Source organism: Ovis canadensis, chromosome 6 (genome assembly GCF_042477335.2).
Source record: "Ovis canadensis isolate MfBH-ARS-UI-01 breed Bighorn chromosome 6, ARS-UI_OviCan_v2, whole genome shotgun sequence".
In the NCBI taxonomy this organism is placed as follows: domain Eukaryota; kingdom Metazoa; phylum Chordata; class Mammalia; order Artiodactyla; family Bovidae; genus Ovis; species Ovis canadensis.
The window spans coordinates 101,822,242-101,894,330 of NC_091250.1; the positions used below are offsets into that span (position 1 = coordinate 101,822,242).

Consider the following 72,089-nt stretch of genomic DNA (forward strand, 5'->3'; position numbering starts at 1 on the left):
AAAGATGAATTCAAGATGAATAGTACTGGGCTCCCCTGATGCCTCAGTGTTAAAGAATCTGCCTGCCAGTGCAGGAGATATGGGTTCAATCCCTGATCTGGGAAGATCCCACATTCAATGAGGCAACTAATCCCATGCACCACAACTACTAAAGCCTGTGCACCCTAGACTAGAGCCTATATTCCACAACAGGAGCAGCCACCACAATGAGAAGCCCATATACCATAACTAGAGTGGTCCCTGTTGCCTGCAGCTAGAGAAAAGCCCACACAGCAATGAAAACTCAGCACAAACAAAAAAAAAAATATATATATATATATATATTTTTAATGAAGGGTACTGTTTTAATCAGGAGAATTTTAAGAGGTCAACTTGTCTTGTTATATCAGTGTAATTGACCATTTCCAACCTAGATAGCATATTCAAAAGCAGAGACATTACTTTGCCGACTAAGGTCCGTCTAGTCAGGGCTATGGTTTTTCCAGTAGTCATGTATGGATGTGAGAGTTGGACTGTGAAGAAGGCTGAGCACCGAAGAATTGATGCTTTTGAACTGTGGTGTTGGAGAAGACTCTTGAGAGTCCCTTGGACTGCAAGGAGATCCAACCAGTCCATTCTGAAGGAGATCAACCCTGGGATTTCATTGGAAGGAATGATGCTAAAGCTGAAACTCTAGTACTTTGGCCACCTTGTGTGAAGAGTTGATTCATTGGAAAAGACTTTGATGCTGGGAGGGATTGGGGGCAGGAGGAGAAGGGGACGACAGAGGATGAGATGGCTGGATGGCATCACTGACTCGATAGAAGCGAGTCTGAGTGAACTCCGGGAGTTGGTGATGGACAGGGAGGCCTGGTGTGCTGCAATTCATGGGGTCGCAAAGAGTCAGACACGACTGAGCGACTGAACTGAACTGAAACTAATTGCAGTTAAAAAAATTCATTTGTAGATTATATATTTTGGAAGATATTTTCCAGTGTTACCTGTTCTATACTTTGATCTGTTCTCAGTCAGTCTAGACAAAACGCTTTTCCTAGAAACAATTAGGTTCACAAAATATTGTACATGACAAAATATCCTATATGTCTTAATCCCTGTAAACAATAACCCTCTGGAATGTGTAATCAGTGTTCCCACTTGTAGTCTCAAATCAGGTAAGGGCCTCTACTGATGAGTGTACATCCTGTAACTTTTATTCAAACAAATAATAACACATATAGGCTGAAATATATTGACATTTACATCTACTGACTCATGTCTCAGAAAAATAAGTCAAAATGTCAGTGTGTCCTAAGAGAGAATAGGAAGGAGAGCCATTTTATTTTACTATTTTTTATTTTTAACAAATAAAAAACAAGCTGGAACTGGCCCACTTCTAACATTTTCAAGTTCAGGACAAGAGCACAAATGAAATTCTTGGCCCAGAGTCCAACCTAGCTCCATTTACCACCCAAAAGGATCTCTTACAAATGTATTTAGACAAACTAAACCACAATCTTAAGTTCTGTCCACACCCTTCATCCAAACAAAAAGTCACCACTTGACCATCTTTCAAGCCTAGGATTACACATGCCTGCAATAGACAGAGGTCTGCCCTGAGGAGGAACGACCTGGAAAGAAAACTTCATAGATATGGGAGTAGGTTAGGGCTCCCACTAACCCACTCCAGGACTGGGGATTATGAAAACATAGTCAAGAAGGAAGGACAGATTTCCTGGCTCCCTGGACTCCTTACTCCATAGAGAGGTACAGACAGACAAGGACCAGAGTATGGCTTCCTAAAGCTTATAAGCAGGTAATAGCCAGGAATATATTTCTTCCAACTAAAGTAAGACTAAGAGGAAGGATGCAGATCTTGGGGGACAGGGATAAGGAATGAAAAATAAAGAATGGTAGCATCATGAAAACCCAAGCTAGCAGACAATGAAAAGGGTGGAGCTGAGCAGCAAGATAGTTTTCACTTTGTGGCGTTCTCTAGCTGTTTACTTCTTTTTGTTTTTTTTTTTGTTTGTTTGTTTGTTTTTTCATTTCAGTTATAACAGGCTGGCTCTCTTGTCCCTATGTTTGCACCAGACACCTAATACTTTAACCAGGACTTGGTGTTTCCTTTATTGACCACAAATATCAACTGTCTTACAGATACTTGCAAATACCTCTTTCTTAGGACAGTTTACCACATACATCATAGCATACTAGATAGGAAACATAGGAGAAATCTATACCCTTTGTAGAGGTCCCACAGTCCTTCTTTTACAGGGACAACGGAAAAGAAAATGGCAAGCCACTCCAGTATTCTTGTCTGGAGAATCCCATGGACAGAGGAGTCTGGCAGGCTACAGTCCATGGGGCTGCAAAGTTGAACATGACTTAGCGACTAAATCACCAAACCAATAGGGAAAAAAAATAGTAAAAATTAAAATAAAATGATATATTTTATTCCAATGAATAAAACTAAGGGCAATTGAGATTTCAGCTATAATAGGCAATTTTGTTTAAATACTCATCATTAGCACTATTGTGGTGGTTTGAAAAAAACATGGTTGTAAAATATTTAGTGCCCCTCTCAATAAAAGGGGTCTTTGTCACCTCTCCTTGAGTATGGATAAACTTGTGCTTGCCTTAATTAAAAGAATATGTGAGAAATGATACTTTTTAACTTCTCATGCTAGATCATAATATGATATAACAGTCATCTTGTTCTCTAGGACACTTGTTCTTGGAGCCCTGAGTTTCTGGGAATAAGTCAAACTTCATTGAAGTCACCGTGCCATGAGGAAGCCCAAACCACAGGAAAGAACATGTCTGTAGGATTTTCATGCACTGATTCTAAATTCAAAATTATCTGGACATATAGTAAAGTTATTGGAATTTTTTCCAACATAGATATAATAAGATAAAAGGAAAAAGAATACACTGTTATGTGGGAGGAAGGAAATTTGAGAGGGGAAAGAAGAAAAAGGAAATTTTTTTCATTTTAGAATTTTTACAAAAAAACCTCTATTGAACTGTATGATGACTTTGTAAATAAATTTGCATGGTCTTTAAAAATCAGGAAAAAATGAAAAATATGTGTGGATTTAGTTTGAAATTCATTCATGTCTCTTGAGTGACATTGTATTATGTTCACTTCATATGCTTGTGTTCCTATGAACATATGATTGTGCTCACTTCAGGAGAAAGAATAGCCAACTTGTCTTACTGGCTTTCAGGATCAAAGAATTACCTCATCTATAATAAACAAGCCATTGTTTTGGCTTAAAATAAGACTCTTGTTTATTTCTTTGACTTCCATTACCCTTTGCAGGATCCATGTGAGTGTCAATGTTGGCTTGAACGGTGTTGTTTTCCTGGCAGCCACGTCACCTAGTATGTCATTATCATCTCACGTCAGAATGTTCTCACTATCTGGGAAACTTCACTGGGTAAATGCTTTGAATTAAACACATCTGTAATAGCTGAATGGGGCAGAATTAACACAGTTACAAAGTGAGGTGCTATCTAAGGTAGATCATAATTGCCTCCCAGTTCTAGGCATGCCTGTGTTTGCTCTGCTTTTTTTTTTTCCCTTTCTTTTTTGTGTGTGTTTTACGTATTTATGTCAGATTAATCATATTTAATTTTGTACTCCTTGGTATACATATGACAGATAAATTTTATAGAACAATTATCAGGCAATATTCTCAGTATATTTCACCCATTGATTCAATTTTTTTCAAAAATAATTTGGACATAATTTTCTGTTAAGGATTTTGAAAAAAATAAGGAAAAAAAATATGTATATGTATCCTTATGTATACCCTGACTTACCCTAGTTCATGTCCATTGAATTGGTTCTGCCATCCAATCATCTCATCCCATGTCACCCTCTTCTCATCTGCCTTCAATCTTTCCTGGCATCAGTGTCTTTTCCAATGAGTTGGCTGTTCGCATCATGTGGCTAAAGTATTGGAGCTTCAACTTCAGCATTGGTCCTTCCAGTGAGTATTCAGTGTTGGTTTCCTTTAGGATTGGCTGGTTTGATCTCGCAGTCCAAAGGACTCTCAAGAGTCTTCTCTAGAACAACAGTTTGAAAGCATTAAAATAAGATTTCATATAATATCTTAACAAAACTTCCTCCCACTTGTATACTGCTCCTCCTCCCTTTCTTCCCACTGGTAACCATTAGTTAAAGACCATGTTATTTAAAACACCCAGAAGATAAGCATATATCACTGAGTAGGGTCTTCAGATATCTTCCAGTTTCACTGTAGGACATCAGATCTCTCAGGGCTATGAAAAGGTAAAGTAAGGAAGATTTAATTTAAATTCACTAAGTTTAAAATCTGCTCCACTCAATAAGTCATGATGACCAAGGTCATGTAGTTATTAACTGAGAACATCCAGATGCTACCCTGGGGGTTGTTTTTTTTTAATCTAAAGACTAAATTCATTTTATTTTTGCATCTTGTTGTTTTGAAATTTGTTATTTGTTTTATATTTGTGTGTATGAGTATGTGTTTAATGATAACAGAGAAGACTGGATAGTTTAACAAAATCATAGATTTTAGCTTCAAATACCAGATTAATTCTGACACCAAACTGTGTAAACAGAAAATATTACTTTGAGGGAAACCATGTATCTTAGAGAAGAATCTAGATGACACTTTTCTGGACAAGTGAAAACTGAAATGCTTTTAGGGCCTTTGCCACATCACATAAATACATAAATCAACAAGAGACTGTAGGTGGGCTTATGTGGAATTAGGGACTATATGTCCCAGCTAAAGATATTAATTCTTTAAAAAGTGAAGACCACACAGACAAAACCCACCAGTAAAAGCACTGAAAATTCTGCTGTCCAAACAAAACACTTCAAAAGCCAAATTCCAGTCACAAAATTCTACTTTACCACTTAATTGCACACAATAATCAGCATCTTATTTTCAAAAGTAAATGATTGCATTAATCATTCAAAAACAAGCAGACACTTGACTTCATACATTTTACACATACAGTCTCCAAAGTAGGGGGAGGAAAGTCAGTTCATTTAAAATAACTTCATTATTTCTTGTGAAGTAGGTGGGGCCTACCACTTTGCATGTCATTCAAAACTGGTAGTTATTTTTATTTAATTTAAAAATAATACAACGAAAACCTTAATTATAGATTAAGCTCATTTAGGTCAAAAAAATATAAGGATAAAGATAGAGTCATACATACACTACTGTTGTTTGGTCATGAAGTCATGTCTGACTTATTATGGAAAAACTATTTTTATTTTCTCTTCACTTACCCTACAAGAACTGCTTTTGAGCTGTGGTGTTGGAGAAAACTCTTGAGAGTCCCTTGGACTGCAAGGAGAACAAACCAGTTAATCCTAAAGGAAATCAATCCTGAATATTCATTGGAAGGACTAATGCTGAAGCTGAAGCTCCAATACTTTGGCCACCTGATGTAAAGAATTGATTCATTAGAAAAGACCCTGATACTGGGAAAGATTGAAGGCAGGATGAGAAGGGGATGACAGAGAATGAGATGGTTGGATGGCATCATTGACTCAATGGACATGAGTTTGAGCAAGCTCCAGGAGATGGTGAAGGACAGGGAAGCCTGGTGTACTGCAGTCTATGGAGTCACCAAGAGTTGGACATGGCTGAGCTACTGAACAGCAACAACTCTACAGAAATTTTAGTTGCCCTTAAATTTCTCCAGCATTTTTTCTGGAAATTATCAGGATGTTTCAGGTCTAGTCCAAGGCTACCATGATAATCTCTGATTTCCTCTAATACTCTTCTAGTATTTGTTCTCTTTATTCACTGGGTTTTACCATGTAAATGTGATGGATGAAGGATAAGGTCATTTCCCTTGAGGGATGAGCTCAGTAGTTTAATCTAAGACTGTCTTGATATCAATTTGCAAGGTCATTTTTCCAAGATCAGTTTATTCTTCCAGGACTGTGAGTAGTTAGATTTTGCCCATTAAAACAAACAAACAGGGAAATAGCTTAAAACAACATATCAATTAAGTCAACTGAAAGGTCATTATACAGTTTATCTCCTATTCCGTTTATCAGTCAAATTATGTCCAGCCATATGGAATAAAATAGACTAATCACAGATTCTGCAATGAAATTATATAACATAATTAGGATAAAATGCAAAAAAATTCTAATAAGTAAATGCTAAAGAAGGAAAACTATGACAAACCTAGATAGCATATTAAGAAGCAGAGACATCACTTTGCTGACAAAGCTCTGCCTAGTCAAAGCTACGGTTTTTCTAGTCATGTATGTATGTGAGAGTTGGGCTGTAAAGAAGACTGGGTGCCAAAGAATTGATGCTTTCAAATTGTGGTGCTGGAGAAGACACTTGAGAGTCCTTTGGACTTCAAGGAGATCAAACAAGTCAATCCTAAAGGAAATCAGCCTTGAATGAGATGGTTAGATAGCATTACCAACTCAAGGGACATGAATTTGCGCAAACTCCAGGAGATAGTGGAGGACAGAGGAGCCTGGGTGCTACAGTCCTTGGGGTCACAAAAAGTTAAACACGACTGAAACAACTGCACAACAGCAATAGCATAAAGATATTGCAAATTTAACTACAGTCTCACTTCCTTTATTAAATTTCTAAATAAGTTAAAAGTTAAATCCCATTGCAACTTCAAATTCAAAAAAACTACATAGCAAAATAAAACTTTCTTGTCCTTTAGAAATAGAGGTTCACACTCCAAAGTATTTCTTTCAATTTCTAAATCTCCTCAGTCATAGCCAGGTGGGTTCTTAGTAATTTACTAAAGACAGGAATGCTTTAAGCAATTACAACCTAAAATCATCATCATTTAAACAGGCCTGGTTCTTCAGGATCTCAGAAAATCTAAGACCCTGTAATGTACATTGTGTATGCTTAGTTGCCCAGTTGTGTCTGACTCTTTGCAACCCTATGGACGGTAGCCCACCAGGCTCCTCTGTCCATAGGGATTCCCCAGGACAGAATTCTGGAGTTGGTGGCCGTTTCCTTCTCCAGCAGATCTTCCCAACCCAGGGATCAAACCCAGGTCTCTCGCGTTGGAAGCAGATTCTTTAACATCTAAGCCACTAGGAAAACCTGTAATGTACATTACATTAAGAATTTCAGGAGAGAAGTGGACATGGCACAGCCTTTAAAAGAATGGCATAGCCATAGAATATGACGAAAATTGGTTAGAACCAACTAGGTCCTAGATGCTGGAAAATTCAACTTCTAGTGGTGTTGAGGTCCTTTAATGGACCAGAACCTGGTGGTCCGGAGTCGACGATAAGAAAGTAAAAGAGAGAAAGAGGCTGATATTCCTTGGTTTATGCAGAAAACCAGTAAAGCCCTTTGACACAGGGCTTGCGTCGCTCACGAAGGCACCTGGCGCCCTCTTTAGGGGGTGAAGGCACAGTGAACCTTCACCAGAGGGTCTTAGAAGCCTGGGCAGGAGAATGATCACGAAGGGTCTCTGCGCTCCGAAGAATTAGCTTGAGAGAAAGAAAGCAAGACGCAGGGACCAAAGCTCTGATGGAACAAAGGTGTTTTAATCAACATGGTGTGGGCATATATACTGTCCTACAAGTTAGTTATTCTCAGCAAAGATAAAGATTAAAATTCCAGAATTACAAAACATAGGCGATCCATATTAAAGAGAGGAGTTGTAAACAATCACTTTTATGGTATGATTCATAAGAAGGAAGAGGGTACTTATCACCGTATTGAAAAACTAAGGAAGGAAATGCCTGGATTCCTCAGCCCCAGGAGAGGCTTGCCTCTCAATTCCTGAATATTCAGGAATTAATAAGGAACAGAGGATTCCTGACAGATCCAAAACAGCAAGATCAAGATTATAGCATGAACTTGATGGCATTTGAGGAAAGAAAAAAATATTCATAGTTTTAACTTTTCTAAAGTGCCAGTTAGTTTATAATGATTCACATATTGAGATATCATATGAACCTTCAGGGTTATCTTGAGAAATAAAACCAATAATATAAATATTAAACATACATATGTATGTCTATATATATAGATATAGATATATCTATATATATAGATATACATATATACACACACACACAAAGATACAAATATCTTTCAAATCAATAAAAAAAGACAAGACATTGAAAAATAAGCAAAAATTTGAAAAGACACTTCACATGAAAAGAATATTAAAATGATAAAATTTCATGAAAAGTTATTGAACATCTTAGTCTACAAGTAAAAGTATATTAGAATCACAGCATAATATACACTTATCAAGATGACTGCAATAAAATTACATAAAATACTAAATGATATGGAGAATATGGAACAAAATCTCTCATGCACTGCTATTGTAGTTATTAACAGCACAACTAACTTAGAAAAAAATTTTGGTGGTATGTCTTAAGCCTGTGGAAATTACATTTTCGAGCAATTTCATTCTTAGGTTGAACTCAAGGAAAATGCATTGGAAATGTTTATTTATATATACCAAAAATATGACCAAGAGAGTTCATAGCAGAAATATTTGTTAAAAGCCAAACAGGAAGCTCTTCAAATGCCCATCAACAGCAAATAAATATTGGTATATTTCCACTAGGGCACACTATATAGAGATAAAAATATGACTTATGCAACATGGGTAAATCTCCCAATTATAATGTTGAGTAAAAAAGAAAGTTAAAGACTCCATCTGCATCATTCCATTAATTGAAATATCAAAAAAGAGAAATCAAATCTTTAATTTTATACATCAGAATTGTGCTTTTCATTGCGGGGAATATTGATGGAAGAGAGTGCATGCAAGAGAGCTTTTGCACTGATATTATTCTGTGTCTTGGGATATGAATATGGTTACCCAGATATGTTTACTTTGAAGACTTATCTCAATACTTAATGTATCTGTGTGTCTGTTATACAGAAAAGTTAAACTGCAATGATGGTGGAAAATTCAGATATAAGAATAGATTTTTTGGACCACTCAAATACTATGCCTGGACCAAGAGGCTGCTATGAAAAGCTTTTACTTTTTATCTAGTTGCTGTGTATTTTTTTGTTTTTTTTCTGGTTTATTTTCCTAATGAGACCCAATGTGCTTTAAGCCTAAGAACCCCAAGCATGCCAATAAGAACAAGTCAGTCCAAACAATGAGACAGTACAGTTTTCACACATACTAATCTTTTAGAAACTTAGATCTTACATAATGGAAGGAATAATTATCCAGGAAATAAGCAAAAATGTTCTCAGTGAAACTGAATCTACCTCAATTGTTTAAGTTAGTGAATAGTTTACACATTGAGCAAACTGTACTTGAAAAGTTACCCATTTCTTTTATTTTTAAACACATTCGGCTAAAGGCCCAGTGCTGAGTTGTATAATTCAATTAACTTCCTTCTTCTTTTCAAATTATGTTATACCACTGAGTTTAAGTTTTATTTATTTTTTGAATTTTCAAGTATGAATTTAATCAGTACAAAAAAATGTCATTATCTCTCTACCTAGCTATCTAATTTATCTTACTTGAAAAAGAAAGCTAACTAATCTTTATCATATGAAAATGTAATAGATAATACAACCATTAAATCTTCTTTGATATTTATGAAGAGTGCATAATCTGGGGCCTTGTCCAGTCTATCTTATCAAAATCTCCAGCGAGAACCCTGAGAACTTTCCTTTCTTTACAAATAATTCAAATAACTTCAGGAATTTTGGTGCTTATACCACTAGCAGCAGTGGAAGGGAGGAGATACAGAAGATACTAGCTGTGAGGAAATATTTTCTTCTTTCTGCTTCTTTTCCTCTCATGTTCATTCAAGTTGCATGGGAAGTTTCTCCGTAAGATTTACGACAGCTTGTTCTCCTCCTTCCTGTATAGGAAAGAACAGAACAGAGCACAATCAGATCTCACTTTAGGAATAGGCAGCATTACAAAAACCATTAGTCATTTATTTAGACTGTATGCGTTTTACCCACGACATTGCTTTTAATTTTATTATTTGAAATGTACATTAAGCTAGATGATCTTGAAAAACGCTATTTCATCTTTATTTAAACAACAGACAAGTACCAATTATGACAGATTATAGAGGTAAAACATTCACCAATCTAACCTTATAGGTTTGTAGTCAGTGTCCCTTCAACAGCTGGATTCTGAAACTGTATGAAGCATGGAGCCTTTATATTGTCAGCTTAGGCATCATTATCTAATTACATTTATGAGAATATTTTGAGAGGTAGTTGGAAAAGACTCTGATGCTGGGAGGGATTGGGGGCAGGAGGAGAAGGGGACGACAGAATATGAGATGGCTGGATGGCATCACTGACTCGATGGACGTTGAGTCTGAGTGAACTCCAGGACTTGGTGATGGACGGGGAGGCCTGGTGTGCTGCGATTCATGGGGTCTCAAAGAGTTGGATGCAACTGAGCGACTGAACTGAACTGAAAGTATGTAATATCTGAAGATTATTTTTATGCTATTCTATAGTATCATACAGTGATTAAGAATGACATTTAAGAGTCAAGCAAACATAGCTTTGAATTTTAGTGCAAAGTTTCAGTTTCTTCACCTCAAAATGTGTATATTAATACTTCTGCAAGATTGTCTGACACTTAATAAATGTACACACTGCTGAACTTAAAATAGATAACCAATGAGGAACTCCTGTATAGTATAAGGAATTCGACTCAGTATTCTATAATAACCTAAATGGAAAAAGAATTTTTAAAAGGATACATATGCATGTATAACTGATTCAATTTGCTGTACACCTGAAACTAATACAACTTTGTGAATCAACTATGTTATTGCTGCTGTTTAGTCACTCAGTCATGTCCAAAACTCTTCTGTGATTCCCATGGACTGTAGCCTGCCAGACTCCTCTGTTAATGAGATTTCCCAGGCAAGAATACTGGAGTGGGTTGCCATTTCCTTCTCCATAATCAACTATACTTCAATATAAATTTTTAAAAAACATGATCAATAAAAATTAGAATAAAATATAATTTATGATCTCTAAAGGATTACTAAAAGATTACTGTTGGAGACATCAGTGTGAACTCTGTTTTATTTAATAATGATACAGATAGCTACCTATAGAAATATTTATAAATATATGCACATACAGTATACACACATTAAACTCTTTGTTCTGTTAGCTGAGAGGGCTAAGGCTCAATGACAACAGAAAAATAATAAACACATCTGGAACCAAAATCTTGATTTTTATTAATTCTCCAAATAAAAGGAACTAGAGCTTCTTAGAGAAATGGCTGATTCTACAACTTAGACACAGAATATACAAGATGAGCCTGGAACATTTCTCAGTGCCAGACATTAATAAAATGCTCAAAACAAGTAATTTAATAAAAACAACTCTACAATAAGGGGAATATATCAAAAGTATTCAGAAGCCAACTAAAAGAGCTCCCAACAGACAAACTGGAACAATTTGAGCAAGGAAATATAGTATTAGCAACATAACCAAAAGTATAATAGGAGTCCATAATGATTTGAATAAATCATTAAGTAAATAAGTGGTTGAGAATTTAAAAACCCCTCACATAGATTGATTTTAATTTCTGTAGATACTTCACGTTTTAGTAGATAAAGTGTTACTTCCTGCTTATTAAGTGTGAGCTACAGACTGTGATTTTCTTCCAAAGTGTATAATATAGAAAGGGAGAAAAAAAAAGAGTAACTTTGCAGTGGAAAGTACTGATAAATACTACTTCAGTCAGGTGACCAACACTGATAAGTCATATAGTTACTATACATTCTTGATGTGATGTGGTATGAATGGTAACATTAATAAATCCATGGGTTTTTTCCCCAAAATATTATCTCAGTATAATCATGGGGAAAATATTATATAAATCCCAATAGAGGGACATTCTACAAAATAGCTAATCAGTACTTCTCAAAACTATTAAGGTCATCAAATACAGAGAAACTCTAAGAAGCTTTTCATATCTAAGAGGAACCTAAGAAGACACAAGAATTAAATGCAATGTGATGCCCTGAATAGTAGCCTGATAAAGAAAACTAATATTAGATAATAATCAACTAAATCTAAACAATATTTGGATTTTAGTTAATAATATTAATATGTGTTCATTTATTGTGATAAGTATGTTATATTAATATGATATTAATTATAGAGGAAACAATGTGAGGTGTCCAGGTGTGAGGCCTTCTGTACTATTTTTACAAAAATTCAAATCTAAAAGTGTTTTAAATGAAAGGTTAAAAAAAAGCACAATTGTTATATTTGAAAAAAAGAAGGGAGATATAGCTTGTATTCTTGGATTGGAAGAATTAATATTAAAAAGTCCATACTACCCAAAGCAATCTAGAGTTTTAATGCAATCCCTAACAAAATACTCAAAACATTTTTCATAGAAATAGAAGGAATAATCCTAAAATATGTATGGAACCCCAAAAGACTCTGAATTGCCAAAGTAACCTTGAGAGAAAACAAGAACAAACTGAAAATTTCATGCTCCCTGATTTCAGGCTACCCTACAAAGTTACAGTGAAAGTCGCTCAGTTGTGTCCCACTCTTTGTAACCCCATGGACTAGTCCATGGAACTCTCCAGGCCAGAATACTGGAAAGGGTAGCCTTTCCCTTCTCCAGGGGATCTTCCCAACCCAGGGATGGAACCCAGATCTCCTGCATTGCAGGCAGATTCTTTACCAGTTAGCCACAAGGAGCCTAAGAGTACTGGAGTGAGTAGCCTATTCTTTCTCCAGGGGATCTTCCCGCAGACCCCAGTTTGATCCCTGGGTCAGGAAGATCCCCTGGAGAAGGAACTAGCAACCCACTCCAGCATCCTTAACTGAAAAACTCCATGGACAGAGGAGCCTGGTGGGCTGCAGTCCATGGGGTAGCAAAGAGTCTGACATGACTGAGTGACTAACACTTAACTTCACACAGTTACAGTAATTTAAACAGCATGGTACTGACACGGAATCAGACACATGGCCCAATGGAACAAAATAAAGAGCTCATAAATAAATCCAGGCCCTTATGGTCAATTAATCTGTGTCAAAGGAAGCAAGAATATACAAGAGAAAAGGCAGTGTCTTCAATAACATATTCTGGGGAAACTGGACAATTATACGTATAGGAGAAAAAATAGAACATTTTCTAACATCCTATACAAAAATAAAATAAAAATGGATTAAAGACTTAAATGTAAGATCTGAAACCATAAAACTCCTAGAAGAAAACAGAACCCATAGAAGTTATATATATACTGATATCTTTGGTTCTGTCTCCTAAGGCAAAAGAAACAAAAATAAGTAAATGGGACCTAATTAAACTTAAAAAAATTTTGTACTGGAAAGGAAAGCATAGATAAAATGAAAAGACAACCTAGTGGGAGGATGGGAGAAAACATTTCCAAATTATATGACCAATAAGGGATTAATATCCAAAATATACACACAGATACAACTCAATATAAAAATTAAAAAAAAGAACTGAATCAAAAATGGCAGAAGACCTGAATAGACATTTTTCCAAAAAAGATATATTGATTATTGATTTCCAACAGGAAAAAAAAGAAAAAAAAAAAGCTCAACAGGTATGTCCTTGGTAATCCAGGGGCAAAGAATCTGCTTTCTAGTACAGGTTACTCAGGTTTGATCCTTGGTCAGAGAACTAATATCCCACATGCCAGGAGGAAACAAAGCCCTTGTACCACAACTAGAGAAAGTCTGTATGCTGTCTGTATGCTGTAACAAAAAGCACAACCAAGCACAGCAATCAAGATTTAAAACCCAGAGCAGCCAAAATTTAAAAAAATAATGATGAATAAATGAATAATAAAAAGATTTTTTTTAAAGTTCAACATTGCTAATCATCAGATCAGTTCAGTTCATTTCAGTCACTCAGTCATGTCCAACTCTTTGCAACCCCATGAATTACAGTACGCCAGGCCTCCCTATCCATCACCAACTCCTGGAGTTCACTCAAATTCACGTCCATCGAGTCAGTGATGCCATCCAGCCATCTCACCCTCTGTTGTCCCCTTTTCCTCCTGCCCCCAATCCCTCCCAGCATCAGAGTCTTTTCCAATGAGTCAGCTCTTCACATGAGGTGGCCAAAGTACTGGAGTTTCAGCTTTAGCATCATTCCTTCCAAAGAACAGAGACAAATAAAAAACACAAGAAGATATTGTCTCACACTTGTCAGAAAGGCTAACATTTAAAAGACTAGAAATAAAGAGTTTTGATGAGTATGAGGAGAAAAGGGAACCTTAGTACACACTGTTGGCAGGAAAATAAACTGGCACAGACTCCTGCCCCCAATCCCTCCCAGCACCAGAGTCTTTTCCAATGAGTCAACTCTTCGCATGAGGTGGCCAAAGTACTGGAGTTTCAGCTTCAGCATCATTCCCTCCAAAGAAAACCCAGGGCTGATCTCCTGTAGAATGGACTGGTTGGATCTCCTTGCAGTCCAAGGGACTCTCAAGAGTCTTCTCTAACACCACAGTTCAAAAGTATCAATTCTTTGGCACTCAGCCTTCTTCACAGTCCAACTCTCACATCCATACATGACCACTGGAAAAACCATAGCCTCAGCTAGATGGACCTTTGTTGGCAAAGTAATGTCTCTGCTTTTCAATATGCTTTCTAGGTGGGTCATAACTTTTCTTCAAGGAGTAAGCGTCTTTTAATTTCATGGCTGCAATCACCATCTGCAGTGATTTTGGAGCCCCCCAAAAACAGCCTGACTCTGTTTCCCTATCTATTTCCCATGAAGTGATGGGACCGGATGCCATTATCTTCGTGTTTTGAATGTTGAGCTTTAAGCCAACTTTTCCACTCTCCTCTTTCACTTTCATCAAGAGGCTTTTGAGTTCCTCTTCACTTTCTGCCATAAGGGTGGTGTCATCTGCATATCTGAGTTTATTGATATTTCTCCCGGCAATCTTGATTCCAGCTTGCGCTTTTCCAGCCCAGCGTTTCTCATGATGTACTCTGCAAAGAAGTTAAATACACAGGGTGACAATATATAGCCTTGACGTACTCCTGTTCCTATTTGGAACCAGTCTGTTGTTCCATGTCCAGTTCTAACTGTTGCTTCCTGACCTGCATATAGGTTTCTCAAGAGGCAGGTCAGGTGGTCTGGTATTCCCATCTCTTTCAGAATTTTCCACAGTTTATTGTGATTCACACAGTCAAAGGCTTTGGCATAGTCAATAAACAGTATAGAGATTCCTTAAAAAACTAAAGATAGAAGGCCCATGTGATCCAGCAATCCTACTGTTGGGTATAAATCCAAAGAAAATGAAAACACTAATTTGAAAGATACATGCACCCCAATGTTCATAGCAGCATTTATAATACATGAGATGCGGATACAACTTGTGTCCTTCCACTGATGAATGTGTAAATAAGATGATGAGTGGATAAATATGCATGTGGAATAGTACTGAGTCATAGAAACAATGAAATTCTGACATTTGCAATAATGTAAATACACTTGGAGAGCATTATGTTTAGCGAAATGAGTTAGACAAAGAAAGACACATACTCTATGTTATCCCTCCTGAGTGAGATTTATAAAGTAAAACAAATGACTATAACACAACAGAAACAGATTCAGAGATATAGAGAACAAACTAGTGGTTACCAGGAGAGGGAGGTATGAACAGAGAAAATAATGGTATGTATTTAAGCTATACAAACTATGACGTTTAAAATAAATAAACAACAAGTTTGTATTGCACAGCACAGAAAGACATAGTCTTTATTTTGTAATAGCTTTAAACAGGGTACAGTCTATTAAAAACAATTGACTCACAATGCTATACTTCTGAAACCAACATAATATTATAAATCAACTACGTTCAATTAAAAATAAAAGAATGCTAATATATCTCTTAGATATAAGAGATCTCTTGTAATGAGACATCTCTGGCAAAAGTTTACCTTAAAACTTATACATGCTTACTAAAAGACATATTCCAAGGAAAAATCCATCAAAGAGACCAACAGATAGACCTAAGAGTAGAAAAATGGGTAGAAAAGACATTGGGTTGGGAACGTGTAGCGGAGATTCAGCCTAGAGAATCTCTTGTAGGCACCAGATTGTATGTGAAATATTGAAACTATTATTAAGGGATCTACATCTGTTCAGATACAAGATGAAGAAACCAAGATGCTCCCAAATGTAACCATATCATGGCAATAGGAAATTCTCAGGAATCACAGGAAGCTGTTGAATTCTGGAAGGACTCTCCATAGGAAGTAAGTTCCTGTCCTCAGCTTAGGTGCTCAGAGCAGAGCTCCTATTCCCAGGGAATAGCCGTAGGGAGACTAATGATGATCTTTCATCTTTGGAGACTTGAAAATTACATACTCGGGATTTAGGAATTTGGATAAACAGAAATTAGGTATAGAAACAACATTTCCAAAACCTGAACCATACTATCTGAGACATGAACCGTGTAATTCCAACGGAGGCAAGGCCAGATGAGCTATGACTCAGGGAACAACTTGAAATCCTGAAGACACAGAGTAATGGCACAAAGTGTTCTGGGTCAAATTTTCAGGAAAGGGAAATTGGGGCAGAGCTAGGAAACACAGTACCAGTATTAAAGCAGCATTTCTTGAGCCATGTTAGTAGGGACTAGAACTTAATTTTAAACCACAAGGAAAAGGAAGGAATCGTTTATGAAAAGGTGACAGTTTGTCCTACTTTTAGGGACTCTCAGAGAGAATGATTAACCAGATTGAAAAATCAAGGCTTAGAAGCACTTTTTTTTTTCTTTATAAAACCATTCAATTGTCCGAATTAAATCCTAACTGTCCTTATTTCACCAAACTGCAGATCAGACTTCTTTCTTCACATTTTCAATTTAGGTTCCTCAAATCTCTGTACGGAACTGAAGTTCAGTCTCAGACATTTCCTTCTTATAAATGGCATCAAATTTCTCATTTTGGGCCACTGTGAAATAATTCTTCCAGTCACCTGCAATCCCTAAAAATTACAAATAAGAAAACATATGAAAGAATAAAATATTTTCTTTATGAAGGAAAAGCCATTGTGTACCAAAATGAAAGACTGAAAGAGTTTAAAGGAAGCCTTTCTATTTAAATACTTTAAAATTCATTTCTTTTTTTATTGGTAATTACTGCCATCTATATATAAATAAACAACAGGCTTCTATGCTGACTGAGATGATAAAAAATCTGCTTGCAATGCAGGAGACCCAGGTTTGATTCCTGGGTGAGGAAGACCCCCTGGAGAAGGGAATGGTTACCCACTCCAGTATTCTTGCCTGGAGAATTCCATGGGCAGAGGTGGACTACAGTCCATGGGGTCACAAAGAGTTGGACACAGTTGAACAACTAACTCTTTGACATGTTCATAATTAAACAGACTCTGGTTTTAAAGAAACATTATAAGAAGGGTTAGTTTTCTTGTCTAAATTTGCAACTGTACAATAATTTCCTGAAAGAGATTATTTTAGTATTTCTAATTGTCCCAGATCATAGGGTTACCAGTGGTCACTAAATCAATGATCAGGGAATATTTTACTGTCTTTGATGAGTTGCTTTTGGAAACTGTACAAAGAACTGGTCATGAGTATAGTCAAACCGTGAAACAGAAAGTTGATAAATATCTTTTCCCAGAAATAATAAATGAGGATGTTAGGATATTTGGATGATTCTTGTGTTCCCTGAACTCACTAGATACAGCTTATTTTAATTATAGAGGAGAAAAATAGCATTAAAATCAAAATATAAAATCACTGAACAATTTTTATAGAAGTGAAACTATTGGGATATAAATTTACATTTTATCTTTTATTCTTGGATGCTTAAAAATATTTGTTTGAAAAATAAATTTTTAATGTACTGCTGATGTGTTTGGAGGAAAACATTAATTTTACAATTTATTTAACATTAAATTGAACTTCCCTGGTGGTCCAGTGGTTAAGAATCTGCCTGCCAATCAAGGACACATGGGTTCTGTCCCTGACCCAGGAAGACCCCACATGCCATTGGGCAGCTAAGGCCATGCACCACAACTACTGACTTCATGCTCTAGAGCCCTTGAGCACAACTACTGAGCCTGGATGCCACAACTACCGAGCCCACATGCCCTAGAGCCTCTTGTCTGCAACAAGAGAAGCCACCACAAAGAGAAGCATGTACTGCGCAACTAGAGAGTAGCCCCCAGTTGCCAAAACTGGACAAAGCCCGTGTGCAGCAATGAGGACTCAGAGCAACCAAAAATAAGTAAAATTTAAAAATAGATAAATACAACCATATTGAACTGCAAGTCTTATTAAACCATGATGGCCTCGTGAAGATTTTAAATCATTTTAACAAGAGACATCCCCATAGACAAAATTGTTTCCCTGGTTATTATACTTTATTCTATTTTCACCAGAAGCTGATAGTTCTTTGGAATGTTTGTGAGGATAGTTCATGATTGGGATAGTTGAAAAGAGGAAGTGTAGATTTAAACAATAAAGAGATATATAAAGCATTCTAATAATCTTCTATTCTGAGTACAAATATTCTATACACAAACATTTGCTTCACAAGAGTGAGGAAGTATAAAAAATTTTTGATAAGATAAATTCTGGCCAAATCCCAGGATTTTCTGTTTTGTAGCAGTTTGGGACATAAGCATAAGCATTGCCCTTTATCATCTCCCTATCATCATTAATATTGTGTGACCAAACTATGACCTTGATTATCCAGAGTGGAATCCTTCAAAACTGTTCTTAGCCCTTTGTTCATACTTCGCTTTTCAGAATTTTCCAGTATCCATTCTCCATTCCAGTATGAGCTTCTTGAGCATATATGTGTTATTTACATTCTAGAAAATATGATCTGCATATAGTTATTCATGAAGACCTTTTCTCAAATATTAACTAACAAATAAAAGATATCTTTTAAGTGTTATTGAATGTATGAATAAACAAATAAATGTTATATTAGATAAGAACATACTAAACTGCAAGATAATCTGACTTGCTACTTTTGTGTATATCACTTTTGGTCAGAAAAAAATGCAGTGTAACCTTACATATCTTCCATGAATATCCTTCCCCAAAGCTTGTGCTTCAGATGTTATTCTTTTCTCCTTTTTATCAGTGATGTAACCAGAACTTTGGCAGATTTATTAGTGTATGCAATGTCAAAGGTTCAGGGAATGGCACAGCCTGGATAAATTCCAGAGCAATCTGACCACAAAAGTTGTGTCCTTCACTACTCGGGTGGAAAGATTATCTTTCTTGTGGACTCTCTTCCTTTGAAGTTGTAGAAACCATGGAATCCAGATACTGAGGTTATTTCTATACCCTAATGAGATATCATTCAATGGCATCAATTTTTTTGACTAGGGGAAAAGCTCTCTTGGAAGTTACATTCAATGATCTGGTATAACGAAAATTTGCCTTATGTAATTAATAAGGGTTTGTTGTTGTTGTTTGTTTTTTTTGTCTCTGTTTCTTCCACCAGGAAAACATGTGTGTGTGTGTTGTTGTGTGCTGTATTACATCAGTCTTATTTGTTCAAACTTGTAATGCACCATTTACAATGAAAAATTAGCCTTGACCTCTTATACTAGAGCTTACCTTTTAAGTAGTGTTTTGAAAATTTAAAAAAAAACATAATTTGAAAACACTAGGTGTACACTAAGGTATAGAGAAAAATGTGTTAGAAAATTCTGTAATCATGTAATACTTTCAGAATCGAGGGTCTTAATCCACATGTTCAGTAAAGAATATTCAAAAGATAGGGTGACATGACTAGGTGGATAAATTCTCATATTTAAGATAATAACACATTTTTTACCCAAACCACATATAATAACCCACAATTTATAGTACTTTACTTAATTGAAATAGAGCTGTATTTTGACAGTGAATGTCATATTTCTGTATTGTTATCTTAAGTTACATTTAGATTCCATGTTTACCGTTAACATAATTCAGATAGCATTTTTAGGGAACAAAAACTTCCCACATGCCCTTTCTCTTTGTGAATCCTGCTTAACAAAATGACCACTGCTTTCTAATAATAATGAGTCTATGGAGAAGATGGTACTGCACTGACTGACATTAATTTATTACTGGGAGGAAGGAGGAGGTCTTTGCCAATTTAAACAAAGTTTTAAGTTTTAGGAATAAAAAAATACAGAATGACTCACATCAGAAGTAACAAAACCATTCCCATTTTGCAGGGTTGTAAAGAAAGGGAGAAAGATTATTAGGTACTCAAGGTGTTCCAATAACAGGTCTACATGCATTATTCCATTTAATAATTTTTAATCTAACTCAGCGACTTTTATGGTACGTATTTTTAGTGTCCTTATTTTGCAGATGAAAAAATTGAGTCCCAAACTGGCTAAATAACTGGGTAGAGATTACAAAGCTCACCTTCATTTCAGAGCAATTCATAAGAAAGCAGAAAGGAAAAATAAACTCAGAAAATAGTAACCTTTGCGCATAAATGAGGACTTGCTGTGGTCCATCACTTCACTTGGTAGATGTGTATAATTCACTAGAGGGTTGTCCTTCATCATTTCAAATGATGTGTGATGGATTATCTTATCCAAGATCTCATCATCCAGGTTTTTCTCTAGAAATTGAATAACCTTCTTGATTTCTTGCTTTGGATTCTATCAATAGGGTAGAGATACACCCAAGAAAATGGTAAATAATAAATCATTAAAATAGTGTGAAAAAATCATGAAAATGAAAAAAGATCAATAATTTATGTTTAGTAAAGGTAGTGTGGAAATATTTTGCTTATTCTAAGTCTTATTTTTCTCAAAGTACAATAATAATAAACTTTAACATAATTATTAATAGCATTTAGTAAAACAGATTGTAGCAAAAATTTTAAGCCCAATTTGCAGTTAAATTTGAAAACTGACTGTTTTAGGGACCCAGTATCTTTATTTCTTCTGTCTTTATTTTTCTGTTACTCCTCCAAATTGGTTTCTTGTTTAGAATAATAAAATTTAATAAAAAAGTAATGTAATAAACTCAGGAAAAACTGAAGATATTTTTAAAATTTATAAACACTGATGAAATCTTGCTTGGATGTACATTATTAAAAACAAACTCCAGTGAAGTTGCAAAGATATCAGGACCCAAATTATTCATTAGTCATTGGGAGTAAGAAGAAAAAAATCTGAGAAATAAATAATTTTTTCAAATTCTAATGGCATTAACTTAATATCTGTAACTTTTTAGGAAGCTAAGCAAAAATCTATATAGATATATCTAGAAAGATTTTGAAGGGATTAACATTTAAGCTTAATTTAGAAAGATGTGTCAGTTTACCCAGATGCAGTCTCCTGAGCAGCTGGAGAGTAAATTTCCAGTAAAGAAAATACAACTCTTGGAAGCATCAACTCACTGTGTTCAAGTGAGAAAAAAGAAAAGTGGTTGGGGTTGGGGTTGAGCTGTTCATAGGAGTGAGGAGAGGCTACAAGGCAGTAAAGATGAATTGGGATAAAATTTAGAACATCACTGGATGTCCTGCTGAAGGATTTGGATTGTATCTGTTATGTAGTAGGGACACAACTCTTTAATAATATGTCTTATTAACTCTGTGTCTGTTGAGTGTGTGTGTGTGTATGTGTATTGAATGTGTTTGCACGTTTATGTTTTGGTAAAGAGTTTCCTATAATGGAAGTTCTGACAATATTTTATGTATCAGACCTTGACAAGAGAACACTGAGATGGCTACTAATGGGGTGCCAGGGGTTAGCATGACTTAAATGTCAGAAATGATAATAGTGGAGAAAAGATTAAGAGAAAAGTTAGTATTGAAAACAGAAAAAAAACATATGGACAGACAAACAAATATAGAGCAATTTCTCTTACATATTTGTAGTGTTTGAGAATAATTTGGACACTGCCAAAGTATCAATGATGATGCTAATTTATAGACAAGTAGAAGTTAAAGCAGAGAGTGCTAGCTTCTACTTCTTTTTCACCTCATTGATTGAGAGTTTGAGAATTGATGCAGACATTCATAAACCTGATGTAAATTACTAGACTTCTCTCTGAATTTTATTCTTGGTCTATACTTATAATTTTGTCATATTATTGTTTTTATATGAAAACCATTTCTATAACATTGTCTAAAATATAACCATGATAGGAAAAAATGCTGTCTAACAAGTTTAATGTATAGTAAGTTTGAGTGGGATTCAAAATATCAGGATATTCTTATAGAACTGATTAGGCCAGACCATAAATCAATATGCATATATTGACCTGAAAAAGGCATTTTCAGTGAATAAGGAGAGAAATATTTGACACAAGAGTGTAATGTGGGGAGCAGCATGACGTCTGACTCAGAATTTGGATACCAGCTCAGCCTAGGAAATGTATTATTTTATTTATCCTATGGAGAAAAAGAACCACATCCAGAAGTTAAATTTGCTCTCTTCATAAAGTGAATAAGTTTCACTTTGGTCTCCAGAAAGTAAAAAGAAAATACTTGGCACAGAAAGACAATTTTCTGTCTTATGAAAAACTTATAACTTAATTCTGATTAATCAAGCACCCAAGGGAGAGCACCACTTTTTAAAAGTGGTTTCATAAAACCACTCTAGTTTTACAGCTGTGTATTGTATTGCCAGCAAATTGTCATAAAGGGGCAATGGTAATGTTTAGATCGCAGATTCTCTATGAGCTACAAGTAAGTGTGATAGAGAGTGGGAGCCTGGACAGAGTAGAAAAGGACTCTTATTGATAAGATATGAGAAATGCCCTGAGAGTTTCTCAGAAATATATGCAACAAGAGAGATTTTACATAAGGTAAGGTTTCTGTGCTGAGTAGGATCAAATACAAAAAAGTGAAAGTGTTCCTCACTTAGTCCTGTCCAACCCACTCCAGTGGCAACCCACTAGAGTACTCTTGCCTGGAAAATTCTATGGCTGGAGGAGCATGGGCGGTTACAGTCCATGGGGTCGCAAAGAGTCAGACATGACTGAGCAACTTCACCTTCTTTCTATAGTTCTTTTTGGAGAAGGAAATGACAACCTACTCCAGTGTTCTCACCTGGAGAATCCCATGGACAGAGGGGCTTGGTGGCCTACAGGCTATGGGGTTGCAGAGAGTTGGACACGACTAAGCAACTAACACACACCACACAAATGTTTGCAACCACTACTCATTCATTCATTCAAGCAATCACTTATGCATACAATAAGTGGCCATGAGCACCTATATATGTGGTAGGTGTTGTAAGTACTGCGGATGCAGTTACAAGAAAGGTAGATATGCCTTCTATCAAGAATCTGAAATTCCACAAGATATCCTTATTTGCATGTTCACGCTTTTACAACTAGATAAGCTTGGTTTCCATGTTTGTGTGTCTGTGTGTGCATGTGTGTATTTGCTAATGAAATAAAATAGCCTGAGGACAGGCCTGGAACTTTGCAATAGTATTTAGGCTAATACTAGTTCATATGGTAGGCTAGAAAAATCTTTATGAATCCCTGAACTAACAGTTAGGAAGAATGTAAAAGAGAGGGGCACACTTAAGATATAATAGGTAGGGCATGTGAACCAATGGGATGTTCAGGAGAAAATGGAACCGTATTCACTACGTGAAAGTCAATGAGGACAATTTACTTTCAAACTTTCAACACTGAATGAACAACCAAACACCATTAACCAAAAGACAGAATAAAAGAAAAGGATTACCTTTTGGAAAGAGAGAGAAGCAAGAGGAGTTTAATTTTCAACATGTTAAATTTGAGGGTCATTTTAAGAAAAACAAGGATCTGAATTCAGGTTAGAAATTAAAATGGAGTTTTTGGTGAGTAATTAGCACATAGTTTTGGCAACCGTGGGAATAGATATGACCATCAATCTATAAAAAAGAGTTCAAAAAAATGATGACTAAATGAAAAAAAAAAAATGATGACTAAATGATAGAGATTCACAGGAAAACCATGACAGAATGATAACCCATTAAATGAAGGAGACAAATTTGAAAAGAAAGGTGTTCAAGAGAAACACAATGATTAAAAAGGATAAGAGGATTAAAATGTCACTGATCTCACAATTAGATTCATTAAAGATCTTAGCAAGATCTGGGTAAACAGACATGGAAAATAGGCAAAGCAATTATATCATTTGAACTCCATAGATTAATTGAAAAAACTATTAATCCTTTTGCTCCAGGATATAGTTGAGGAATTTTCTATAATGTATTTCTACTATTTTACCTCTTTCATATCTTCATAGAATAAGAAAAGTATCGGGTGTTCTTCCTTTTTCTTCCACCAGCTTTTAACATGATTAAACCAGGAACCATAGGCCACTAAAACCAGAGAAATAGTTTATTTCCATAAACATTTGTCAAACTGAAGATTTGTTTGTGAAAAATAAGTCAAATTATACAAATATTTTGTGGAATTTAGTAATCAAGGAACTGAAACTATAAAGTCTATATAAACAAGTATATATAATCCACTACATATGGATGCACAAATTTCAGATTTCTAAATATATTAATTGCAAAAGAAACATTTCAAATGGAAATACATTGACCTCCAATAGGTTACACTTGGCCACATGCAGAAGAAAACTATTCTTTTATGAAGTACTTATATCACTTGTTTATCTAACTACTGTAAATGTATTTAACTAACGATTTGGACAAATAAATTTCTGTTGTCAGTAGGAACTGAGAATGGGTTTTTATCGACTGAAAAGAGATTTGAGAATATTTTCATTAAGCTGATGTTTAATACCAGGTTTATATATTGAATGTCATAGCAAATATTAAATGTATTTGATTTAATTTGAAATGATTTTTTAATGTACTTGTTACTAATTTGAAAAAAGAACTGTTTTGAAAGGGAAATTCATACTTGTAATGGTTAATATTATTAAAAATAATGTTTAGTGGCATTAATTTTTAGCTAAGGCCATCCTACCATTTCCAGTCAAGAATTTCTCTAGATATTCTCCCCAGGTTCCAGGAAGAGGCTGCAAATTATTCATTAAGTCAAAGTGGTAAAATGAGACGGCAACATCCTTTGCATTTCGAGCCAAATAAATGATCTGTAGGGGGAAGATGAAGAAAATCAAATGCATGATATTTTATTTAAGAAAAAAGGTAACTTACAGTAGGCATGTAAAACAACAGATCTGAAATCCATGAAATTAAAAACAGTGAAATATAACAAAATTAATAGAAAAGAAAAACTTTGTTCTTTTTTTAGAAAATCAACAAAATTGCTAAATATCTAACAAGTCTGACAAAATAGAGAGGACATGTTACTGATAATGAGAAGTCTTTGGATGTGCAGGTGCAAAAGATATGTGGGAAATCTCTAACTTCCTTTCAATTTTGCTATCAATCTAAAATTCTTTAAAAATAAAATCACTGTAGAAAATAAAGTCTGTTAAAGAATAAGGGGGGAGTATTTTTAACAACTTTTCTTTTTTTTTAATTTACTTTTTACTGAAGGATAATTTCTTTACAGAATTTTGCTGTTTTCTGTCAAACCTCAACATGAGTCAGCCATAAGTAAGTAAGTGTTAGTCGCTCAGTCGTGCCCAACTCTTTGCAACCCCATGGACTGCAGCTCACCAGGCTACTCTATCCATGAGATTTTCCAGGCAAGGATACTGGACTGGGTTGCCATTTCCTTCTCCAGAATCAGCCATCAGTTCAGTTCAGTTCAGTCGCTCAGTCATGTTCGACTCTTTGTGACCCCATGAATCACAGCACGCCAGGCCTCCCTGTCCATCACCAACTCCTGGAGTTCACTCAAGCTCACATGTATCGAGTCGGTGATGCCATCCAGCCACCTCATCCTCTGTCATCCCCTTCTCCTCCTACCCCCAATCCCTCCCAGCACCAGAGTCTTTTCCAATGAGTCAGCTCTTCACATCATGTGGCCAAAGTACTGGAGTTTCAGCTTCAGCATCAGTACTTCCAATGAACATCCAGGACTGATCTCCTTTAGGATGGACTGGTTGGATCTCCTTGCAGTCCAAGGGACTCTCTAGAGTCTTCTCCAACACCACAGTTCAAAAGCATCAATTCTTCAGCGCTCAGCTTTCTTCACAGTCCCACTCTCATATCCATACATGACCACTGGAAAAACCATAGCCTTGACTAGACAGACCTTTGTTGGCAAAGTACTATCTCTGCTTTTCAATATGCTGTCTAGGTTGGTCATAACCTTCCTTCCAAGGAGTAAGTGTCTTTTATTTTCATAGCTGCAATCACCATCTTCAGTGATTTTGGAGCCCCCCAAAATAAAGTCTGACACTATTTCCACTGTTTCCCCATCTATTTCCCATGAAGTGATGGGACCAGATGCCATGATCTTCGTTTTCTGAATGTTGAGCTTTAAGCCAACTTTTTCACTCTCCTCTTTCACTTTCATCAAGAGGCTCTTTAGTTCCTCTTCACTTTCTGCCATAAGGGTGGTGTCATCTGCATATCTGAGGTTATTGATATTTCTCCCAGCAATCTTGATTCCAGCTTGTGCTTCTTCCAGCCCAGCGTTTTTCATGATGTACTCTGCATAGAAGTTAAATAAGCAGGGTGACAATATACAGCCCTGATGTACTCCTTTCCCGATTTGGAACCAGTCTATTGTTCCATGTCCAGTTCTAACTGTTGTTTCCTGACCTGCATATAGGTTTCTCAAGAGGCAGGTCTGGTGGTCTGGTATTCCCATCTCTTTCAGAATTTTCCAGAAGTTTATTGTGATCCACACAGCCAAAGGCTTTGGCATAGTCAGTAAACCAGAAATAGATGTTTTCCTGGAACTCTCTTGCTTTTTCCATGATCCAGCATATGCTGGCAATTTGATCTCTGGTTCCTCTGCCTTTTCTAAATCCAGCTTGAACATCTGGAAGTTTGCAGTTCACGTATTGCTGAAGCCTGGCTTGGAGAATTTTGAGCATTACTTTACTAGCATGTGAGATGAATGCAATTGTACGGTAGTTTGAGCATTCTTTGGCTTTGCTTTTCTTTGGGATTGGAATGAAAACTGACCTTTTCCAGTCCTGTGGCCACTGCTAAGTTTTCCAAATTTGCTGGTATATTTAATGCAGCACTTTCACAGCATCATCTTTCAGGATTTGAAATAGCTCAAGTGGAATTCCATCACCTCCACCAGCTTTGTTCATAGTGATGCTTCCTAAGGCCCACTTGACCTCACATTCCAGGATGTCTGGCTCTAGGTGAGTGATCACATCATCGTGATTATCTTGGTGGTGAAGATCTTTTTTGTACACCCATAGGTATACTTATATCCCCTCCCTTTTGAACCTCCCTCCCATCTCTCTACCCCTCCCACCCCTCCAGGTTGATACAGAGCCCCTTTTTGAGTTTCCTGAGCCATACAGCAAATTCCCATTGGCTATCTATTTTATATATGATAATGTAAGTTTCCATGTTACTCTTCCCATACATCTCACCCTCTCCTCTCCTCCCCCCATGTCCATAAGTCTATTCTCTATGTCTGTTTCTCTGCCCTGTAAATAAATTCTTCAGTACCATTTTTTTGGATTCAGTATATATGTGTTAAAATATGTTATTTATCTTTCTCTTTCTGACTTACTTCACTCTGTATAATAGGTCCTAGGTTCATCCAGCTCATTAGAACTGACTTTTTATAGCTGAGTAATAATATTCCATCGTGTATATGTACTACAATTTCTTTATCCATTCATCTGTCAATGGACAATCTAGGTTGCTTCCATGTTCTAGCTATTGTAAATAGTTCTGGGATACATGGATCTCTTTCAATTTTGGTTTTCTCAGGGTATACGCCTACAGGTGGGACTGCTGGGTCATATGGTGGTTTTATTCTCAGTTTTTAAAGGAATCTCCATACCATCTTCCATAGTGGTTGTATCAATTTACATTCTCACCAACAGTGCAAGAATGCTCTGTTTTTTCCACACTCTCTCCAGCATTTATTGTTTGTAGACTTCTTGATGATGGTCTTTCTGACCAGTGTAAAGTGATATCTCATTATAGTTTTGATTTGTATTTCTCTAATAATGAGTGATGTTGAGCATCTTTTCACGTGTTTGTTATCCATCTGTATGTCTTCTTTGGAGTAATTTCTGTTTAGGTCTTTTTCCCACTTTTTGATTGGGTTGTGTGTTTTTCTGGTATTGAGTTGTATGAGCTGCTTATATATTTTGGAAATTAATCCTTTGTCAGTTGTTTCATTTGCTATTATTTTCTCCAGCTCTGAGGGTTATCTTTCACCTTGTTTATAGTTTCCTTTGCTGTGCAAAAGCTTTTAAGTTTAATCAGGTCCCATTTGTTTACTTTTATGTCTATTTCCATTACTCTAGGAGGTGGGTCACAGAGGATCTGCTTTGACTTACATCATCAAGTGTTCTGCCTATGATTTCCTCCTAAAGTTTTATAGTTTCTGGTCTTACATTTAGGTCTTTAATCCATTTTGAGTTTTTCTTCGTGTATGGTGTTAGAAGTTTTCTAATTTCATTCTTTTACATGTAGCTGTCTAGTTTTCCCAGCACCATTTATTGGAGAGCCTGTCATTGCCCCATTGTATATTCCTGCCTCCTTTGTCAAAAATAAGGTACGTGTAGGTGCATGGGTTTATTTCTGGCTTTTATTCCATTGGTCTATACTTCTGTTTTTGTGCTAGTACCATACTGTCTTGATGACTGTAGCTTTGTAATATAATCTGAAGTCAGGAAGGTTGATTCCTCCAGCTCCATTTTTCTTTCTCAAGACTGCTTTAGCTATTCAGGGTCTTTTGTGTTTGCATATGAATCGTGAAATTTTTTGTTCTTGTTCTGTGAAAAACTCCATTGGTAATTTGATAGGGATTGTAGATTGCATTTGGTACTATAGTCATTTTCACAATATTGATTCTTCCTACCCAGGATCAGGGAATATCCTTCCATCTGTTTATGTCATCTTTGACTTCTTTCATTAGTGTCTTATAATTTTCTGTGTACAGTTCTTTTGTCTCCTTAGGTTAGTTTATTCCAAGATATTTAATTCTTTTTGTTGCAGTGGTGAATGGGATTGATTTCTTAATTTCTCTTTCTGGGTTTTCATTGTTAGTATATAGAAATGCAAGTGATTTTTGTATCCTGCAACATTGCTCAATTCACTGATTAGCTCTAGTAATTTTCTGATACTATCTTTAGTGTTGTCTATTCTATGTACAGTATCATGTCATCTGCAAACAGTGAGAGCTTTACTTCTTCTTTTCTGATCTGGATTCCTTTTATTTCTTTTTCTTCTCTGATTGCTGTAGCTAGGACTTCCAGAACTATGTTGAATAATAGTGGCAAAGGTGAACACCCTCATCTTATTTCTGATCTTAGGGGGAATGCTATCAGTTTTTCACCACTGAGAATAATATTTGCTGTAAGCTTATCATATATAGCCTTTATTTGTTGAGATGGGTTCCTTCTATGCCCATTTTTGAATAGTTTTAATCATAAATAGGTGCTGAATTTTGTCAAAGGCTTTTTCTGCATCTATTGAGATTATATTATGATTTTTATCTTTCAGTTTGTTAATATGGTGTATCACATTGATTGATTTAATCCTTGCAGCCCTGGAATAAACACAATTTGATCATGGTGTATGAGCTTTTTGATATGTTGCTGAGTTCTGTTTGCTAAAATTTTGTTGAGGATTTTTACATCCATGTTCATCAGTGATATTGGCCTGTAATTTTCTTTTTGTGTGTTGTCTTTACCTTGTTTTGGTATCAGGGTGATGGTAGCCTTGTAGGATGAGTTTGGAAGTGTTCCTTTCTCTGAAATTATCTGAAAGAATTTTAAAAGGATAGGCATTAGCTCTGCTGTAAATGTTTGATAAAATTCTCTTGTGATGCCATCTGGTCCTGGGCTTTTGTTTTTAGGGAATTTTTTTTTTTTAATCACAGCTTCAAATTCAGTGCTTATAATTGAGTTGTTTATAATTTCTGTTTCTTCTTGGTTCAGTCTTGGAAGATTGAACTTTTCTAAGAAACTGTCCATTTCTTCCAGGTTATCTATTTTATTGTCATATTGTTGTTCATAATAGTCTCTTATAATCCTTTGTATTTCTGCATTGTCTGTTGAAACCTCTCCTTTTTAATTTCTAATTTTGTTGGTTTGATTCTTCTCTCTTTTTGACTTGATGAGTCTGGCTAAAAGGTTTGTCAATTTTGTTTATCTTCTCAAAGAACCAGCTTTAATTTTATTAATCTTTACTATTGTTTCATGTGTTTTTTCACTTATATTTGCTCTAATCTTTATGATTTCTTTCATTCTACTAATTTTTGTTGTTACTGTTCTTCTTTTTCCAGTTGTTTTAGGTGTAAAGTTAGATTGTCTGTTCGGTGTTCTTCTTGGTTCTTGAGGTACAATTGTATTGTTATAAACTTCCCTCTTAGAATTGCTTTTGCTCCATCCCATAGGTTTTGAGTTGTATTTTCATTGTCATTTGTTTCTAGGAATTTTTTTATTTCTTTAGTAACCTGTTGTTTATTTAGAAACATGTTGTTTAATCTCCAAGTGTTTGTGCTTCTTGTAGTTTTTTTCTTGTAATTGATATGTAGTCTGATAGCATTGTGGTCAGAGAAGATGCTTGATACAATTTCAATTTTCTTAATTTTACTGAGGTTTGATTTGTGACCCAAGATGTGGTCTATCCTGGAGAATGTTCCATGTGCACTTGAGAAGAAGGTCTATTCTTCTGCATTTGGATGGAATGTCCTGAAGGTATCAAGGAGATCCATCTCATCTAATGTGTTATTTAAGACTTGTGTTTCCTTATTAATTTTCTGTTTTGATGATCTGTCCATTGATGTGAATGGCATGTTAAACTTTCCTACTATTATTGTGTTGCTGTCAATTTCTCCTTTTTTGTCTGCTAGTGTTGGTCTTATGTATTGAGGTGCTCCTTTGTTGGGTACATAGATATTTATGATAATTATGTCTTCCTCTTGGATTGATCCCTTGATCACTATGTAGTGTCCTCCCTTATCTCTTGCAATCTTCTTTATTTTAAGGTCTAATTCATCTGATATGAGGATTGCTACTCCAGCTGTCTTTTGCTTCCCATTTACATGGAATATATTGTTCCATCCTCTTACTTTCAGTCTGTGTCTCAAAGTCTGAAGCGTGTTTCTTATAGATAGCATATATATGGGTCTTCTTTTTGTATCCATTCAGCCAGTCTGTGTCTTTTGTTTGGAGCATTTAATCCATTTACCCGTAAAGTAATTATTGATATATATGTTCTTATTGCCATTTTCTTAATTGTTTAGGGTTGATTTTGTGGATCTTTTTTCTTCTCTTGTATTTCTTGACTACATAAGTCCCTTTAACATTTGTTATAAAGCTGGTTTGGTGGTGCTGAATTCTCTTAACTTTTGCTTGTCTGAAAAGCTTTTTATTTCTCCATCAATTTTGAATGAGATCCTTGCTGGGTACAGTAATCTTGGTTGTAGACTTTTCCCTTTCAGGTCTTCAAATATATCCTGCCATTCCCTTCTGGCCTGAAGAGTTTCTGCTGAAAGATCAGCTGTTAAGTCTTTGGGGTTTCCTTTGTATGTTACCTGTTGCTTTTCCCTTGCTGCTTTTAATATTCTTTTGTGTGTCTGTGTGTGTGTGTTTGAAACTTCCCTCATAGCTTAATTGGTAAAGCATCTGCCTGCAATGTGGGAGACTTGAGTTTAATTCCTGGGTCAGAAAGTTCCCCTGGGGAAGTAAATGGCAACCCATTCTAGTATTCTTGCCTGGAGAATTACATGGACAGAGGAGCCTGGCAGGCTACAGTTCATGGGATCATGAGAGTCAGACACAACTTAGCACTATCTTTTTCTTTCTTTGTATTTAGTCTTTGTTAGTTTGATTAATATGTGTCTTGGCATGTTTCTCCTTGGGTTTATCCTGTATGAGAATCTTTGTGCCTCTTGAACTTGATTGACTATTCCCTTTTCCACGTTGGGGAAATTTTCAGCTATAATCTCTTCAAACATTTTTTTATATCCTTTCTTTTACTCTTCTTCTTCTGGGACGTCTATAATCCAAATGTTGGTGTGTTTGATATTGTCCCAGAGGTCTCTGAGACTATCCTCAGTTCTTTTTATTCTTTTTACTGTATCTGCTCTTCAGAAGTTATTTTCACCATTTTATCTCCAGCTCACTGATTCCTTCTTTTGCTTCAGATATTCTGCTATTGAATCCTTCTAGAGTATTCTTAATTTCAGTAATTGTGTTGTTTGTATGTTTATTCTTTAATTCTTCTAGGTCTTTGTTAATTGATTCTTGCATTTTCTCTGTTTTGTTTTCAAGGTTTTTGATCATCTTTACTATCATTATTCTGAATTCTCTTTCAGATAGTTTACCTATTTCCTCTTTTTTTTTTTTTGACTTCTGTGTTTCTAGTTTGTCCCTTCATTTGTGTAGTATTTCTCTGCCTTTTCATTTTTTGTTTTCGCTTATTGTGTTTGAGGTCTCCTTTTCCCAGGCATCAAGGTTGATTTCTTTCTTCCTTTTGGTTTCTGCCCTCCTAAGCTTGGTCCAGTGATTTGTGTAAACTTCATATAGGGTGAGATTTGTGCTGAGTTTTTGTTTGTTCATTTTTCCTGATGGCCAAGGCTGAGTGAGGTGGTAATCCTGTCTGCTGATGACTGGGTTTGTAATTTTGTTTTGTTTGTTGTTTAGATGAGGTGTCCTGCACAAGGTGCTACTGGTGGATGGATGATGCTGGGTCTTGAATTCAAGTGGTTTCCTTTGTGTGAGTTCTCACTATTTGATACTCCCTAGGGTTATTTTTCTGGAAATCTCTGGTCTTGGAGTCAGTGTTCCCACTCTAAAGGCTCAGAGCTTGGTCTTTTCTGTCCACTTAGCTTCATTTGAAAATGAGCTACTTTAATTAACTGCTCACCACTGTGGCATCAGAGACCAAGCTTGTCCTTCTTCATAGAGGAGACTCCACTTCAGCCTTTCACAAGGTATTCATTCTGAGCCCTGTGGCCCTGGAGTCAAACCATTTCTCCCAAGTTTGACATCATGGTCGAAAATCTCCATGAAATCAAGAATGCATGGCCAGGGGGGTCAAACTGTCAGAAATACTTGAGCTCTGAGCCAAGCACTGCATTTTACTTGCTGTGTCGCCTTGAGGAATCCACTTGATCTTTCTGAGCCTCTTTCCTCCTCCAAGGCAGAGCCTGAGAATGCAGTAGCCCAGGAGCAAGCCTTTGTGCAGGTCTCCACGCCTGTGTGCTCTGCCCAGCCAGTCCCAGTGCACTGTGAGCTCCCACGGGCACCTGGACAGCCAGGCGTGCAGTTCCTGCTCCCAACAACTTTTCATTACAAAGTTCTACAACTTAGAATTTAACAACTTAGATTCCAACATGTGACAAACTAGTAAATGCCAGATAGATAATCTGAATAGCTTCAAAATATTGGGGGAAAAAAGTTTCCAATTTAAAAGTTTCCCAAAAGCAAATACCCAGGCTCAGATGTCTCACTGAAAAATTTTACCAAACATATAAGAATTGACAACTTTATGTTGAGTTTTCAGAGAAAGTCAGACTATTGAGGACAGCTGGGAAAGAGTAGTAGCAATATTGTGCTGAGACAAGGATTCTGTTCCTACATAATTCTGGAAAATTTGAGTATGTATGTTTAGGCTAAAACATACTGTGTTTTTAAAATTTTAAACACTTTCTTATATAGCTCAGTTCTTATGGTAACAGGTGAACAAAGCATTTGAGCAATCACTTTACTATGTGAGTGAGAAAGAGTTAAAAGACATGTTAAAAACTGACTTGCTGTTTAGAGTATACCTTGCAGTTGTTTTCCCAGAAAGATTTAGGAATGAGATAAATTGGCAGATGTGTTTTCACAACCCGGGGTGATGGATTCTTCTCCAGTTGTTCTAAACCTGAGGAAATTTAGTTTGGTTATATAGGTGGATATATATATATACTATGTATATACAAAATGAACCTGTTGCTTCATTCTGTCTCCTAACTTGACCAAAAGATTTCTCAGCCTTTTCTGTCTTGTGATTATTTTGCCATGCAAGGTCCTTTAAAGGATCCTCCTACACACATAAATATGAATGTTGGGAATCTGCACATTCAGGTTCCAGAATAAATCTGAGTGCCAGTTTACTCTCCTTCACCTGCTGTATCTCACCTATTCCCTCTCTGGTGATGCTTCACAGACTGGTTCTCCACCCTACCCTCCTCTCTCATCAGTTATCTGATTCCCCTGTTCCTTATTACTTTGATTCTATCACTTTTTCATTTAATATTTTTCTATGGTTCTGGAATCTCAACTCATTCTGCACTCATTTTGGTTATTTGTCCCAGAATGATCCTTTAGCTGCAAGCCTTATCATTTCCTTGCTGACTTCAGACAACCACACAGAAAGAACAACACCTTTTCAGTTGATTCTTGTCTAACTGTAGAAGTAATGAGTTCTAGTAGAGGAGAGAGTATGGATTCTTCTCTTTACACTGATAGACACATTCACCACCATAATAGTGTCTTCTTATACCATGTTTCTAGCAGCATTCGAGAGCCAACACTTTCTTTCAAACCCTTCTCACTTGCCTATAGGACACCCTAGTCTGCTGATTCTCTCTTAGTTCACTGAACGTTCCTAAGAATTATAAGGCTTGCATGATCTGTCCCTGTCTAGTCTTCAATTGTTTTAAATCTCACCTTTCCAATCTTTCATTGTTGTTAATTTTTGGTGGTGGTGATTTTTTTTTTAGTCCCCAGACTACCACCCAGCTCTTTTCTGCATCTAGGCCACCATATCTACTCCTTCATCTTCTTGAAATATGCTTCCTCTAGCTGTGTACAAAGCTTTAGGTCTCCATCATGGTCCCTTTCATAGAGTCCTACCTCTGGATATGTTAAACTAACAGTATTCATAAGTTTATTTACTTATTTAATGTCACAATATTATTGTAAGCTCATTGGGGACAGAAAATCCAGTTTACTTATCATTTTATATCTAGTCCATAGATCAGTGCTTAATTCTTTAGAAATACTCAATAAAATTTGTGCAATGAAAAATGAATCATATTAAAAATAAATTTTGTATTTTAAGAATTGGTACTTCTTTATTTAATTACAGCAAGGATCTAAGTTAAGAAATTAATCTATAAAATTTATTTATTTAAAAAATAAAGTTTTGTTACTTACAGGACCTGGAAATTATATAGCACACCTGGTGCCACACAGCAAGGTCATTGGTGGAGAGAGAGTGAGTGGGCCCGGGGTTCTGCTTTTATTTTATTCTGGGGTGGGAGGCCTAGGGTTTTAAGTGCTCACTCTTTAGTGGTGAATTTAAAACATAAAAGCAGAAATTTAAACCACAGGAAGGAAAAAAAAAAAACAAGATTTATTAGCAATCACTTTCTTTAAAATAATTGCCTCTTTGAAATTGATGCTTCATTGGCAATCAAAGCATATGTCAGGTACTTGGATTATGAAAAAGAAAAATACGAAACCAAATTGTTAGGTTTTACACTACAGTTGGCCACCAAGAAATTCAGTGATTAAGAAAAAAGAACTTAAGCTGCTTTAGGAAAACAATGCCAAACTAAATAGGAGAAATTATAAACAGCCTTATAGGGCTGCCAATAAAATATGGAAATGGAGTTGCTCAGTCATGTCCGACTCTTTGCGACCCCATTGACTGTCACCTACCAGTCTCTTCCATCCGTGGGATTTTCTAGGCAAGAATACTGGAGTGGGCTGCCATTTCCTTCTCCAAGTGATCTTCCCAACCCAGGGATCGAACCGAGGTCTCATGCGTTGCAGACAGGTGCTTAACCATCTGAGCCAAGAGTGTTTAAACAATAAAATATAAAATATAGGATATTCATATACTGCCAAATTTATTAATAATGATTTTTTTATTTTAAAAGGCATTGGTACTTATTTAGTTGAAGCTTCCTCAGTCGTTCAGCACTAAAAGAATCCACCTGCAGTGCAGGAGATGCAAGAAATGTGGGTTTGACCCCTGGGTCAGGGAGATCCCCTGGAGGAGGTCATGGTAACCCACTCCAGTATTCTTGCCTGGAGAATCCCCTGGACAGAGGAGTCGAGTGGGCTACAGTCCATGGGGTCACAAAGAGTCGGACATGCCTGAAGAGACTGAGCATACTCACACATTTATTTAATTACAACAATGTTCTAAATTGAAAAATTAGTCTAATAAATTTTATACAACAGAACTCAGTAAAAGGTAAGAAACTTTTTTATCAGTGGGATTTCTAGTTGTTTTCCATAACAAAATTCTTTTATCTTTGGTTATTATACCTGGAGGTGCATGCGATGGACTAAACTACAGTTTCTCTGTATACCTTGGTTACTGTTCTACTTGCCTGCTTCTATTTCATGTTACCAAATACACTCCATTTTTCTTGAATGGAAATTACAAGATACAGTAACTAATATGATACTAATATGTTGCTATAAAATTATAATTCCTGGGTCATTTAAAATTACCTGAAGTCCTTAGTCCAGGAAAAGCCAGTTCCAACATTGGAACTTTAGCAGTTATAACATCTCGCTTACATTTTTCAACATCCCCATCATGTAGAACCATGTCCACAATTTCACTGATCCAAGTGGTACCTGTGTCAAAAGAACATTTTCTTAACCTTCACCTGAATGTGGGGGAAGTTCCCTGTTGGAAGCCTGCCATCTTAATATATTCTCTTAGAAAATTAACTCTGTCGAATTTCCCCTTCTATGCCCCAAATGTCTATTTTCATATAATCAAAATAGGGGACTAGACTGACTGTTAAGAACACTAATTTTATTTCGTATATTAACAATTTTGTACAGAAGCTAATTTTCAGGAAACAAAAGTTGAAGTTAGGCCTGCATTGTCAGGTCACAGAACTCACCTGATTTGGGGTAAGTGACTATCACGATGTCATCTGGTCTGCTTTGGAACTGTTCAATCTTTTCCCAGTTGTTTGCAAAAGCATAGGTGATGGGACAGCCATGGATTAGCTTCAGATTTTTTCTCAGGACATCTTTTGGAGAAGTCATCTTTGTTCCAGATTATACAAATACCTAATGCACATGGAGAAAAGAGAGAATGAAACTAAGAAGCTGAGTAACTAAAGTTATTAAGACACAGCAATTTGACAGAGTAAAACTGGCCTTTAACACAGAGAGAACAAGAGATCTAAACACAAAGGGCATTTTTATGAGTGTTCAGCAGTAGATTGCAAGAGTAGCAGCTGGCTTAGTGACAAGCAGATCAAAGGTCTTTAGTGGAATGGAAGCCTGGGAAAGAAATAGGACTGAACATTTAAAAATCCCATTTTCCAGAAATACACTAAAAAAATCTGGACCTATCATTCTTCATTATAATTCTGTTGAATCTCATTTTTTAAATTTATTTTTAATTGTAGGATAATTGCTTTACAATATTGTGTTGGTTTCTGCCACATATCAATATGAATTAGCCATAGGTAAACTTAAGTCCTTTCCCTCTTGGACCTCCCTCCCAACTTCTGCCCCACCCCACCCTTCTAGTTGTCATAGAGACCCAGTCTGAGTTCCCTGAGTCATACAGGAGAGTCTCACTGGCTATCTATTTCACATATGGTAATGTATATGTTTCTGTGCTACTCTTTCCATTCTTTCAACTCTCTCCTTACCTTCTTCCCCCACCCCCAGTGTTCATAAATCTATTCTCTATGTCTGCATCTCCATAGCAGCCCTGAAAATAAGTTCATCAGTACCATCTTTCTACATTCCATATATGCATTCATTAATATGCAGTATTTGTTTTTCTCTTTCTGACTTACTTCATGCTGTCTAATAGGCTCTAGGTCCATCCACATCTTTAGAACTGACTCAAATGTGTTCCTCTTTGTGGCTGAGTAATATTCCACTGTATATATGTACCACAGCTTTTTTTTTTTTTCCTATTCATCCATCAGTGGATATGTAGATTACTTCCATGTCCTAGTTACTGTAAATAGTGCTGCAGTGAACACTGGGGTATATATATATTTTTTTCAATTAAAGTTTTCTCAGGATACATGCCCAGTAGATGGATTGTTGGATCATATGGTAGTTTTAGTCCTAGTTTTTAAGGAATCCCCATACTGTTCTTCCATAGTGGCTGTATCAATTCACATTCCCACCAATAGTTCAAGAAGGTTCTCTTTTCTCCACAACCTCACTAGCATTTACTGTTTGTAGATTTTTTTTTTGATGATGTCCATTCTGACCACTGCGGAAGACCTGGGTTCGATCCCTGGGTCAGGAAGATCCGCTGGAGAAGGAAATGGCAATCCACTCCAGTACTATTGCCCAGAAAATTCCATGGACAGAGGAGCTTGGTAGGCTACAGTCCATGGAGTGGCAAAGAGTCAGACATGACCGAGTGACTTCACTTTCACTTTCACTTCATTCTGACCAGTATGAGGTGATGTTTCATTGTAGCTTTAATTTTCATTTATATAATAAAAGTGATGTTGAGATTATTTTCATTTGTTTATTAGCCATCTATATGTCTTCTTTGGAGAAATGTCTGTTTAGGTCTTTTGCCCACTTGATTGCATGAGCTGCTTGTATATTTTGGAAAGTAACCCCTTTTCAGTTGTTTCATTTGCTATTATTTTCTCCCATTCTCCCAAGGTACTGTTTTCTTTTTTTTTTTTTTTTTAAGGGTGATAAAAACTGTATTTATTTTTTTTCTTTTTTTTTTTTTTTTAGTTTTAGTTTTTTATTTTTTAAATTTTAAAATCTTTAATTCTTACATGCATTCCCAAACATTAACCCCCCTCCCACCTCCCTCCCCATAACATCTTTCTGGGTCATCCCCATGCACCAGCCCCAAGCATGCTGCATCCTGCGTCAGACATAGACTGGCGATTCAATTCACATGATAGTATACATGTTAGAATGTCATTCTCCCAAATCATCCCACCCTCTCCCTCTCCCTCTGAGTCCAAAAGTCCGTTATACACTTCTGTGTCTCTTTCCCTGTCTTGCATACAGGGTCGTCATTGCCATCTTCCTAAATTCCATATATATGTGTTAGTATACTGTATTGGTGTTTTTCTTTCTGGCTTACTTCACTCTGTATAATCGGCTCCAGTTTCATCCATCTCATCAGAACTGATTCAAATGAATTCTTTTTAACGGCTGAGTAATACTCCATTGTGTATATGTACCACAGCTTTCTTATCCATTCATCTGCTGATGGACATCTAGGTTGTTTCCATGTCCTTGCTATTATAAACTGTGCTGCGATGAACATTGGGGTACATGTGTCTCTTTCAATTCTGGTTTCCTCGGTGTGTATGCCCAGAAGTGGGATTGCTGGGTCATAAGGTAGTTCTATTTGCAATTTTTTAAGGAATCTCCACACTGTTCTCCATAGTGGCTGTACTAGTTTGCATTCCCACCAACAGTGTAGGAGGGTTCCCTTTTCTCCACACCCTCTCCAGCATTTATTGCTTGCAGATTTTTGGATCACAGCCATTCTGACTGGTGTGAAGTGGTACCTCATTGTGGTTTTGATTTGCATTTCTCTAATAATGAGTGATGTTGAGCATCTTTTCATGTGTTTGTTAGCCATCCGTATGTCTTCTTTGGAGAAATGTCTATTTAGTTCTTTGGCCCATTTTTTGATTGGGTCATTTATTTTTCTGGAGTTGAGCTGCATAAGTTGCTTGTATATTTTTGAGATTAGTTGTTTGTCAGTTGCTTCATTTGCTATTATTTTCTCCCATTCCGAAGGCTGTCTTTTCACCTTGCTTATATTTTCCTTTGTTGTGCAGAAGCTTTTAATTTTAATTAGATCCCATTTGTTTATTTTTGCTTTTATTTCCAGAATTCTGGGAGGTGGATCATAGAGGATCCTGCTGTGATTTATGTCTGAGAGTGTTTTGCCTATGTTCTCCTCTAGGAGTTTTATAGTTTCTGATCTTACATTTAGATCTTTAATCCATTTTGAGTTTATTTTTGTGTGCGGTGTTAGAAAGTGATCTAGTTTCATTCTTTTACAAGTGGTTGACCAGTTTTCCCAGCACCACTTGTTAAAGAGATTGTCTTTACTCCATTGTATATTCTTGCCTCCTTTGTCAAAGATAAGGTGTCCATATGTGTGTGGATTTATCTCTGGGCTTTCTATTTTGTTCCATTGATCTATATGTCTGTCTTTGTGCCAGTACCATACTGTCTTGATGACTGTAGCTTTGTAGTAGAGCCTGAAGTCAGGCAAGTTGATTCCTCCAGTTCCATTCTTCTTTCTCAAGATTGCTTTGGCTATTCGAGGTTTTTTGTATTTCCATACAAATCTTGAAATTATTTGTTCTAGTTCTGTGAAAAATGTGGCTGGTAGCTTGATAGGGATTGCATTGAATTTGTAAATTGCTTTGGGTAGTATACTCATTTTCACTATATTGATTCTTCCAATCCATGAACATGGTATATTTCTCCATCTATTAGTGTCCTCTTTGATTTCTTTCATCAGTGTTTTATAGTTTTCTATATATAGGTCTTTAGTTTCTTTAGGTAGATATATTCCTAAGTATTTTATTCTTTTTGTTGCAATGGTGAATGGAATTGTTTCCTTAATTTCTTTTTCTACTTTCTCATTATTCGTGTATAGGAATGCAAGGGATTTCTGTGTGTTGATTTTATATCCTGCAACTTTACTATATTCATTGATGAGCTCTAGTAATTTTCTGGTGGAGTCTTTAGGGTTTTCCATGTAGAGGATCATGTCATCTGCAAACAGTGAGAGTTTTACTTCTTCTTTTCCAATTTGGATTCCTTTTATTTCTTTTTCTGCTCTGATTGCTGTGGCCAAAACTTCCAGAACTATGTTGAATAGTAGTGGTGAAAGTGGACACCCTTGTCTTGTTCCTGACTTTAGGGGAAATGCTTTCAATTTTTCACCATTGAGGATAATGTTTGCTGTGGGTTTGTCATAGATAGCTTTTATTATGTTGAGGTATGTTCCTTCTATTCCTGCTTTCTGGAGAGTTTTTATCATAAATGGATGTTGAATTTTGTCAAAGGCCTTCTCTGCATCTATTGAGATAATCATATGGTTTTTATTTTTCAATTTGTTAATGTGGTGAATTACATTGATTGATTTGCGGATATTGAAGAATCCTTGCATCCCTGGGATAAAGCCCACTTGGTCATGGTGTATGATCTTTTTAATGTGTTGTTGGATTCTGATTGCTAGAATTTTGTTGAGGATTTTTGCATCTATGTTCATCAGAGATATTGGCCTGTAGTTTTCTTTTTTTGTGACATCTTTGTCAGGTTTTGGTATTAGGGTGATGGTGGCCTCATAGAATGAGTTTGGAAGTTTACCTTCCTCTGCAATTTTCTGGAAGAGTTTGAGTAGGATAGGTGTTAGCTCTTCTCGAAATTTTTGGTAGAATTCAGCTGTGAAGCCATCTGGACCTGGGCTTTTGTTTGCTGGAAGATTTCTGATTACAGTATCAATTTCCGTGCTTGTGATGGGTCTGTTAAGATTTTCTATTTCTTCCTGGTTCAGTTTTGGAAAATTGTACTTTTCTAAGAATTTGTCCATTTCTTCCACGTTGTCCATTTTATTGGCATACAACTGCTGATAGTAGTCTCTTATGATCCTTTGTATTTCTGTGTTGTCTGTTGTGATCTCTCCATTTTCATTTCTAATTTTATTGATTTGATTTTTCTCTCTTTGCTTCTTGATGAGTCTGGCTAATGGTTTGTCAATTTTATTTATCCTTTCAAAGAACCAGCTTTTGGCTTTGTTGATTTTTGCTATGGTCTCTTTTGTTTCTTTTGCATTTATTTCTGCCCTAATTTTTAAGATTTCTTTCCTTCTACTACCTCTGGGGTTCTCCAACTCTTCCTTTTCTAGTTGCTTTAGTTGTAGAGTTAGGTTATTTATTTGACTTTTTTCTTGTTTCTTGAGGTATGCCTGTATTGCTATGAACTTTCCTCTTAGCACTGCTTTTATAGTGTCCCACAGGTTTTGGGTTGTTGTGTTTTCATTTTCATTAGTTTCTATGCATATTTTGATTTCTTTTTTGATTTCTTCTGTGATTTGTTGGTTATTCAGAAGTGTGTTGTTCAACCTCCATATGTTAGAATTTTTAATAGTTTTTCTCCTGTAATTGAGATCTAATCTTAATGCATTATGGTCAGAAAAGATGCTTGGAATGATTTCGATTTTTTTGAATTTATCAAGTTTAGATTTATGGCCCAGGATGTGATCTATCCTGGAGAAGGTTCCGTGAGCACTTGAAAAAAAGGTGAAATTCATTGTTTTGGGGTGAAATGTCCTATAGATATCAATTAGGTCTAACTGATCCAATGTATCATTTAAAGTTTGCGTTTCTTTGTTAATTTTCTGTTTAGTTGATCTGTCCATAGGTGTGAGTGGGGTATTAAAGTCTCCCACTATTATTGTGTTATTGTTGATTTCCCCTTTCATACTTGTTAGCATTTGTCTTACATATTGTGGTGCTCCTATATTGGGTGCATATATATTTATAATTGTTATATCTTCTTCTTGGATTGTTCCTTTGATCATTATGTAGTGGCCTTCTTTGTCTCTTTTCACAGCCTTTGTTTTAAAGTCTATTTTATCGGATATGAGTATTGCCACTCCTGCTTTCTTTTGGTCTCTATTTGCGTGGTATATCTTTTTCCAGCCCTTCACTTTCAGTCTGTATGTGTCCCTTGTTTTGAGGTGGGTCTCTTGTAAGCAGCATATAGAGGGGTCTTGTTTTTGTATCCATTCGGCCAGTCTTTGTCTTTTGGTTGGGGCGTTCAACCCATTTACGTTTAAGGTAATTATTGATAAGTATGATCCCATTGCCATTTACTTTATTGTTTTGGGTTCGGGTTTATACACCCTTTTCGTGTTTCCTGTCTAGAGGATATCCTTTAGAATTTGTTGGAGAGCTGGTTTGGTGGTGCTGAATTCTCTCAGCTTTTGCTTGTCTGTAAAGCTTTTGATTTCTCCTTCGTATTTGAATGAGATCCTTGCTGGGTACAGTAATCTGGGCTGTAGGTTATTGTCTTTCATCACTTTAAGTATGTCTTGCCATTCCCTCCTGGCCTGAAGAGTTTCTATTGACAGATCAGCTGTTATCCTTATGGGAATCCCCTTGTGTGTTATTTGTTGCTTTTCCCTTGCTGCTTTTAATATTTGTTCTTTGTGTTTGATCTTTGTTAATTTGATTAATATGTGTCTTGGGGTGTTTCGCCTTGGGTTTATCCTATTTGGGACTCTCTGTGTTTCTTGGACTTGGGTGATTATTTCCTTCCCCATTTTAGGGAAGTTTTCAACTATTATCTCCTCAAGGATTTTCTCATGATCTTTCTTTCTGTCTTCTTCTTCTGGGACTCCTATAATTCGAATGTTGGAGCGTTTCATATTGTCCTGGAGGTCTCTGAGATTGTCCTCGTTTCTTTTAATTCGTTTTTCTTGTTTCCTCTCTGATTCATTTATTTCTACCATTCTATCTTCTATTTCACTAATCCTATCTTCTGCCTCCGTTATTCTACTATTTGTTGCCTCCAGAGTGTTTCTGATCTCATTTATTGTGTTATTCATTATATTTTGACTCTTTTTTATTTCTTCTAGGTCCTTGTTAAACCTTTCTTGCATCTTCTCAATCCTTGTCTCTAGGCTATTTATCTGTGTTTCCATTTTGATTTCAAGATTTTGGATCATTTTCACTATCAATATTCGGAATTCCTTCTCCGGTAGATTCCCTACTTCTTCCTCTTTTGTTTGGTTTGGTGGGCAACTCTCCTGTTCCTTTACCTGCTGAGTATTCCTCTGTCTCTTCATCTTGGTTATATTGCTACGTTTGGGGTGGCCTTTTTATATTCTGATAATTTGTGGAGTTCTCTTTATTATGGAGCTTCCTCACTTTGGGTGGGGTTCTATCAGTGGCTTGTCAAGGTTTCCTGGTTAGGGAGGCTTGTGTTGGAGTTTTGGTGGGTGGAGCTGGGTTTCTTCTCTCTGGAGTGCAATGGAGTGACCCGTAATGGGTTATGAGACATCAAAGGTTTTGGGATAATTTTGAGCTGCCTGTATATTGAGGCTCAGGGGAGTGTTCCTGTGTTGCTGGAGAATTTGCGTGGTATGTCTTGTTTTGGAACTTGTTGGCCCTTGGGTGGAGCTTGGTTTCAGTGTAGGTATGAAGGCATTTGATGAGCTCCTATTGCTTAATGTTCCCTGAATTCAAGAGTTGTCTAATGTTTTCAGACTTTGGGTTTAAGCTTCCTGCTTCTGGTTTTCAGTTTTATTTTCACAGTAGCCTCTAGACTTCTCCATCTGTTTTTGAAGACAATGGTCTGCTTTTCTGGTTGCCTGATGTCCTCTGCCAGCCTACAGAAGTTGTTTTGTGGAGTTTGCTCGGCGTTGAAATGTTCTTTTGAGGAATTTGTGAGGGAGAACGTGATCTTCCCGTCCTATTCCTCCGCCATCTTTCCAAACCCCCAAGGTACTGTTTTCTCCTTGTTTATAGTTTCCTTTGCCATGAAAAGCTTTTCAGCTTAATTAAGTCCTTTTTGTTTATTTTTGTTTTTATTTCCATTACTCTGGGTGGTGGGTCATAGAGGACATTACTGCGATTTATGTTATAGAGTGTCTGCCTGTGTTTTCCTCTAAGAGTTTTATAGTTTCTGGTCTTATATTTATGACTTCAATCCATTTTTAGTTTGTCTTTGTGTATAATCTTAGGAAGTGTTCTAATTTCATTCTTTCAAAAGTAGCTGTCCAATTTTTCCAGGATACTTATTAAAGAGACCATCTTTTCCCCATTGCATATTTTTGCCTCCATTTCTTACAGGTTGTCCATTTTATTAGCATATAATTGCTCAAAACAGTCTCTTATGATCCTTCTTATTTCTACATTGTCTGTTGTAACTTAGTCTTTTACATTTCTAATTATGTTGATTTGATTCTTTTTTTTCTTGATGATTCTGGTTAATGGTTTGTAAATTTAGCTTATATTCTCAAAGTATCAGATCTTAGTTTTACTAATCTTTACTAGTGCTTCCTTCATTTATTTCTGCTCCCGTCTTTATCATTTCTTTCCTTCTACTAATTTTGGGGTTTTCTGTTCTTCTTTTTCAAGTTATTTCAGGTGTAAAGCTAGGTTGTCTATTCAATGGTTTTCTTGTTTCTTGAGGCAGGATTGTATTGCTATAAACTCCCTCTTAGAACTGCCTTTGGTGCATCCCATAGGTCTTGGGTCTTCATATTTTCATTGTCATTTGTTTCTGACAAATGACAAAAAATAAATACTTTTATTTCCCTCTTTAATTTCTTCAGTAGCCTGTTCATTATTTATAAATGTATTTTTTAATCTCCATGTTTTTGTGGGGTTTTTTTTTACAGTTTTTTTCCCTATAATTGATATCTAGTCTCATAGTGTTGTGATCAGAAAAATGCTTCATATAATTTCAATTATCTTAAGTTTACTGAAGCTTTATTTGTGACCCATGTTGGGGTCTGTCCTGGAGAATATTCCATGTGAACTTGAGAAAAAAGTATATTCTGCTGAAGATACCAATTAGCTCCATCTGGCCTAATGTGTCATTTTAGGCTTGTGTTTCCTTGTTAATTTTATGGCTTGATGATCTGTCCATTGGTGTAAGTAGGGTGTTAAAGTCCTTTACTATTATTGTGTTGCTGTCAATTTTCTCTTTTATGTCTGTTAGTGTTTGCCTTATGTATTGAGGTTCTCCTATGTTGGGTGCATAAATAGTTACAATTTTTATGCCTTCTTCTTGGATTAATCCCTTGATCATAATGTAGTGTCCTTCATCTCTTACAATATTCTTTAAGGTTTATTTTGTCTGATATGAGAATTGCTACTCCAGCTTTCTTTTGATTTCTATTTGAATGGAATATCTTTTTCCATCCTCTCACTTTCAGTCTGTATGTTTCTGTAGGTGTGAAGTGGATCTATTGTAAACAGTATCTATATGGGTCTTGCTTTTGTATGCATTCAGCCAGTCTTTTTCTTTTGGTTGAAGCATATTATCCATTTACATTAAAAATAAGTATTGATATATATGTTCCTACTGGCATTGTCTTAATTGTTGTAAGTTTGATTTTGTATGTCTTTTCCTATTCTTGTGTTTCCTATCTATAAAAGTCCCTTTAACAGTTGTTGTAAAGCTGGCTTGATTTTGCTAAATTTTCTTAACTTTTACTGTCTGTAAGCTTTTGATTTCTCCATCAAATTTGAATGAGATCCTTGCTGGGTAAAGTAATCTTGGTTGTAGATTTTTTCCTTTCAGTATTTTAAATATATCCTGTTTTTCCATTCTGGCTTGCAGAGATTCTACTGAAAGATCAGCTGTTAATTGTATGGGGTTTCCCTTGTATGTTACCTGTTGCTATTCCTCTGCTGCAGTTAATATTCTTTCTCTGTATTTAATCTTTATTAGTTTGATTATTACATATTTCAGTGTATTTTTCCTTGGGTTTATCCTGTATGGGGCTCTCTGCACTTCTTGGACTTGATGGTCTATTTCCTTTCCCATGATGTGAAAGTTTTCAATTATCTCTTCAAAATTGTTGCAGACCCTTTCTTTTCCTCTTCTTCTTCTAGGACCCCTATAATTCAAATGTTGATGTGTTTAATATCTTCCCAGAGATCTCTGAGACATCCTCAATTTTATTTCTTATCTCTTTATTCTGCTCTTCAGCTGTTATTTCCACCATTCTATCTTCCAGCTGACTTATCCATTCTTCTGTCTCAGTTTTTCTGCTATTGATTTCTTCTAGAGTATTTTTAATTTCAGTAGCTGTGTTGTTCATCTCTGTTTGTTTTTTCTTTATTTCTTCTAGGTCCTTGCTAAATGTGTTAATCAATTCTTTCATTTTCTCCATTCTACTTTTGAGGTTGTGTATCATCTTGTTATAATTACCCTGAATTCTTTTTCAGATTTTTTCTAACTTACTGTGCTTGAGGTCACATTTTCACAGGTTTTAGGATCACATTCCTTCTTTCATTTGGTTTCTGCCCTCCGCTGGATCATGGAAAAAGCAAGAGAGTTCCAGAAAAACATCTATTTCTGCTTTATTGACTATGCCAAAGCCTTTGACTGTGTGAATCACAATAAACTGTGGAAAATTCTGAGAGAGATGGGAATACCAGACCGCCTGACCTGCCTCTTGAGAAATCTGTATGCAGGTCAGGAAGCAACAGTTAGAACTGAACATGGAACAACAGACTGGTTCCAAATAGGAAAAGGAGTATGTCAAGGCTGTATATTGTCACCCTGCTTATTCAACTTATATGCAGAGTACATCATGAGAAATGCTGGACTGGAAGAAACACAAGCTGGAATCAAGATTGCCAGGAGAAATATCAATAACCTCAGATATGCAGATGACATCACCCTTATGGTAGAAAGTGAAGAGGACCTCAAAAGCCTCTTGATGAAAGTGAAAGAGGAGAGAGAAAAAGTTGGCTTAAAGCTCAATATTCAGAAAACTAAGATGGGCATCCGGTCCCATCACTTCAGGGGAAACAGATGGGGAAAGAGTGGAAACAGTGTCACACTTTATTTTGGGGGGCTCCAAAATCACTGCAGGTGCTGACTGCAGCCATGAAATTAAAAGACGCTTACTCCTTGGAAGAAGAGTTATAACCAACCTAGATAGTATATTCAAAAGCAGAGACATTACTGTGCCGACTAAGGTCCGTCTAGTCAAGGCTATGGTTTTTCCTGTGGTCATGTATGGATGTGACAGTTGGACTATGAAGAAGACTGAGCACCGAAAAATTGATGCTTTTGAACTGTGGTGTTGGAGAAGACTCTTGAGAGTCCCTTGGACTGAAAGGAGATCCAACCAGTCCATTCTGAAGGAGATCAACCCTGGGATTTCTTTGGAAGGAATGATGCTAAAGCTGAAACTCTAGTACTTTGGCCACCTCATGCAAAGAGTTGACTCATTGGAAAAGACTGTGATGCTGGGAGGGATTGGGGGCAGGAGGAGAAGGGGACGACGGAGGATGATATGGCTGGATGGCATCACTGACTCGATGGACATGATCTGAGTGAACTCCGGGAGTTGGGGATGGACAGGGAGGCCTGGCGTGCTGCAATTCATGGGATTGCAAAGAGTCGGACATGACTGAGCGACTGAACTGAACTGAACTGAACTCAGTAGGTAAGTTTGGTCCAGTGGTTTGTGTAAGCTTTGTATTGGGAATGAATTGTGCCTGTGTTCTGGTGGGAGGTGGTGAGGTTTTGGCTTATTTTCCCCTCTCATGGAGAGGGCTGTGTGAGGTGGTATATTTTGGAGCATCTTTGGGAATCCTCTGTACTGATGATTGGGTTTGTAATTTTATCTTGCTTATTTGGGCAAGGTGTCCTTCACTGGGTGTTGTAGGCAATTGGGTGATGCCGGGTCTTGTATATAGGTGGAGGCCTTCATGAGAGTTCTCACTAATACTCCCTGGGATTAGGAGTTCTCTGGCAGTCTAGGGTCCTGTACTCAACACTTTCAGTCCAAATGTTCAGGCTTAATTTCTGGCCAGGGACCTGAGGTTACACAATTTGTAAGTTATGGCATTAAAGATGATTAAACAAACAAGAACAAAAGAAAAAAAATAAAACAAGAAACAAAAGATGATCCTTAGACAATGGTAAGTACAAAATCAGACTAATAATTTTTAAACAATAGGCTATACACCCACACACACACACACACACACCCACACACACACACACACAACCAAAACAGTCCGAAGAAAAGAAAGTAAAAGAGAGTGACTCAGTGAGCAAAGGAAACCAAAAATTATATAGACCAATTAAAACCAAAGCTAAGTAAAACACAAACTGAAAAACAAAACCAAAGCAGAATGCCAACTAAGAAATAAAGCAAAGAAAACAAACAAACAAAAACTATCAAACATGATGAATAAAAGAAAGAAAAAGAAAAAATAGAAAAGCAAAGTTAAATACAAGTATATATAAAAAAGGAGGACTTCTCAGGTATTGCTAGTGGTAAAACACCTGCCTGCCAAAGCAACAGACATAATGAGATGGGGATCTGATCCCTGAGTCGAGAAGATCCTCTGGAGGAGGGCATGGCAACCCACTCCAGTATTCTTGCCTGGAGAAGCCCATGGACAGAGGAGACTGGTGGGCTACAGTCCATAGGGTCACAAAGAGTCAGATATGAGTGAAGCTTCTTAGTACACACAGAAACATTATATATATATATATATAAATAAATTTTAGAAAAAAATTTTAAAAGAAGAAAATAATTCCACAGAACTGCAAAAGGCCAACATAAAGGAAATGAAAAATAGGATTTAAAAAAAGTTCTCAAAAGCTTAAATAGAGTACTATCAATGATAAGATCAACCACAGGAACAGGGAAGAAAACTGAACCAATTACAGAACAAATCAAAATATAAGAATAATAATAGATTTTTTTTTTTGGATAGTCCACCTCTGCCTCCTTGAAATGTCTTCCAATAATGGGTTGGTTGGTCTCTGGACCTGCTATGGGGACAGCCCAGACTAATATGACCCTAATCCTGCATGTTCCTGGCTCTACTCCTGCATGTTCTTGCCTCCACTGTCCGCAGCTGCCAGAGCTACTGCATTTTCTTTTGTAGGAACTCTCATTGCCCTTTTATATATTCCATAGACACAGAGTCTGCCTAGTTGATCATGTGGTTTTAAACTGCAGCTTGCACAGTTATTCGGAAGAATTTCAATCCTCATCCTTAGCCACACTGCCCCTGGGGTTCAATTGTGGTTTTATTTCCACCTCTGTGTGTGGGTCGTCCACAGGAGTTTGCTCCTGAGGCTGCCCTGGAGGTTTTAGGTCTGCCTCAGTGAAGACCGGATGTGGAGATGTTGCAGCTGCATGGATCATGGGGACCTTGGCAATGCCATGTGCACAGGGGAGTCAGAGGCCATTGGTGCAAGAAATATGGTGCTATTAATGTTTTTTCTAGCCTCTGGCATCTGGCTTCAAAGGACCTCTTTGTCTGATCTTTCTCTGTTGCTCAAGGCTTCAGGTTCTTAAAGGGCCACCCTCTCTTGGGTCTATTGGTCAGCTGCTGGCTCTTGCATGTGGGGAAAGAGAGGCTACAGTGATGGCTCCACCCTCTGCATGTGACTCAGCAGTATTGCTTTACCTCCATGGCTGCTCAGCTTTCCTTCCAAGGCATTTCCCCCTTCTATCTCCTCCCTCATGTCCCCTCTCACTGTCTCCCTGAAGTCAACAGCAGATCTCACCCTGGGATTGCTCTCCAATCCCTACAGTCCAGCTCCGAGCCACTGTGCATTCCAGGGGACTCGAATCCTGTCCAGAGTAGGTAAGGCTGCGGCAAAGATTGTGTGGTTCTCATTCCATTCAGACTGTCACAGGTGAGCTGCTGCACTCTCCAACAGCGTCAAATGTTTCTCCTCTGTCCCAAACAACTGCCCTGATGTGGGTATCTGATCCCTGCTTCAGGTCCGCCACCCCCCGAGTACATGTCCAGTCCTGATAACTCTCCTTTTTTTCCCCTCCTTCCTTCATCCTACTGTGATTTGTGTGGATTTATATATTCCTTTCCCGTAGTCAAAGACTCCTTCCCACTCTCAGCTGGTGTTCTGCAAGATATTCTGTGTCTGAAGGTGTATTGCTGATGCATCCATGGAGAGAAAATTACACCACATCCACCTTCTCCTCCACCATCTTTTTTCTCCTTATTTTTTCTTACAGGAAATCTGTTGTCTTTCTCACCTTGGTTCTTCTGTGTATAATGCATTTGTTTTCTCTGTCTGCTTCTAAGATAATCTACAATATCACTGGTTTAGAGCAATTAAATTATGATGTGCCTTCATGTGGTTATTTTCATGGGTTTGTATGTGTGCCTGTGCTTCCTGTTTATTGAACTTCTGTGAATTTGGGGTTTGCAGTCAATATTTATTCAAATACCTTTTTGAAGGTCTCTTTCTCTTCCTTCTGATACTCCAAGATACATGAATTTGTTTACAACTCATTGAAGGTCCTTTAATCTTAAAAAAAAATTTTTTTCTCTTTGTGTTTCAGTTCAGATAATGTCTATGGCTATGTTTATTTATATTTACTAACATTTTCTTCTGTAATGTGAAATCTGATTTTAATCCATTCCAATGTTTGTGTTTTTTATTTTTTGGTTTTTTTTTTCCCCTTCAGACATGATAGTTTTCGTCTCTAGAAGATCATTTGGGGATTGATTATACTCTTCCTGTCTCAACTTTTCAGTTCAGTTCAGTCATGTCCGACTCTTTGCAACCCCATGAATCACAGCATGCCAGGCCTCACTGTCCATCACCAACTCCAGGATTTTACTCAAACTCCTGCCCATTGAGTCAATGATGCCATCCAACCATCTCATCCTCTGTCATCCCCTTCTCCTCCCACCTTCAATCTTTCCCAGCATCAGGGTCTTTTCAAATGAGTCAGCGCTTCACATCAGGTGGCCAAAGTATTGGATTTTCAGCTTCAGCATCAGTCCTTCCAATGAATATTCAGGACTGATTTCCTTTAGGATAGACTGGTTAGATCTCCTTGTGGTCGAAGGGACTCTCAAGAATTTTCTCCACCACCACAGTTCAAAAGCATCAATTCTTCAGTGCTCAGTTTTCTTTATGGTCCAACTCTCATATCTATACATGACTACTAGAAAAACCATAGCCTTGACTAAACAGACCTTTGTTGGCAAAGTAATGTCTCTGCTTTTTAACATGCTACCTAAGTTGGTCATAACTTTTCTTCCAAGGAGTAAGCGTCTTTTAATTTCATGGCTGCAGTCATCATCTGCAGTGATTTGGGAGCCCAAAAGAATAAAGTCTGTCACTGTTTTCACTTTTTGTCCATCTATTTGCCATGAAGTGATGGGCCCAGATGACATGTTCTTAGTTTTCTGAATGTTGAGCTTTAAGCCAACTTTTTCACTCTCCTCTTTCACTTTCACCAAGAGGCTCTTCAGTTCCTCTTCACTTTCTGCCATAAGGGTAGTGTTATCTGCATATCTGAGGTTATTGATATTTCTCCCAGCAATCTTGATTTCAGCTTGTGCTTCCTCCAGCCCAGTGTTTCTCATGATGTACTCTGCATAGAAGTTAAATAAGCAGGGTGACAATATACAGCCTTGATGTATTCCTTTCCTGATTTGGAACCAGTCTGTTGTTCCATGTCCAGTTCTAACTGTTGCTTCCTGACCTGCATATAGGTTTCTCAAGAGGCAGGTCAAGTGGTTTACTATTCCCATCTCTTTCAGAATTTTCCACAATTTATTGCGATCCACACAGTCAAAGGCTTTGGCATAGTCAATAAAGCAGAAAACTTTTAGAACATATTGAATATTGTTATAATGACTGCTTTAATACCTTTGTTTGCTAACTCTAACATCTGTGTTAGTTCTAGATTATTTTCAATTACCTAACTTTTCCTTTCACTATGGTTGCCTTCTTCTGCTAATTAGCATGCCTGATACTTTCTATTGGATGTCTGATGTTGTACCTGGGTTTTCCTCCTTGAGTTGTGGCCCAGGAATTCTCTCAAAGCAGTAAATGTGGGAAATAATAGGACCCAAGTTGTTTACTATCCACATTCCTGTTGATTATTTCACACAAGGGGGAACATTTAGTTTATGATACTTTATTTTGCTTCAGTCAGTTCAGTTCAGTTCAGTCGCTCAGTCATGTCCAACTCTTTGCAACCCCATGAATCGCAGCACGCCAGGCCTCCCTGTCCATCACCATCTCCCAGAGTTCACTCAGACTCACGTCCATCCAGTCTGTGATGCCATCCAGCCATCTCATCCTGGGTCGTCCCCTCCTCCTCCTGCCATCAATCTCTCCCAGCATCAGAGTCTTTTCCAATGAGTCAACTCTTCGCATGAGGTGGCCAAAGTACTGGAGCTTCAGCTTTAGCATCATTCCCTCCAAAGAAATCCCAGGGTTGATCTCCTTCAGAATGGACTGGCTGGATCTCCTTGCAGTCCAAGTGACCCTCAAGAGTCTTCTCCAACACCACAGTTCAAACGCATCAATTCTTCGGTGCTCAGCCTTCTTCACAGTCCAACTCTCACATCCATACATGACCACAGGAAAAACAATAGCCTTGACTAGATGGAACTTAGTCAGTAAAGTAATGTCTCTGCTTTTGAATATGCTATCTAGTTTGGTCATAACTTTTCTTCCAAGGAGTAAGCATCTTTTAATTTCATGGCTGCAGTCACCATCTACAGTGATTAGAAGCTATGATAATTAATTTTATGTGTCCACTTCACTGGGCCACCAGATGACCAGACATTTGGTCAAACACTATTCTGAGTATTTCTGTAAGGATGTTTTGGGATGAGATTAATGTTTAAATGGGTAATACTAAGTAAAGCAGATTGCCCTCCCTAGTGTAGAATGACCTCATTCTGTGAGCTTCCTACCTGATAGCCTTTGAGCTGCAGTACAGTTTTTTTCCTGCCTTCAGATTGGAACTAAACATCAACTTTTCCTGAGTCTAAAGCCTGGCAGTTTTTGAATTAAACTATACCATTAACTCTCATTGTTCTTAGACTTCAGACTCAGTTGGAATTAAATCATCAGCTATTCTGGGTCTCCAGCTTGCAAATCATCTTGCACCTCTTGGGACTTGCCCACCTCTAAAATTATCTAAGCCAATTACATATGATAAATCTCTTTATGTATTATATACATAAATATTTGTATATAATAAAAATTGTCTTGCATATTTTTGAGTGGTAACTATTCTTATCATAATAATCCTAAATAATATTAATCCTGAATTAGAATCTTATTGATTTGCTGACTGCAGCCATGAAATTAAAAGATGCTTATTCCTTGGAAGAAAAGTTATGACCAACCTAGATAGCATATTCAAAAGCAGAGACGTTACTTTGCCGACTAAGGTCCGTCTAGTCAAGGCTCTGGTTTTTCCAGTGATCATGTATGGATGTAAGAGTTGGACTGTGAAGAAAGCTGAGCATCGAAGAATTGATGCGTTTGAACTGTGGTTTTGGAGAAGATTCTTGAGGGTCCCTTGGACTGCAAGGAGATCCAACCAGTCCATTCTGAAGGAGATCAACCCTGGGATTTCTTTGGAGGGAATGATGCTAAAGCTGAAACTCCAGTATTTTGGCCTCCTCATGTGAAGAGTTGACTCATTGGAAAAGACTCTGTTGCTGGGAGGGATTGGGGACAGAAGGAGAAGCAGACGACAGAGGATGAGATGGCTGGATGGCATCACAGACTGGATGGACGTGAGTCTGAGTGAACTCCAGGAGATGGTGATGAACCGGGAGGCCTGGCGTGCTGTGATTCACGGGGTCGCAAAGAGTCGGACTCGACTGAGCGACTGAACTGAACTGAATTGAACCTATTCAAAACATTTTGAGAGTATATTACTCAGGATTCTCCAGAGAAATAGAATCAACTTATCCCAAGCTGGAGACCCAGGACAGTCAATGGTGTAGTTCCCTTCTGAAGGCCTGCAGGCTTGAGACCCAGTGAGAATACATGGTTAAGTGTGAAGATAGGAAAGCATGATATCCCAGCTCAAAAACAGTCAGGCAAGAGGAATTCCGCCTCACTCCAAGAACGTCTGCCTTTTTATGTGATTCAGACCTTCAACTGACTGGATAAGGCTTGTCCACACTAGGGAGGGTAGTTTGTTTTATTCATATAATAATTCAAATGTTAATCTCATCTAGGAAATACACTAACAGGCACACTGATAATAATGTTTAACCAAATATCTGGGTTTCCTGCGTGTCAATCATTTTGACACACAAAATTGACCATCACATAGAGCTCATCATTATTTACTTTTCCCACTTCATCTTCACTGAACTTTGCATATGAAACTGTGGCCCCTCTCTTGCTAATGTGTTTCTCATTTTAAAACCCTTCTCTCTGCCCTCAAGGAATATAAGCTTCTCCAATAGAAGGAAAGGTAGAATGTAGAAACTTTAAGATCCATTATAATCTACTATTCCATTTATTTCTGAGAACTTGTGAATCGATAATGATAGATAATGTTTACAACCAGATGGATAGAGTTTGAATTAACAACATAAATTATGTATCTCAGATAAACTTGTATTGCCTCTAGCAAATGATTATAACTAGACATCAAAGGCTGCTGATCGTTGATTGTCAAATTGATATAAATATTTTTACCAGGCAAATATTTTGAAAGTAATTTGGTGATTTGAAAATTGTTGAAACTTGTTAAGCTAACAATTTGTGTAATGGGAACCACAAACAAAATCACTAACATAAAAGTTAGCTGCTATTTAAACTCACATGCTTTTGTATAGAAAAAGGAATGCTTTAGATTAAGAAAAATACATAGTGTAACAGCCTTGTGTTTTAGAGATAACTTCTCCATATCCTGCTAGACCTCATTCTCCAGGCTCTTAAAAAAGTCTAGAAGAGGGGCGTCCTTGATGATCCAGTGGTTAATATGCAGGGGACACAGGTTCGATCCCTGGTCTGGAAATATCCCACAAGCAGTGAAGCAACTAAGTCCATGTGCCACAACTACTGAGCCCAAGTACAGCAGCTATGGAAGCTCCAACTTTCTAGAGCCCCTGCTCCACAACGAGAGAAGCCACTGCAATGAGAAGCCCGCATACCACAATGAAAAGCAACTCCCACTCTCCACCAGTAGAGAAAGCCTGCACACAGCAATCAACAACCAGGGCAGCCAAAATAATAAATAATGTTTAAAAAAGTCTAGAAGAGAGAAATCTGGACATATTTTTCATTTTACACTGTAAGATATGTATTATATATTTTATGTCTGACAAAATTAGTGGATATGCTCACAGTAGTGTATTTTTTTAGTTTTCCCAATAAAAGTTATTATTATATAATGTATTTGTCTAAAAATATATGGCATCTTACACTAGAAATATGGGAAAAATAATTTGAATTTTGCATCTTCATTACTGCTCCCAGAGTAAAGGATTTGGGGACCTGAGAAGCCTAGAAAAGAGTATCTAAGTGAAAGAGCAGTCTCAGCACAGAGTAGACACACATAGGTTTAGAGCCAGCAAGACCCTAAAACAAGGATGCATGTGAGAGCTGTGTGGTCTGGGCAGTCAGAAAATTAAATATTCCATATTAAATTGCTACCTTCATGATATTTCTTAATTATCCTATATGTTTGCATCTGTAGTCCCTTGTTAGGTCTAGAAAAAATTCTGGAACATGTCAGCAGCTTCAAGAATGGAACAAATAATGTGGTTGGTCAAAAACTCAACAGAGCAAGAAGTGAAAGGAAGAGGAACTGAGTAGGTAAACATTGTACCTAGAATAAAGTAGGTGTTAAATGAACTGAATGAATGAATGAATGATGCAACATGTACTTCCCATTCAGAATCTTCTAAGATCTTAAGGATAGTGTTACTTTGGAGTTTGGATATAAGGAATGAGTGAGAGCAGAAATAAACATAGTATATTTAGATATTAGATTGAGCTTCATATAGTAAATAAAATAGTTTTCCTTGAAACATTTTATTTTATTAATTCCTTAGCAAATTAAATTTTCCAGATTATATAAAGGTAAATATCAATTCCAGGGCTCATTTGAACACTGGCATTTTCTGAATCAGTTGAGAAAATTAAATGAGGCTCTCTTTTTTAAAATTTTTTGGCTCTGCAACTTAGCATTTATAAATATATAATTCCACTTACCAACTCTTATTAAACACACAGATTGTCATGGGAAAGCAAGTAGGTTTGAGGACACAGATCTATTTTCCATACGGTCTGCAACAAATCACACAGACAAATTTGTTTCTCACACAGTATGTGCTTAACATTATGTTATACATTTATAACATCATTCCTGGTTCCATTTCATGTCTTAAAATTTTTAGTTTCTTTACTTACTCATTTTAATTTAACTTGTACTATTGTCTTGTATTTATATAATTGATTCATAATTGCTGTTTACATATGGTACATATGCAAGCCCCATGCACTATTGTCATCACTTGAGAGCTTGTATTACAAATGTAGAATATGAGGCTTCAATCCAGAATCAGAATTTATATTTTAATAAAATCCCCAAGTAGGTTACATTTAGAAGAAAATTGGTGACTCATGGTTTTAAACTACTGTTAAGGTACTCTTTTAACAATACAGCATGCACATAAATGATTTATCAAAATGAATTGTTTTCCAGAAAATACATTATATTGAATGTGCTTCATGTATATTATCTCCCTGATGATAAGTCTTACTTTCATTTTATAGACTGAGATTAGGAAACAGAGTTGCAGGAATTCTGCTCAGACAAATAGCAAGTGAGGTGTGTCTCAGAAATAGAGTTCAGTTTTCCCAGCTTTGCTCATTTGGTCATACTGCATGGGTAGGCCTGACCAGAGTCTAAGGTGTTCCTGATTTATCTCATTTGGTTAAGGGTGTTCACAGTTTGTAGGGAATTTTTTGTTTGATTGTTTATTTGACAAAGCAAACTTCCCTCTGACAAAAAACTTTAGCTCCTCATGCTGCAAAAATGTTGTCAGAGAAGAAGGGATAAGTAACAACAGGATAGTGACTACATACTAGTCACATCTGGGAAATGGGTGTAACCAGTTCAAGAACCTTCGAATAGCAGTCTGGGATTAGCATTGCCTCATCATGATCAGTGAATGATGATGAGTTTAGAACTATATGAGAAGATAGATTCAGGGGAGAGAGACCAAAGATATAGGATCGTTCTTAGTCTCCTAGTCATGTCCTATTCTTTGGGATCCCATGGATTGTAGTGCACCAGACTCCTCTGTCCATGGGATTCTCCAGGCAAGAATTCTGGAGTGAGTTGCCAAGTCCTCCTCTAGGGGATCTTCCCAACCCAAGGATCAAACACAGGTCTCCCACACTGCAGGTGGATACTTTACCATCTGAGTCAGCAGGGAAGACAAAGATTTCTGGGGTGGGTACCCTACCCCTTCTCCAGGGGAATCTTCCCAACCCAGAATTGAACTGGAGTCTCCTGTATTGCAGGCAGATTCTTTACCAGCTAAGCTACCACTAACATTATTTAGTAAGATACTTTGGCAGATGGTTGATAAGGGATATTTATTTTAAAAAATTGATTCCTAGAAGTCTCTTAAATCGTAAAATGACAAAAAATGACAAAAACTTTTAATGTGTTATATAGCACAGTCTACACAATACTACAAATCTACCTAGTTGAGTGATAAGTTAAAAATTAAATGTCTATAGTTGACTTAAGAAACATTAATAGAAAATCCATGAACAGTGAAGCCTGGCAGGCTATAGTCTATAGAGTCACAAAGAATTGGATACGACTGACACACGCAAACACACAATAGAATAAAAGAGGAAAATGGAAACCATTGCCCCTCTTAGGAGAAATAAACAGAATCATCTGACACTGAGATTCTTTTAGTGGGAAAAGAATATTTGCTCCATTTGTTTCACTCTAACAAACTGCAGCTCTACTTAAAACTCCAGCTAATGAAATATATGAATTAAATAACATGTTCTGTATTCTGGAAAGTACCCTAAACGGTGTGTATGGGGTGAAGTACAGATGCGAGCAGAAACATGAGAGCTTGGAGTGGATTCCATTTTCCATTATGAGCTACAGTTTAATGGGAAGACCCACAATCCTGGCATGCTTCAGCAGAGTCCCATTGAACCTAGAAAAATGAAAGGGATCACTGAAAGACTAGGAGAGTCTGCACAATATAAACAACACCGCATTTCCTGAGGCAATTAGGCAAAAACATTCTAACAGTAAACATATGTTCAAAACAGAAATTATTCAAGGAGCTCTTTGTGCTGTGGATACATGATTAAAAACTCAGAGAAAAGAGATTTAAAAAGAAAACTTTACCTCAGGATTTAATCCCTCTTTTCAGTTTTCATTTTCAGTTGGTGGTGCAGCTGCCGAAAGGAATCCTGGATCCTGGTGGGAGTCCTGAAGGGAGGGAAAGACAAGCTGGGGGAGGCTCCTTTCAGTCTCTGAGATTAAAAAAAAAAAAAAGTTTAAAGATATGATTTGAATGCTGTGGTCATTGACTTCATGGGCAGTTAAGATATACAAACTTGAACTACATACACAGAGGCAGGGCCTGTTGCTTCAACAGCTGGAAGAGGCAGGAAGCCTTGAAAGGAAATGAATCAGGGTGGCAGCCAAAAGGAAGCAAAGTCAGAGATTACCTCGATTTAAAGGTTTACATGGCTTCAAAGAGAGAAAAGCAAAGGGAAAGAAGCTGAAGGGTCAATAGGTGGAATCTTGTTGTTTCTCTACAATTTTTAAAGTGTCTTGTAATAATTTTGATCATGATAAAAAGTCATTGTGTGTGTGTTTTCATCTGAAAGAAACATGAGTTTCCAACATTACAGAAAAAAACAAAGCTACACAAACATACACTAAAGATACACTTTGGCAGAAGAAATAGAGTACAGCTGATGGTTTCAGAATACACTTGTTTTCTGTCACTCTAATCATTTCCACAACCTCTTTTTTTTTTTTTTTTTTTTTTTTGTAAGTCACATATACACAAAGAAGGAGTTTAGTGGAAGAATAATGTGCTGATGATGCTGATGCTGGAAGGGCAAGGGTCTGCCACATCCTTTTCATGCAGAAAAGAGGGCAGCATTTTTAGAGATCTAGATTCTTTTTGTGATATGTCCAAATATTAAATTTTTAAATATTGGCAACTAACTATTAATACATACATGAAACAATACAAGTATTTCTGTATGGCAGGACATGCCAAGGAATGCAACTGGCAAACTTTGGCTACAAGGTGTTAATTTCAAGCAAACCCTACTTCAGTTGTGCACAAGTTGCCTGGCAACCACATTATCAATTAAACTGTTAAGGGAAACACTGACTGAAGGCCCCATCCTGGTTAGACACCATAGCAACCATTCGCCTGAGTTATTTTATGACAAGAGGTCCTGATAAGGAACAAGTAACTAACCAGCCACCATCAACAGGAAAAATTTGGGAAAGCTCAAAAGAAAACATCACATGTCCTATCAACCTCCCAGAATCCTTCTGGAATCCAACTTGGCTGGGTAATGCGTGTGACACCAGAAGGGACTCTGAGTCAGAAGACTGACCAGTGACAACTTGGCAAGTAATCCCATTACCATAAGAGCCAAGACTATAAACCACAGGGCAGAGCAGTTTTCCTGGGTCCCCTACCCTCCTGCTCTCCAGGATCCCCTTCCCAATAAAGTCTCTTGCTTTGTCAGCACTTGTATCTCTTCAGGCAACTTATTTCTGATTGCTAGTCAAGAGCCCACTCTCGGCCCCTGGAAGAGTCCGCGTTCCTGCAACAAAACCATCAGACTTCAATTAGTATTAATACTAATTGAAAAACAACATAAATCAGAGCTTCTTGAGTTTTAGCATGTTTCAGAATCATTTTGGAGGTCATGACAAAATACAAATTACTGGATCCCAATACCCAGTGTTACTGATAAATTTGGTCTAAGATGGAGTCTGAAAATGTTCTATTAATATTTCAACAAACTCAGAGATATTACTGAGGCTATTAGTTTGAGGATCGTATTTTGATAACCATGAATAAAAATTCGCCTTTGTTTTAAAATTGTATCAATATTCTATATTTCATTCATTCATTTATCTGTCCATTTATTTGTTTATTCATTCAGTCACCAGACCTAAAATGTCCCAGATACTAAACTGGGAAAAAAAAAGAAAGACATTGTGTTTGCCTTCCTGATTTGCAAATAATTATTGATTGAAGGCATCCTCAATCTATTGACAGCTCATATTTTACCTTTAAGATTCAGAAATTCTGAATGATTTATCTAAAATCTTATAAATATTAGGTAAAGTATCAGGTTCAGAAAACAACTTGTGATTTCTAAGTCATGTGGGCTTAACAAACAAAAGAGCTAGATTAAGAAAGATTCACAGTGCATGTACTCTTTTTTCCCTAAAATTAACCCTGTGTACACGTTAATCAATCTAAACAGAAGTGTTTAAGAAGTTTGAATTCTTCCAATGTCACTGTGTCTAATAAAATAAATACATAAATAAACTCTATGAAGAGTTAAATAAAAATTAAGGTTTTATTTTATTTCAAGTGGGAAAGATAAAATTTTAGAGGCACACAAAATCTTAAAATATTTTTTAAGTAATATATTTACATTGCAAGATAATTCTAGAAGATACAGAAAATGTGAATTTAAATTTGTTCTAAGTTTCACTGACAGAAACAACTGCTATTAATATTTGGGTATTTAAAGAATATTCTAAATATTTTTACACAAAGTGCCCCCCCAAATGGTATTATGCTATATATGCCAGTTTTAAGCTGAATTTTGCTATTAAGAAAAATATTTCATACTTTGAAAAAAAATGTTAGACAGAATTGCTAAATCAAAGCTAGGTACTTCATTCAATTTAAACTTTCATGATTTGACTATCAATGCACATTTTATCAATCTTAATGACCAACATCATGCAACTTTCCTTTATACAATAGCCTGATATTTATCAATAAATTTTAGTTTTTTATTATCTATCTTATAAGAAGATAAGTTCTTTGAAGACAAGGAATGTGTACTATGTTTTAAAAAAATGCATATGCAAAGTAAATACAAAGAAATGATAAATATGCATGTAATTTTTATAGGCGCATTTGTGAGGAAAAGGGCTTCTAAATTTTAGCCACGCATGCTTATGTCCACAATGAACTTTACTTTTCACTACATGTTAATAAAAATAATATCCTCAATTTTTGAACCTAGTAATACAGAATAAATGTTCTAATTTTTTTTAAAGATCAAGTTTAAAAGTGATATTGAGAGGAAACGTTGAAACTGGACATTTTACTTTATGATATTTAACTCCAGGCAAAAGTGATGACCGCTTTTCTCAGATTATGATGTTTTCCCTCGCTCTCTATTTATATTTTAAGAACATTTCTTTTTATTTTCCGTATTTGCTGTTGTTTTTCAGTGGCTAAGTCGTGTCCAACTCTTTGTGACCCCATAGACTACAACATGCCAGGTTCCTCTGTCCTCCACTATCTTCTGGAGTTTGCTCAAATTCATGTCCACGGAGTTGGTGATGTATCTAACCATCTCATCCTCTGCTTCCACCTTCTCCTCTTGCTCTTGATCTTTCGCAGCATCAAGGTCTTTTCCAATGAGTTGGCTCTTCATATCAGGTGGCCAAAATATTGGAGCTCCAGGTTCAGGGACAGTTTTTCCAATGAGTATTCAGGGTTGATTTCCTTTAGGATTGATTGATTGGATCGCCTTGCTGTCCAAGGGACTCTCAAAAATCTTCTCCAGTACCACAATTAAAAAGCATCAGTTCTTTGCCACTCCTCCTTCTTTATGGTCTAACTCTCATATTCATACATAGCTACTGCAAAAACCATAGCTTTGACTGCATGGATCTTTGTCAGCAAAGATCTGCTTTTTAATATGTTGTCTTGGTTTGTCATAATTTTCCTTCCAAAGGAGTTTGCATCTTTTTTAGAGCCCAAGAAATTAAGATCTGTCACTGTTTCTACTTCCCCCTTTCTATTTGCTATGAAGTGATAGGATCAGATCTAAGAGCATGAAATTTAATGTCCTAATATTTATCTACTTTCTCCAAGTTTCATTTTTCTTATACCAGTAATGTCTGCATACATAATAGTTTTCTACTTACCCTTCTTAAGAATGCATGAGTCTAAAGGAAAAGGTAAACTTTTTTTGAAATTGCTTGTTTGCCTTTAATTCCTGAGAATGAGGCTGTCTTCTTCCTCCTGTGATAGAAATAATGGTAAGAGTCACTTCCTTGAAATTCTTGGTGTCATCATAGCTCATCTACCTAAGAAAGCAGGGCTTAGGTGGAAGATCTCTCTTCCTCCCTCTCTGAAGGCAGATTACACTGACAGGCATTGCCAGAATGGGTTTTTCCTCACTTCCCTATTCAGAACTGGAGAAATCCCTCATCTGAATATTAATACCCTCATATACCTCAGTCACCTTTGATGAGGAAAAAAGATGGTAACAGTAAAGAAATATTGTTGGATAAAGAAATATTAACAAGAAATACAAAAAATTACTGGCATTGGGAAATAAAATATACAAAAGTGAGCTTAAATAATTTAGACTTCTTTCCTTAGATGTCTTCAAAAGAAAAAAAAATCCACTCATTTGACATAATTTCAAGTGTCTTGGTGGCAAAACCTGGAGCTTATTCTTCTTCAGAAACCAATTGTCTGTTAAGGTCTCAAGGACATTAGTCTTTGTGTGTGTGTGTTTTTTTTTTTTTACTTCAATATGAATTGTACCACCTAGAATTGTAAAGTGCATAACACTCAAAACTTCACTTGTTAGTGATATAGACTAGCACTGATCTTGACCCTTAGAATGAACTTGGTAGATGTTCTGATGAATTAAAGGCTTTTAGATTTGTCAATACTCATAAAGTTATGTAATATATTAAAAGTTTTTAGTCCTAGATATAGGAACCAGATTAATTTTATTTAATCAATTGTGCTTGGTAAATGCCAGCATGTAATTAATCTCACAATTGCTTTCTTTAATCCTTAATTTGACCCAAAATCTGGTAATTACCCTTAAGTGAGAACATAGTAGAGTGATGAGATAATGAAATTCAATGTCTACAAGATAAATTTGAGTTCAAATACAGATTTTCTCACTTGATGCTTGTTGGGTACAATTATTAAAACCAAAATGAACATTAAATTTTCAACTGACATCAGTCAAATATATTCTCTTCTTCCTCATGAAAGACAGCTTCATTTGGTTAGGCAAGGATTTGGGGTTTATAGACATGGACATGCATTTTTTTTCTTCCTTCTTATTGTTAATAAAAATGAGTTTTCAGAACTCATTCACTCATACATAGTGAATGTCTCAGCACCTAAGTTATAATCTTGAGTGCTACAGGAGTGCTAACTATCTTTGCTGCCAAAGGGAAAAGTCCTGTTTGACACTGTGGTTTCTGTTTATAATCCTGACTTTATCTTGACCCTGGAGAAGGAAATAATAAAGCCTACTACTTGATGTCCAGTTTTCTTCTTCCATTTGTACAAACCCACTCCATCCCCAACACACACACCACACATACACACACACGAAGGGTAAACCTTGTTCACCATAACATCAGAAGGACTTGAGTGGAAGACCTTTCTCCTCTTATCACAAGGTGGGAAAGAAGCAACTGGAGACACACGTTGGTTCTGTCTTTTCTTTAGTATACACTTGGGAAAGGTAAGTGAGCAGCTACCTCTACTGCCCATACTTTTTCCTGTGATTTACATTTCTTGAAAAAGAAACAACAAAAGCTCTCTTAGGGAAGTGTGTCTTTTAGCCCAAGTCCTCATAAGCTGCCTCAGCAAAAAGTAAAAATGATATTTTCTATTAACATATAATTTGTACTTTAATATCCCAACATTTATCCCATTATTTCTCCCTCCCCAACCTCTGTGGCTCTGGAGATACACACCTCATATCTGAACATCACCCATTCTCAGCCTGATAAAGTTTGTTGGTTGGGCAGGAGTACCTATTGAGCATATTGTTCGGTATAAGTTTTTAAAAATGAATATTTACTTGTTTGTATCTTAGATTAAATAGTACCTTTGTGTATATCAATGGATCAAAATACTATAAATTTTTATTAAAAAATCTTCAGAAATTATAATTTTATAGCTATGTTCTTAGAAGAGTTTTGCTTTCTTTTAAATTCTTATCATCTAGATTTTTTACTAGAAATTGTTTTTAAATAAATTACTGTTATTTGTTTCTTTAAAATAAGTTATATGGTTAATACTTTTGGGAATTTTTACTTTCATAGCTGGATGAGGCAAACATATATCAAAGAGTAACTGGTCTTTTTTTTTTTTTTTTTGGCTGGGCCATGTGACTTGCAGGATCTTAATTTCCTGATCAGGGACTGAAACTGGGCCCCCATCAGTGAAAGCCCAGAATCCTAACCACTGAATTTCCAGGGAAATCCCAACAGAGACTAGTCTAAATGTTATTTTATGACTATTTGAAATACAAAACAAATTACTGCTTTTACTTTATTTGCATGAAATAAAATGTATTTTTTTATTTTGCAAGGTATAATAATGATATTTTCATTTTTCTTTAATAAAATTAAGTTGATATTATACACTGTAGTTCCTGAAATTTCTAAAATTTATATTAACTTGAGTAACATCTTTAAAGTTATTGCATGTTTTTAAAGAAATAAAAATCTGAGTCTAGGATTAAATTTATGTCATCTGACTATATGTGCTAGTCACTTAGCCATGTCAGACTTTTTATGAACCCATAGACTGTAGCCCACCAGACAGTAATTCAGTTGACATAGTTGGCTGAACACACACCCTATGAACATCTCAATGTGCTCATAAAATAAAAAAGAACTTTAACTAAGAAATAAATACAAAATGGTGATTCAGACTTCTATAAATATAGGTGGTTCATGCTATTCTTTGCAACATTTTTAACTTTTCCTAAAGAATTGAAAATTTCTCAGACAGATTGAATATAGTGAGTCTATAGGAGATAAAGGTATAGAAAGTATAGAATAATGTATTACAACTCATACCCTTACTCCACACTCTTTGCCCAAGATGTAATTAATTCTGATTAGTTTTGTTGTGATTTCATTTTTAAATACCCTTCACTTTCTAGTCTCCACCATTTATAACCAATTATGTTAGAGATTTAGGGTTGAAGGTCAGACCTAAAGATACTTTCTAACCTGATCTCAGCCACTTTTCTCTCAGCAAAGACTAAGAAATATTTCTTAATTTGTCCACTGTTGATTTTCTAATTAATGAAATGCTGAGTTTGGTCAAGGGTGAGGTAGGGTTTTAAAGCAGAACAGAATTGCCTAGATTCCAATCCCAGTTCTATTGGACATTGGGAAAGCCACATATTGTAATACAAATCACCCTACTTTCTGTACGTAAGATTTTGGGGAAATCATTTAATCTCTCTTTTTGCAGTGGGTTTTTCTCTGTCAGTGTGTGTGTGTATATATATATATCCCACTATCTATTACTGATATATATAATAGTATTCAATTATATATATATATAAAGGAATAATATTTAGCCATAAACAAGAATGAAATTTTGCCATTTGATGTACCTGGAGGGTATTAAGTGAAATAAGTCAGACAGGGACAAACAAATGCTATATTATTTCTCATCTGTGGATATAAAGAAAAACAGAAAAAATGAACAAAAATAACAAAAGAGAAACAGAGTTACAGATATAGAGGAGAAACAGGCAGCTGCCAGAGTGTAGAGAGATGGAGAGATGAGGAGAGATAAATTGGCGAGGGGGTTGAAGAGGCATGAACTTCCAGTTTCATGATAAATGAGTAACAGGTATAAAATGTACAGTGTGGGGAATATAGTCAATAGCTATCTAATATCTTCATATGGTGCGTGTCATAACTAGACCTTCATGGTGATAATTTTACATCTAGAGAAATACTGACGCTGTGTTGTCTAGCATGAATTAACACAAGTTTAGGTCAACTCTACTTAGAAAACAAAGTCATAGAAAAAAGAGATCGGTTCTATGGTTACCAGAAGTGGATGGGGGTGAAGGTGGATTTGGATGAAGGCATTTAAATATTACAAATTTCTGCTTAGAAGATAAATAAGTACTTGAGACATAAGTTACAACATGCTAAATATAATTAACACTATGTCATACATGAAAACTGTTAAAAGTAAATCCTAAGAGTTTGCATCACAAGGAAAATATTTTTTCTATTTTTAAAAATTGCATCTATATAAAATGATAGATGTTTACTAAATCTATTGTGATAGTCATTTCATGATGTATGTAAGTCAAATAAGTAAGCTGTATGTTTTATTATACAGTGATAGTTGTCAATTGTATCTCAATAAAATTTGAAGGGAAAAACTCATTATTAAATAAAGGAAGGAAGAAAGTAAAAGACATTAAATATTTGGAATGATGACTGCTTTATTTCAATGATATGCATTGGAAAAGCAAATGTCAGTTATTAGTATTATAAAGCAAATCTGATTGCTTTCTTTTTTTTTTTAGTTTTTTATTTTTTAAATTTTAAAATCTTTAATTCTTACATGCGTTCCCAAACATGAACCTCCCTCCCCATAACATCTCAAGATTTTAGGGAAATCATTTAAGTTATTAGTAATGGATTTTCTTTGTTTATAAAATGCTTATAACTATCAAGAATACCTGTAATGTGAAGAAATGTGAGGGATACTTCACAAAAGTAAATCAAAACAGGAAATAAAGATGGATTAAACATTTTTGAAAACTCAGTTTATAACATCCGCTGTGAATTCCTTTATTATTAACTGTCTTCTATGCTCACTTACCATAGTCAAGAAAAACAAAAACAAAATCCAAAAGTGGTTATTATTTATTCTGACTTGAAGACATAAGACATAGGCACTTTTTTGTCCTCATTAATTAAAAAGACATGTGTTCTACAAAGAATACATTTTCTTGGTAACACACTTCTGCAATATAAAGGATAATCTTCCTTACCTTTCAGGGGGAACAAACATGGGGTTTTGTGCTGGTTTATTACCAGTGATATCTTAAGAACAAAGGCACAAGTTATGGCCCAATAACAAATATAGGTCTTTCAGCCAAGTAGTATGCTGACATTTTACATCTTTAAATGCAGATTTTCAATTAATAATTAAATAAATTTTAGATTTTATTAAATCATATACAATAAAGCATATAAATTTGCTCATTAATAGGTTGTGAAATTTCTTTATTGCTCTGAAACACAAGAACAGCTTTTTTATCCCAAAATATTGCTTTCTCTATATTGGAAGAATACTTTTTCTATTTGCATATATAATCTAAGTAGTTTAAAATAGTTAAGCAAATCAAAGACAAGGAAAAATGCAATGGACATAGTTATATTATTAAGGTAAATAGGGAACCAGTCTAAATTATTTTTGAAATTTCATACATAAAATATGTTATTTTAAAATCTGGTGCAAAATAGCACTTTTGAAACAGGTAAGGATTTGATTCCACAAAGGAGAATACCTTGGGAACCTAAGAGATATGTGTCTATTGTGTGGAAAGTTATAGGTAATTGAAAACAACAGACAAATAACTTTCCTTTGCCCAGGAAACAAGGAAAAGATTTACCACTTCTGGCGTAGAAGGCAGTCTCAATTCTATGGTATGAATATATTCCTTTTCTTTTTGGAACAATCTGAGTATAGATTTTACTTTTTTTTTTTTAACACAATCTCTTTAATCAGCTTACATTACATAACCTTCCTGATAAGAGATTAATAGATAGATCATTCAGTCATTACTTCTTATATAATTGAATAATATGGGGCCATTATTAAAGGATTGCCGGAATGTTAAAGGATGTTATTTTCCTCTATTTGTTGTTCTATAATCAATAACTGAAAAGGGTTCCCTGGTGGCTCAGATGTTAAAGAGTGTGCCTGCAGTGTGGGAGATGCCAGGTTTGATCCCTGGGTGGGGAAAATCCCCTGGAGAAGAATATGGCAACCCACTCCAGTATTCTTGCCTGGAAAATCCCATGGATGGAGGAGCCTGACAGGCTACAGTACATGGGATCGCAAAGAGTGGGACACGACTGAGAGACTTCACTTTCTTTCACTAACTATTAAGGTAAAAATATTCCTTCAGTTAAGGTTATAACAGAAGTCTGAGCAAATTTGTATTTTTTTCATACTTGTCTGTATCACAAGATAGCTCAAAGGGTTAAGAATCTGCCTGCAATGAGGGACTCAAGGGCTTGATCCCTGGGGTTGGGAAGATCCCCTGGAGAAAGACATGGCAACCCACTCCAGTATTCTTGCCTGGAGAATCCTATGGACAGAGGAGCCTGGCGGGCTACAGTTCATAGGGTCACAAAGAGCCGGACATGACTGAGCAACTAAGCATTTTACTCTTTTAAGAGGAGGGCATATTTTAGCTCTGTATCACCAGAGTACTCAGGTATTAATTAGAAGGCAGATGAAGAAAAGAGGTCTGATGGAAAGGTGATTCATTATACCTGGGCATCTTGACAGAGAGATTCAAATCTGACTTAATATTGTGAACAAATTATGAAGAAACAGAGAAATTCTAGGAAGACAAAAGAATTAAGTGGCACTTTCAATTTTTTGAAAATTTAGGTATAATTGACATATAACAATACGTTAGTTTCAGATGCATAATATAAGGATTCTATATGTAAATATTGTGAAATGATAACCTTAATAAATCAACATCCATCACCACATGGTTACACTTTGTTATAAGAAAGTCTAAGATCTCTCTAATCAACTTTTAAATATACAACATAGCATTTTAAGCTATAGGTAACAATTATTTTGTTTTTTACTCTGTGCACTGCAATGGATTCCAGTTTGCAGATAATAGGGTGCCTTGTACATAATTAATTGTATAAAGACAAGGCCTTTAAATAGGAACAAATTTTACTTTCTAAGGAGACAAAAAAATTCTTTAAATACACCAAACTTTTCCCATCATCTCATGGAAAACTACTTAACTGAATGTAGAACTTTAAAAATGTTACACTTTCCTTTCTCTTTAAAGATATCTTTTCAATATTTTTACTTTCTATGACAAAAAGTTACCATCAATTGTGATTTCAAAGACATTTGATGTTAACAATGAGTGAGAAAATAAGAGCTTTCTGAAATATAAATCAAAAGTGAACTAACAAGAGGGCATTTTGAAAATACTTTATAGTTATAAGATTGTAATAGTGAAAATAATGTAAATGTATCATTTAGGGGAATCGTATCAACACTCTTAAAAACATGGGAAACTCCTAGAGGAGAACATAGGCAAAACACTCTCAGACATAAATCACAGCAGGATCCTCTATGATCCACCTCCCAGAATTCTGGAAATAAAAGCAAAAATAAACAAATGGGATCTAATTAAAATTAAAAGCTTCTGCTCAACAAAGGAAAATATAAGCAAGGTGAAAAGACAGCCTTCGGAATGGGAGAAAATAATAGCAAATGAAGCAACTGACAAACAACTAATCTCAAAAATATACAAGCAACTTATGCAGCTCAATTCCAGAAAAATAAACGACCCAATCAAAAAAATGGGCCAAAGAACTAAATAGACATTTCTCCAAAGAAGACATACGGATGGCTAACAAACACATGAAAAGATGCTCAATATCACTCATTATTAGAGAAATGCAAATCAAAACCACAATGAGGTACCACTTCACACCAGTCAGAATGTCTGCAATCCAAAAATCTGCAAGCAATAAATGCTGGAGAGGGTGTGGAGAAAAGGGAAACCTCCTACACTGTTGGTGGGAATGCAAACTAGTACAGCCACTGTGGAGAACAGTGTGGAGATTCCTTAAAAAAATGCAAATAGAACTACCTTATGACCCAGCAATCCCACTACTGGGCATACACACCGAGGAAACCAGAATTGAAAGAGACACATGTACCCCAATGTTCATCGCAGCACTGTTTATAATAGCCAGGACATGGAAACAACCTAGATGTCCATCAGCAGATGAATGGATAAGAAAGCTGTGGTACATATACACAATGGAGTATTACTCAGCCATTAAAAAGAATTCATTTGAATCAGTTCTGATGAGATGGATGAAACTGGAGCCGATTATACAGAGTGAAGTAAGCCAGAAAGAAAAACACCAATACAGTATACTAACACATATATATGGAATTTAGGAAGATGGCAATGACGACCCTGTATGCAAGACAGGGAAAGAGACACAGATGTGTATAACGGACTTTTGGACTCAGAGGGAGAGGGAGAGGGTGGGATGATTTGGGAGAATGGCATTCTAACATGTATGCTATCATGTAAGAATTGAATCACCAGTCTATGTCTGACGCAGGGTGCAGCATGCTTGGGGCTGGTGCATGGGGATGACCCAGAGAGATGTTATGGGGAGGGAGGTGGGAGGGGGGTTCATGTTTGGGAACGCATGTAAGAATTAAAGATTTTAAAATTTAAAAAATAAAAAACTAAAAAAAGAAAATAATAATAAATAAATAAAATCATTAGAGGAATAGATTAAAAAAAAATGGGAAACATGATTTGGGTTAACTAATTTAAAATTTTTCCAAAGACTTTTGATGGCTTTTGAATTTCTTTGATAAGACCCATAAAAATACAACATAAATGACACCTCATATTTCATGACGATACAAATTTATTACCAAATTCCAGCAAACGCTTTTCCTAAATAATCACTGTTGTTCAGTCGCTCAGTCATGTCTGACTCTGAGAGCCCATGGACCGCAGCCCACCAGGCTTCCCTGTCCTAAATGTTAGATAAGATTGAAAGCTGAGTGCCTGACTTGGTAAGCACAGGAAAAAATTTACTTTTTTTTTTTAACATTTCAACATATGTTTTTCACCTTTACAATAACTGAAGCAAAGTACTTAAATAATCTAAATTTAGAACCATATTTTCAAATCAAAATGTTGCATTGATATATATACAATATCATGTGTAAAACTGATAGTGGGAAGTTTCTATATAACAGAGGGAGCCCAGCCTGGCTCTCTTTGACGACTTAGAAAGGTGGGATGGGAGTGGGGAGGAAGGGAGACTCAAGAGGGAGAAAACATATATATAATTATGACTGACTCACATTGTTGTACAGCGGAAACCAATACAACCTTATAAAGCAATTTTCTACCAATTAAAAAAATTTTTTAAAGAAATACAAAAATATTTTTAAAAATCATAAAGCCATTTCAATCACATTGTTCCTCATTCTAAATTATTCTAGAACTATTTTAGTAACAGTAAATGTACTTTGGATAGTTGGTAAATAATATATTCTGGATTATTTATTCCATATTTATCTCTTTTTAATTAATATATATGTTCATTTCACAGCATACATAATGTATTTATACAAAATATATGATTTACAAAGAAATAGATTTGTATATATTATTGGAGTATGCCTAATGCATGTTATCATAATGGTGATTGTTCAGAAAGACTTGGAGACTGCCAAATTTTATATCAGATGCTCAGAA

General features: G+C 36.2%; 1 protein-coding gene across 7 annotated transcripts; it reads right to left on the reverse strand.

Annotated features, from left to right (window-relative positions):
* Positions 1-15,700: 15,700 nt before the first annotated feature.
* SULT1B1 (sulfotransferase family 1B member 1) lies at positions 15,701-59,159 on the reverse strand. 7 transcript variants are annotated; one of them, XM_069594282.1, is made up of 10 exons: positions 59,104-59,159; positions 58,879-59,006; positions 56,703-56,777; positions 36,881-37,052; positions 36,477-36,605; positions 33,791-33,888; positions 24,917-25,043; positions 24,203-24,297; positions 20,445-20,625; positions 15,701-16,965 (listed from the first exon to the last, which is right to left on the reverse strand). In XM_069594282.1, exons 4-10 carry the CDS (start codon positions 37,026-37,028, stop codon positions 16,853-16,855), a joined length of 891 nt encoding a protein of 296 aa, XP_069450383.1. In that variant the 5' UTR covers positions 37,029-37,052; positions 56,703-56,777; positions 58,879-59,006; positions 59,104-59,159; the 3' UTR covers positions 15,701-16,852. The 7 variants fall into 7 exon arrangements, with proteins under 7 accessions (XP_069450383.1, XP_069450387.1, XP_069450386.1 ...); XM_069594286.1 differs by lacking the exon at positions 36,477-36,605 and having other exon boundaries at positions 59,104-59,128; XM_069594285.1 differs by lacking the exon at positions 56,703-56,777 and having other exon boundaries at positions 59,104-59,123.
* Between the last annotated feature and the right edge of the window lie 12,930 nt (positions 59,160-72,089).

Bases quoted from the DNA above. Each gene is read 5' to 3' on its own strand.
- SULT1B1 (XM_069594282.1), bottom strand. From the start codon at position 37,028: ATGACTTCTCCAAAAGATGTCCTGAGAAAAAATCTGAAGCTAATCCAT. The intron at 36,606-36,880 runs GTGAGTTCTGTG...CTTTTGACACAG, and splicing joins AGTCACTTACCCCAAATCAG to GTACCACTTGGATCAGTGAA. The intron at 25,044-33,790 runs GTATACTCTAAA...TTCCCCCTACAG, and splicing joins TCTGGGAAAACAACTGCAAG to ATCATTTATTTGGCTCGAAA.